The sequence below is a fragment of the Scylla paramamosain genome, chromosome 32 (assembly GCF_035594125.1).
Source record: "Scylla paramamosain isolate STU-SP2022 chromosome 32, ASM3559412v1, whole genome shotgun sequence".
Taxonomy (NCBI): domain Eukaryota; kingdom Metazoa; phylum Arthropoda; class Malacostraca; order Decapoda; family Portunidae; genus Scylla; species Scylla paramamosain.
In genome coordinates, this window is record NC_087182.1 from 12,386,970 (window position 1) to 12,459,058 (window position 72,089).

A 72,089-nucleotide genomic window follows, 5' to 3' on the forward strand; every position below is an offset into this window, starting at 1 on the left:
CCACCGGTGGGTGCCTTCAATTCCCTTCATGATGTATTCCTTGCTAAACATTGTCCTTCAATTACATAGGTAAGGGTTCATAAGCAGCACCATATACACTTCATTTGCTTTTTCTCTTCCTCTCCTCTTCTTGCAATGTTCGTATTTTCTTCGTTAGTGGATGGGGCAGGAAGTGAGGGAGGAGGAGAGTTGGACAAGGAGGAGGTGGATGCAGTAGTTTGCCCCTCCTTTAGTGAAAGCAAAAAATCTAGACCACATTTTTAAAAGTATCTTATTCTTTCTCTTTTTACGTTTCTCTTATATTTAGCTAGTGTCTAGCATAAATTTTCTTCCTCCCATCCATCGTTCTGTAGGCAGAAAGAGCAATAAGAGAGAGAAGGCAGGGAGCGAGGAGCTAAAATAATACTCTCATCGAAGGCATAGAAGCCAATGACAGACTGTCTCCTAGCAGCCTACCCAGACAAGCTATTTCTTACCAGGTACTACCACACGGGGCCTATATCATCATGATTGAAAGAGGAGTAAGATCGTAGAAAATGCCGTATAAACAACTTTACAGGATCCTTCCTGAAGCCACGCCTACTTCGCCTTACGCCGCAGAACATTTAAATGGACTTTAACCCGTCAGCAGAGCTTTCCGCGGGAAATAGATAACCTGAATAACCTGAATACATTTCTGCACATTTTGAAACATGCCATGTATGCAACATTCGCGGTCTTACATATAATTTCCAATCTGTAGAACACCACCTCTTCTCTACTAAACCTCATCTTCTTTTCCTCAACGAAACACAGGTGTCTGTGGCAACTGACAGTAGCCCCTTCCCTATTCCCTCCTACTTTCCTAATCCTCATTTTCAGTCCAAAACTGGATGTTGCGTCTATGTGCGCGACGACCTAACCTGCTCTCGTGCCCACGCTCTTGAATCTTCCGAATTTTCCACCATCAGGCTACGACTACAGAGTCACTCTCAACCTAAATTTATCTGTGACGTATAAGCATACCTCTCACCTAACGCCTCTGATTATAAAAAAAATCCTTTGACTATTTAAATTACAAAGTGGAATACATCTCGACTCTATTTCCTTTCGCAGAGATCTCCGTTCTTAGAGACTTCATTATTCATCACAAGCTTTGGCTTTCCTCTCCCTTCACTGACCATCTGATGAACTAACCTTTTAACTATGCTATCCTCCATGCCCTAGAGCAATTGGTGTAACACCATACTCGTATTCCGTATCGGAGATACGCCCAACATTCTTGACATTTTCCTCACTTCTAATCCTTCTGCTTATGCCCTCACCCTATTCTCTCCATTGGGTTTCTCTGATCACAACCTCATATCTTTTCCTATCCCTCCAATCCCCCCTCAGGATTCCCCAAAGCGAAGGTGCATCGTTTTGCCTGGGGGGGACTTGAGAAGATATTATTCTGATTTTCCTTGGACTGACTACTTCCAGCAGGAAGGAAAGGTAGATGTTGATAGACAGAGTTGGAAGAGTTTGACTAGGCAAGCTGCAAGCACGGAGGCACATCAGGTCCATAAGCCTTCCGAGGGTTAAGGCCAGCGAAGGCATGGAAAGCATCACTGCGAAGGATCTTAATGGGTAACATGATGTAGTCGGAGTGTGGTGGAGAGGGAAGAACAAGCACAGAATCATCTAAGGTGAAGTTCTTAGCAAAAGTCTGAGCGAAGAGTTCAGCTTTAGAAATAAATGAGATGGCAGTGGTGACATCAATTTGAAATAAAGGAGAGAAATATGAAGTTATTGGACATGTTTTTGGCTAAGAGCCAGAAGTCAGAGACACGTTTCTGTGTTGAGCGCATAACAGAGGTGATAGTATCTAGCATGGTGGCGTACATTTCTCACTCTTGCTCTTGCCCTAAACCTTTTATTCCTTGGTTTAACACAACCTGTTTTCGTGCTATACATGATACAGAGGTGACCCACAAAAGGTACTTGAACCTTCCATCGCCTGAATCTCATGCACTTTATATTTCTGCCCAGAATCATGTCACGTCTGTTCTCCAGCTAGCCAAAAAAACTCCTTCATCAATAGAAAGTGTCAAAATCTTTCAAGATCTAACTCTTCTCCTGACTTCTGGCTCTTAGCCAAAAACATGTCCAATAACTTCATATTTCTCTCCTTTATTTCAAATTGATGTCACCACTGCCATCTCATTTATTTCTAAAGCTGAACTCTTCGCTCAGACTTTTGCTAAGAACTTCACCTTAGATGATTCTGTGCTTGTTCTTCCCTCTCCACCACACTCCGACTACATCATGTTACCCATTAAGATCCTTCGCAGTGATGCTTTCCATGCCTTCGCTGGCCTTAACCCTCGGAAGGCTTATGGACCTGATGTGCCTCCGTGCTTGCAGCTTGCCTAGTCAAACTCTTCCAACTCTGTCTATTAACATCTACCTTTCCTTCCTGCTGGAAGTTCGCCTACATTCAGCCTGTTCCTAGAAAGGGTGACCGCTCTATTCACTCAAATTACCTTCCTATTGTTTTGATTTCCTGTTTCTCTTAAAGTTTTTGCATCTATCCTCAACAGGAAAATTCTTAAACATCTATAATTTTACAATCTTCTTCGTGATCGCCAGTATGGGTTCTGTCGAGGCCGCTGTACTGGTGATCGGGCTTTCCTTACTGAATTTTGGTCATGCTTTTTCTAAGAATTTTTGTGAAACTTTTGCTGTTGCCTTAGGCATATAAAAAAATTCTGATAGAGTCTGGCGCAAAGCTTTGATTGCTAAAGTATCCTCCTAAGGATTCTTTCCTTATCTCTGCAACTTCATCTCAAGTTTCCTTTCAGGCAGTTCTAATGTTGCTGTGGTAGACGATCACTGTTTTCTTAAGTCTATTAACAGTGGTGTTCCTCAGGGTTCTGTCCTGTCACCCACTCTCTTATTATTTATCAATGATCTAAATCAAACTTCCTGTCCTATACATTCTGCACTTTTCCACGTCTTTTCATAGACGTCCAACTCTTCAGGAAGTAAACAGTTCACGCAGGGAAGCTGTAGAACGCCTGACTTCTGATCTATAAATTTTTTTGATTGGGGCAGAGCAAACTTAGTATTGTTTAATGTCTCAAAAACTCAATTCCTCCATCAACTCCAATCAGAAATTTTAGAGAGAGATTTGAAGTCAAGCGTTCTGTGGCTTCCCTGCGTGAATTGTTTATTCCCTGAAGAGTTGGACTAGGTATCTAGTTGACTAGGCAAGATGCGAAAACGGAGGCAGTTTCGGAGAACAATAGAAGGAACCCCGTCAGGTCCATAAGCCTTCCGAGGGTTTAGACCAGCGATGGCATGAAAAACATCTCTGCGAAGGATTTGAATAGGTAGCATGAAGTAGTTGGAGGGTGGAGGAGAGGGAGGAACAAATCATAAATCATCCAAGATAGAGTTTTTTAACAAATGTTTGAGCGAAGAGTTCAGCTTTAGAAATAGATGAGATGGCAGTGGTGCCATTAGGTTGAAATAAAGGAGGAAAGAGGAGGATGAAGGAGGATGAAGAAGCAAGGTTATTTGAGATGTTTTTGGCTAGGTGTCAGAAGTCACGAGAGGAGTTAGATCTTGAAAGATTTTGACACTATTAATAATGGAGGAGTTTTTGACTAGTTGGAGAACAGACTTGGCATGATTCCGGGCAGAAATATAAAGCGCGTGAGATTCAGGTGATGGAAGGCTGAAGTACCCTTTGTGGGCCACCTCTCTATCATGTATAGCACGAGAACAGGCTGTTTTAACCAAGATTTAGAAGGTTTAGGGCAAGAGAAAAAGTGAGGAATGTATGCCTCTATGCCAGAAAGTATCACCTCTGTTATGCGCTCAGCACAAAGAGAAGGATCTTTGGCACGGAAGCAGTAGTCATTCCAAGGACAATCAGCATAATACCTCCTCAGGTCCCCCAATTAGCAGAGGTAAAAACGCCAAAGGCACCTACGCTTTAGAGGATCCTGAGGAGGGATTGGAACGATAGGACAAGAGAGGGTAACAGCATAAGCAGAGAGATGAGGTAAGGAAAACTATTACTACTAAGTAATAATGTTGATAATGGTAATTAATATTATTATTAATTATTATTATCATCATTATTATTATCATTATTATTATTATTATTATTATTATTATTATTATCATTATTATTATTATTATTATTAATTATTATTATTACTACGAACAATCCCACTTAATAAACGGTAAAATCACGTCTCTTAAATAAAAAATAAAAAAAAATGGCTCAAGTATTTCTTGGATCCTCTCTCCACAACTTGGATGATGACTGGTGGTGATGGTACCGCCACGTGGTGTTGGTTGGTAATGGGAGGCGATGCAGGTGATGAGAAATATTGCGTGGTTTTAATGGATGCCGGGTTTGGTGTGGAGTTATGAGTACTAATGATGACCGAGAGGTGATATTCAATGGATATGTTGAATTATGATAACTCGTGATGGTGGTGGTGGTGGTAGTATTAGTAGTAGTAGCAGTAGCAGTAGTAGTAGTAGTGGTAGTAGCAGTAGTAGTAGTAGTAGTAAAGTAGTAGTAGTAGTAGTAGTAGTAGTAGTAGTGATGGTGGTGGTGGTGGTTATAGTACCGGATTAGATGCAGTTTTAGCCCTGGCAGAACCTTCTCGTTCTTCAGACCATCAAGCTGAAAACGTGGTTGGACAATGCAAAGTAGTGGATGACAATTACGCGTTTCATCCCATTTGTGAAATTAATTTTAAGATTCTAATGAAATTCAATCTTAACGTATACTCAGTTACTCTGCTTTTAATTGTGTCCTCAGTGAGTGGCCCGAGCCTTGAAGAAATGCTAAAATAAGCACGCATGACCGAGATGGTACAAACTGAGGGTTACAGGCATCGCCCGTAAGAAGATCTAAGGCACGTGTGGCTCTTATAGATAAAATAAAATTTAAAAAATAATAAATAAATAAAGTAAAACGAAGCTTTTTTCTTATTTTTTCAAGGTAGTGACCATCGCCTTAAGTTTTATTACATGAGATACAAAGCGAAATATTGCAAAAATGTGACAGATATTTAGCGACCTATAAGGAACTATAATTACAGTCCTTAACTAATGACGTGTTCATTAGTTCATCAACAAAATGACGTGTTCATTAGTTCATCAACTACTTAAATTACATTTAAGAAAACTCATAGTACAAATTTTCTTAGTCATCGTTGGCTTCGATTAGTCATGGGGCTGGGGTGGTGAATATAATCGCAATCGCAAACGGACATTTGACTTGGAAGGAGTGTTTGTGTCACTATGGCTCCCATGTCTTCTGTTGATACAGTCCGACATGATATATTATTGCAAAAGTTATATTATTATGGTGGAATTAGAGGCACTGTTCATGATTGGTTTCGTGACTCTTTATCCCATAGAACACCATCAACCAAATTTCTCAATTCTGTATCTGCATCTCTACCCATCCATTATGGCGTTCCACAGGGAAGTGTTTTTGGGTCCAATCCTTTTCCTTATATATATATATATATATAGAGAGAGAGAGAGAGAGAGAGAGAGAGAGAGAGAGAGAGAGAGAGAGAGAGAGAGAGAGAGAGAGAGAGAGAGAGAGAGAGAGAGATGATGATGATGATGCAGAGATGATGATGATGATGCTCATATATTTACAACTTCTAAAACAATTCTTTTTGCTGATGACTCAGCATTATATATCACTGGCGAAAACCCTACTGACATGATACATATAGCAAATACTGACCTACAAATTTTCCATAAATAGTGTTTAAGTAATAGATTTACAGTAAACCTTAATGAAGTATTTTATATGCTATTTACTAGTAAGCCACCACTAGTGTTGCCATCCTTATTCTTCCAGGACAACATTATAAACAGAACTGATAAACATAAATTATCAGATGTAACATACGATGATACTATGACCTATAAATATCATGTAACAAACCTTATTATCAAGCTTTCCAGACCTGTGTGTCTAGTATAGCAAATTGGAGAATTATTGCCTATTGATTTTCTGAAAATTTTATATAATGCCCATGTCTTACCACACCTACATTACTGTACACCTGTCTGGTGCAGTACTTACCCCACACATTTGCTACCTCTGTTTAAATTACAGAAGAAAATCTTAAGATTCATAGAAAACAGTGACTACTTTGCCCACACACATCTTTTTCAAGAAACGAATTAACTAAAATTTTTCACATAAGTAAGCTGCAAATTGGTATTGACATGTATAAACAATTCAAAAGAGATATATATCTGTAATCTTACAATTCCAACATACATATTTCACCGGTATTCATGAAAATGTACGTGTACCTGCACATATCACTGCTGTGAACCTATCATTAAACCTAGCTGTGACTCCATTGAACGTATCCCGTTGTGCCTCACAACACAAGGGGGCAGTCAAACCCTGCCCTCTAAAGACAACTCTCTTCCTTCACACAAAACTACAAGCATCGAATTACAGAAACATCCTTCGCTCAACATTCAAAACTATCATGGCAAATCCTACACCAGCCTCGGGGTCCCCATCCGGGGAGGGAACCACAAATCTCCCCAGGTCGGACTGCTCTTCTGGTGTCGATCCTAAGTATCTTGACACCTCCCCTCAACTTTTTCTTCATTAGCTTCTGCAACATTCACGGTCTTAGATCTAATTTTCAATCTATAGAATACCACCTCTCCTCTACTAAACCTCATTTTCTTTTCCTCACAGAAACACAGGTGTCTGAGACAACTAACAGTAGCCCCTTTTCTGTTCCTTTCTACTTTCTCTGTTCTCAATTTCAATCCAAAGCTGGATGTTGCGTATATGTACGCAACGACCTAACCTGCTCTCATGCCCATGCTCTTCAGTCTTCCGAGTTTCCACCATCTGGCTACGACTACAGAGTCACTCTTAAACTAAATTTATGTGTCCTGTATACCTCTCACTTAACTCCTCTGACTATAAGAAATTCTTTGACCACTTAACTTCCAAAATGGAGCACATTCAGACTCTCTTCCCTTTTGTGGAGATCTCCATTCTTGGAGGCTTCAATGTTCACCACCAGCTTTGGCTTTCCTCTCCCTTCACTGACCATCCTGGTGAACTAGCCTTCAACTTTTCTATCCTTCACAACCTAGAGCAATGCAACACCCTACTCGTATTCCTGACCGTCTGGGAGATACGCCCAACGTTCTTGACCTTTTCCTAACCTCTAATCCTGCTTATGCTATTACCCTCTCTTCTCCGTTGGACTCCTCCGATCATAATATCACATCTGTACCTTGTCCTTTCCCTCCAATCCTTCCTCAGGATTTTCCTAAGCTGAGGTGCCTCTGGCGCTTTACCTCTGCTAGTTGGGGAACCTCAGTAGGTATTTTTCTGATTTTCCTTGCCATGACTACTGCTTCCGTGTCAGACACCCGTCTCTTGTGTGCCGAGCGCATAACAGAGGTGGCAGTGTCTGGCATAGAGGCGTACATTCCTCACTCTTTTCCTCGATCTAAACCTTCCAAACTTCGGTTTAACACAGCCTGTTTTCGTGCTATACTCGTATATGATAGAGAGGTGACCACAAAAGGTACTTGAGCCTTTCATCACCAGAATCTCATGCGCTTTATATTTCTGCCCGGAACAATGCCAAGTCTGTTCTTTAACTAGCCAAAAACTCCTTCGTTAATAGAAAGTATCAAAATCTCTCAAGATCTAACTCCCCTCGTGACGTCTGGCACGTAGCCAAAAACATTTCCAGTAACTTTGCTTCTTCGTCTTTTCCTCCTTTATTTTAACCTGATGGCACTACTGCTATCACATCTATCTCTAAAGCTGAACTCTTCGCTGAAACCTTTGCTAAAATCTTTACCTTGGACGATTCGGTGCTTGTTCCTCCCTCTCCTCCACCATCTGACTACTTCATGCTATCTATTAAAATTCCTCGCAGTGATGTTTTCCCTGCCCTCGCTAGCCTAAAACCTCGGAAGGTTTATGGACCTGATGGGGTCCCTCCTCTTCTCCGAAACTTTACCTCCGTGTTCTCACCTTGCCTAGTCAAACTCTGTCAATAGAAAAGAAGACTGTATGAGTAGCTTATTATGTAAAATAACATATGTGGGGGAATAGATATTAAAAGTAAACTAAAACGGTGTTCTGTAGAGAGATGGAATAATGAAGTATTTCAAATCCATATAATATTTGTATTAGCTGATGATATGAAATATTATATCAATGTTATGATGTTTTAATACTCGTACAATAAAAGAAAAAATCAATGAACTTCAAATAAATAAATAAAACAAGCAAAAAAAAAAAATTATATGGAGTAACGATAAAATAAAAATATAAGTGAGAAAATAAACAATAATGATGACCAATGGATCGGAATAAAGGAAAGCAAGATTTTTTTTTTTTTTATTAAATTCTACAAAGTTTGGGCGTGTTTCCCGTTGTACAGTTGCTGCAGGAAGTCATGCCACGTGTTGAAATATTTATCACTCTAATCTAAAACAGAATAATGAACGTATTTGTGCTGAAAGCTCCCCCAAGATTATGGATGTGACCCTCGGAGGCAGTTGTTTGATGCTCCTTTTACCTAAACTTTTACGGCCGTTTTAAAACTTTTTGTTTTCTCAGTATGACTGCTTTTAAAGGCCACGTGCAAGAGATATTTAGTTTTCTCATTTTTTTTCCTATTTATGGCCTAGAATATTAGCTAAATAATAGTTAAACCGAATAACAATAAACAGTAAAAGCTACTATGCAGTATTAGAATAGAGGAAATACGTATCTAAGTGTGTGGAAAGCCTTAAAAGTATTTTGACAGGTGTGCTTGAGGACGGTCACCCACAGGGAAACCACAGAATGCCTGACTTCTAATCTCTTTAAAATTTCTGACTGGCACTCTATTGTCCCCTTTTCTACACTGCACATCCTCAGTCTGTTCTTTACTTATACGTAATCTAATCCGGAAACTTCACATCTCATCTCTAGTTAAAACAGTTTCCATGAAGTTAGGGGTTATGAGTCGTCTCCGCCAGTTTTTTTTTTTTTTTTCTTTTCTCTCATTCCCGCGGCTCCTAACTCTGTACAGGGGACTTATCCCCTGTACGCTTTACATTTATGAGAGGGTTATACTGCTCATTTAGACAGGGTGGAATTAAAAGCTTTTCGTCTTACCAACTTCTCTCTAACTGTCTTCAATGCGGTGTTGTAACTCTTGCTATTTTCGACCGCTGTTTTCACGGTAACTGTTCTTCTGATCTTGCTAACTTCATGCCTCACTCCCTTCCGCGGTCTCGTTGCACAAGTCTTTCTATTTTCTCTCAGTTTTATTATGTCCACCTCTCTAATTCAAGAGTTAACCAGTATTTTCAATCACTCATCCCTTTTTCTGGTAAATTCTGTAACTCTCTGGCTGCTTCTGTATTTCCTCCTTTCTATGACTTGAATTCTTTTAAGAGTGACGACTCTTATCTTCCAATTTTTTTGATGATCGTTCCTGACTTTTTGAGAACTCAGTGCTCCTCGTACATAAAAAAAAAAAATAAATAAATAAAAAATAAAAGCTCCGATTGCGATGTATGCAGTGCTCTTACACACACTGGCCACCCTCTATGCATTCTGTTATTTCCGTGTACCCTTTGAAAAAATCGTACACCCTAGGATACACCAAGGTTTACTATCACTGAACTAATGGCCTCGGTAGGTACTCAAAGCGAGAGAGAGAGAGAGAGAGAGAGAGAGAGAGAGAGAGAGAGAGAGAGAGAGAGAGAGAGAGAGAGAGAGAGAGAGAGAAACAAAAATACTTAATACATGTGAACTTGAGTACATACAATTCATAAACAACAAGAACAAAGGCATGAGAAAAATTGCATGCCTATTTGAAAAATGGAAAGAGAAAACTACTAACAAATTTAATGATCGATAAGTAATCTCTCTCTCTCTCTCTCTCTCTCTCTCTCTCTCTCTCTCTCTCTCTCTCTCTCTCTCTCTCTCTCTCTCTGACAACTGAGCTAATTTCATAAAAATAATAAGAATAAAATCCTAATATCTACGAGTACTTTGCCTCTCCACAGTGTCTAATCCACTGGGGCAAGGGGTTGGTAACTCCACCACCCTTCACGTGTTCCATGCTGTGCATGGTGTGTGTGTGTGTGTGTGTGTGTGTGTGTGTGTGTGTGTGTGTGTGTGTGTGTGTGTGTGTTATTGTTCTGAATGTTAATGTTCTGAATGTTTACATTAGAGAGAGAGAGAGAGAGAGAGAGAGAGAGATAGAGAGAGAGAGAGAGAAAGAAAGAAAGAAAGAAAGAAAGAAAGAAAGAGAAAGAGAGAGAGATATAGAGAGGAGGAGGAGGAGGAGGAGGAGGAGGAGGAGAGCAAACACAAGATGGAAGGACGTAAATAGCCATCCTTATAGTATACTTTGAACATCTACTGGTAAGTGATGGTGAGACAGACAACAGGTATTAAGGACACTGTTTGTGTGTGTGTGTGTGTGTGTGTGTGTGTGTGTGTGTGGGCACTCACGCACGCGCTCAGTTATATTTTTCCATACTGTACACAATGTTTTATGACATATACACATATATATATATATATATATATATATATATATATATATATATATATATATATATATATATATATATATATATATATATATATATATATATATATATTATATTATCACCAGGTTTACCCCTCTCACAGCTGTCACTTGCTTGGGTCAGCCTCCCTAAGGCACCTCCTACTTGAGCTTAGTGCAGGGCACAAATACAACAAATCCAATCACTTGCTGGTCGTCTATAGTTTTCAAATATTTGAAGCTGCCATTCAGTTTCACCCATCACCCGAGGAAGTATAACAAACACTAGTTTAACCCTCCAAACTAGAAAGAATCAATAATCCACGTTCTAGGGGCCAGACAGTACAGTCGATGTACACACACACACACACACACAGATTGAGGTACTATACCTTATTGGACAACCGCCCACAGTAACGGATCACCCACGTCCAATGAAGTATTATAAGCTCTGGCCAGGCAACTATTTACTATCTTCCAGAAGACACACTCCCACCTCCTATAAAATTCGTGGAAATTCAGGGAGAACAACCGTTGCCTAACGCAAATTATGAAATAATCGTCTAATTCCAGGCAAGTTTGTCAGGAGGAGGCAGTGGGCACTTGTCAAAGCTATAATTACTCTCAGTGAGGTATAAAACAATAAAAGGGGGTGCTGTGAACTAATCACTAAATCCAACTGTGACCCCACTGAATATTTCTCTTTGTGTCTCACAATACAAGGGGGCAGTCACAGACCTCTGAAGACAACTCTCTTCCTTCACATAAAACTACTGTACAAACACCTAATTACACACACACCCTTCACTCAAAATTCAGAATTATCATGGCGATTTCTGCACTACCCTCGGAGTTCCGATCTGGGGAGGGGACCACAAATGTCCTCAGGTCGGACTGCTCTTCTGGTATCGACCCTAAGTGTCTTGACACCCCATCAACAATTTCTTATTGCATCATTCTTTCTTATGCAGCATTCGCGGTCTTAGATCTAATTTTCAATCTGTAGAACACCACCTCATCTCAACTAAACCTCTTCATCTTTTCCTCACAGAAACACAGGTGTCTGAGGCAACTGACAGTAGCCCTTTTCTGTTCCCTCTTACTTTCACTATTCTCATTTTCAATCCAAAGCTGGATGTTGCATCTATGTGTGCAACGACCCAACCTGCTCTCGTGCCCATACTCTTGAATCTTCTGAGTTTTCCACCATCTGGCTACGACTGCAGAGTCGTAGCCAGTCAAACTAAATTTATCTATATTGTATACCTCTCACTTAATTCCTCTGACTATAAGAAATTCTTTGACTATTTAACTTCCAAAGTGAAGTACATTCTGACTCTCTTCCCTTTTGCGGACATCTTCATTCTTGGAGGCTTCAATGTTCACCACCATCTTTGACTTTCCTTTCCCTTCACTGACCATCCTGGTGAGCTAGCCTTCAACTTTGCTATCCTACACGACCTAGAGCAACTGGTGCAACACCCTACTCGTATTCCTGACCATCTTGGAGATATTCCCAACATTTTTTTACCTTTTCCTAACCTCTAATCATTCTACTTATGCTATTACCCTCTCTTCTCCGTTGAGCTCCTCCGCTCACAATCTTATATCTGTATCTTGTCCTATCCCTCCAATCCCTCCTCAGGATACCCGTAAGCTGAGGTGCCTCTGGCGTTTTGCCTTTGCTATTTGGGGGACCTGAGTAGGTATTTTGTTAATTTTCCTTGGAATGACTACTGCTTCCGTGATAGAGACTCGTCTCTGTCTGCAGAGCGCATAACAGAGGTGATAGTGTCTAGCATGGAGGTGTACATTCCTCACTCTTTTTCTCGACCTAAACCCTCCAAACATTGGTTTAACACAGCCTGTTCTCATGCTATACATGATAGAGAGGTAGCCCACTAAAGGTACTTGAGCTTTCCTCACTAGAATCTCTTGCATTTTCTATTTCTGCATGGAACCATGCCAAGTCTGTTCTCCAACTAGCCAAAAAACTCCTTCATTAATAGAAAGTGTCAAAATCTTTCAAGATCTAAGTTCCCTCGTGACTTCTGGCATCTAGCCAAAAACATCTACAATAACTTTGCTTCTTCTTATTTTCCTCCTTTATTTCAACCAGATGGCACCACTGTTTTCATATCTATCTGTAAAGCTGAACTCTTCGCTCAAACCTTTGTTAAAAACTCTACCTTGGATGATTCAGGGCTTGTTGCTCCCTATCCTCCATCCTCTGACCACTTCATGCTACCTATTAAAATTCTTTGCAATTATGTTTTCCATGCCTTCGCTGCCCTAAATCCTCAGAAGACTTATGGACCTGATTGGGTCCCTCCTATTGTTCTCCGAAACTGTGCCTCCGTGCTTGCACCTTGCCTAGTCAAACTCTATCAACTCTGCATACCAGCATCTACCTTTCTTTCTTGCTGGAAGTTTGCCCACATTCAGCCTGTTCCTAAAAAGGGTGACCGTTCTAATCCCTTAAACTACCGTCCTATTGCTTTAATTAACTGCCTATCTAAAGTTTTTAATCTATTCTCAACAGGAAGATTCTTAAACATCTATCGCTTCACAACCTTCTGTCTCATCGCCAGTATGGGTTCCGTTAAGGCCGCTCTGCTGTTGATCTTCTAGCTTTCCTCACTGAGTCTTGGTCGTTCCTCTTTTAGAGATTTTGGTGAAACTTTTACTGTTGCCTTAGACATATCAAAAACTTTTGATAGAGTCTGGAACAAAGCTTTGATTTCCAAACTACCTTCCTACGGCTTCTATCCTTCTGTCTGTAACTTCATCTCAAGTTTCCTTTCCGACTGCTGTAGTACTGCTGCGGTAGACAGTCACTGTTCTCCTAAATCTATTAACAGTGGTGTTCCTCAATGCTCTGTCCTGTCATCCACTCTCTTCCTATTATTCATCAATGATCTAAATCAAACTTTTCCTTTACACTCCTACGCTGATGATACCACCCTGCAGAGGTCGCTGATTATTTTCGATTTTTTTAGTCTGAATGTTTTCGATTTTCTACAAAAGTAATCTAAACTGAATGTTTTCGATTCTTGCCAAGAAGTATTATTTTCGACAACCCATTTTATGTTTTTTTGGACTGTTTTCGACACAACTCTTACACATTTAGTGTCCGTTTTGGATTATTTTCGACACAACAATTACCTAGCTATTTACAGTTTGGATTATTTTCGACACATCATTGACCTAAATCAATATTTTTTGGAATATTTTCGACACTTCATTCAGCCATTTTAGACCTTCTTTGATTATTATCTTGTTACGTGCATAATTAGTATCTAAAGTTAGTGTTAGCCAGCTTCTTATGCGTGCATTACCGGCTATTAACTAAGAAAAAAAAAGCTGTACAAAATCCAGGACCTTTGTGTAGCGGTGTTGGGCTTGTCTCATACTAGGGACGGTTGCTGTGGGGGTTCCTATCACCAGTGTAGAGCGATGTTGTTTGGTGTGATATTCCTGCTAGTATAACCTTCCTGCGAGTGATTTCCCTGGCCAGCAAGGTGTGTGGTGAGTGTTGAATATATGTAGCAAGGGTTGGGCAGCATAACATTAGTGTAGGTGTAGATGCCAAGCGAGATATTGAGTATGGTTAAAATTTTCCATCTTGGTTCCTGTTCTCCTCCGTCCATCCTCGTTCGGTGTTCAAGTGTTTCGAAACGGTTCACTCATTTCATTATTTCTATTTGTCTATTGGTTAAGCTTGGTATGGATTGGATGGCAGTGTTAGAACTAGTATTTCCCTGGCCAGCAAGGTGTGTGGTGAGTGTTGAATATATGTAGCAAGGTTTGGGCATCATAACATTAGTGTAGGTGTAGATGCCAAGCTCGGTGTTCAAGTGTTTCGAAACGATTCACTCATTTCATTATTTCTATTTGTCTATTGGTTAAGCTTGATATGGATTGGATGGCAGTGTTAGAACTAGTATATTGATTCATTGTTTAGAGAGAGGAAGATAGAGAGGAAGAAGAGAGAGAAGGTGACTTGATTTTTGTTTCGTTAAAAGGGGAGGGACAGAGGCATTACCACGTCACATAGTTAGATCAATCTTTCATATTATTGTTACATATTATGGGTGGACTGATTGTATTCGATTTTTTTAGTCTGAACGTTTTCGACAGACTAACATGTTTAAGAATGAATATTTTCGACAATGATTTGGCAACTTGGACTGATTATTTTCGATGGTTCTGCAATATATTTTTCAATCATGATTATTTTCGACACATTAAAAACATTGGTTGGAATGTTTTCGAAACTAAATAAACTTCACTATGAATGTTTCCGACAGTAAAAAAATATTGAACTGAATGTTTTCGACACTAAAAAATGGTAAATTCTGAATGTTTTCGACACTGGATAAAATGAACTGTCACATCACGTCACGTTTAGACTTAAACAAAAGACTATAAAAACTAGAAAAAAGCTATCACACGTCACACTTAAAAAGACTAGAAAAAAATCCTGTGCTTCATGGTAAACTCTGCTCTACAGATTGAGCAAGTGGATCCAATCCTTTCTACACAGTAGTCACAGTAGTAGCTATGACCGCAAGGAATCAGAATGAATCTGACATCTTTCACCTGGAAACACACCTTGCAATTCATCGGATTGTCTGCTACTTCCTCTTCCTCTTCCTCTTCTTCCTGAGGTTCAATGTCAATGTTTTCTTCATCAAGTTCGAGATCAAAATCCACATGTCTCTTCTTGAAACTAGTCACAGTATGTGACATGGCACTCAGGAATTGCATTGGTGTGTAGGTCTCATCTCCAAGCTTTCCAAAGTAGAGACATCCGTCCCCAGCGCTTGAAGTCCTTGTTGGATGCATAGACATTTGTCAGTCCCACTTTTTGTATCTTTGCATATATACTCTTGGCATAGTGAAACTGACAACCTGACAGCTTCATGTCAGGGAAAGCTTCGAGGAATGCTTTTCGACTTGCTTTCTCGAAATCAGACATGCCGGCAACAGGCTTGAAAGCTGGCGCAATCGTCTTCAGTTTTGCAAGCACACCCTTGTACAGCTCAAAGCCTTTGTTCGTCATAAGGACGTGGAGAATGGGCAGTACATTGCCTTTGAAAACACCATGGACAATAAAGTACTGCTTGTAGGGCCTCGGTGTTGCAAAAAAGGTGGCGTCGAAAGCAATTTCTTTGACTTCAGACAGATGTTCCTTCATTCCGTCAGAAAGAAACATCACTGCCTTGTCTTCACCAACCTCAACACTGGCTGCAAAGTTGTGACCATATGTACTGTTTTGGCGAAGGCTTTCAACCACCTCCTCGTGGCAAGAGGGAATGTTCGGCTGCTGTGCTCGCCTATTTTTATACAAAGATGATTCAATCTGCTTGAATGTTACTCTCCCACCTACAGAGCTGTTGGATGCTGCTGCATCATCAAAGGCACGTCGTAGAGACCGAGTGTCCTGCAGGTTGCACACCTCGTTTCGCAGGTCCCTGAGGAAGCTGAACTTGTCATACTCATAAGCCTCGGGATCATGATTGTGTGCAGCTCCCTTGAGAGCATGATCTTCATCCAACACTATCTTCGCAGTACCTTTGCAGTGGCGAGAATGTTTGAGTGCACAGGTTAGGTAAATGTATTTGCCATTCTGTGACTTCTTGTTTTTGCTGTAGATGAAGGCATCAAACAAGATCATCTTAGTTCTTCCTTTCTTGTACGTCCCCTCTGTGTAGTTGCTCATCGTGGTCGCGGAGGTCGGAAGGTCACTCAACACGTAGTCTGTGACAAGAAAGACTACAATATAATATAATATGGAGGTCGCTGATTATTTTCGATTTTTTTAGTCTGAATGTTTTCGATCTTAAACATGTTAGTCTGTCGAAAACGTTCAGACTAAAAAAATCGAATACAATCAGTCCACCCCACCCTGCACTTTTCCACGTCTTTTCATAGACGTCCAACCCTTCAGGAAGTAAACAGTTCATGCAGAGGAGCCACAGAACGCCTGAATTCTGATTTTTCTAAAATGTCTGATTAGGGCAGAGCAAACTTGATATTGTTCAATGCCTCAAAAACTCAAATCCACCATCTATCAACACGACACAACCTTCCAGACAACTATCCCCTCTTCTTCAATGAAACTCAACTGTCCCCTTCTTCTACACTGAAGATCCTTGGTCTGTCCTTTTCTTATAATCTAAATTGGAAACTTCACTTCTCATCTCTAGCTAAAACAGCTTCTATAAAGTTAGGTTTTTTGAGACGTCTCCGCCAGTTTTCCTCACCCCCTTCCCCCCAGCTGCTAACTCTGTACAAGGGCCTTATCTGTCCATATATGGAGTATGCTTCACATGTCTGGGAGGGTTCCACTAATACCGCTCTTTTAGACAGGGTAGAATGAAAAAGCTTTTCATCTCATCAACTCTTCTCTAACTGACTTTCTTCAGCCTGTTTCTCACTGCCGCAATGTTGTATCATTAGCTATCTTCTACCGCTTTTTTCATGCTAATTGTTCTTCTGATCTTGCTAACTGCATGCCTCCCTCCTACCGTGGTTTCGCTGCACAAGACTTTCTTCTTTCTCTCACCCCTATTCTGTCCACCTCTCTAATGCAAGAGTTAACCATTATTCCCAGTCATTTATCCCTTTCTCTGGTAAGCTCTGGAACTCCCTGCCAGCTTCTGAATTTCCACCTTCCTATGACTTGAAATCCTTGAAGAGGGACGTTTCAAGGTTTCAAGGTTTCCTTCAATTTAGTAGCATTTGACAAACATTCGACACGCAGACACACACAATGGAACATGACCAGACATTGCACTTAGGAGGAAACTAGGGGGATGGTGTTGGAGAGGACGGCGCCTGTTCCCCGTCAAAATAATAGGTACAAGGACACAAAAATGCAATATTGTGCACGGAATCCTTTTCCGTCACAGGAGTAGCCATAAGTTGAGTCACAAGTGCTCTCTCAAATATTAGGCTTCCTTCAAATTCTGGCCTGCTGTAGGGCCTTATATGCTATACAATAGTAATAATAATAACAGGCGTTATACGGCAAAAACCCACCTGTACTTTTAAAATATAATCCTCCCCAGGTACGTCTCCGCCTTTACTCTGAACAGGACACTTTCTCTCTCTCTCTCTTGAATCTCAATGGATACTCCTTGAACAAAGGCAGGGAGGGACCCATGCCACGGAAAAAACGCACGCAAGGTTGAACATGTAACAGACACCTGCCGAAACGATAATTACTCCCAGTGAGGTCTAAAGCACTGTTCAGGGGGTGCTGTGAACTTATCATTAAACCCAGCTGTGACCTCACTGAACGTTTCCCTTTGTGTCTCACAACACAAGGGGGCAGTCACAGCCTGCCCTCTAAAGACAACTCTCTTCCTCCTCACAAAACTACAAGCACCTAATAACACACACACCCTTCACCCAAAAATTTTAAAATCATGGCGACTCCTACACCAGCCTCGGAGTCCCCATCTGGGGAGGGGACCGTAAATGTCCCCAGGTCGGACTGCCTTTCTGTCGACGACCCTAAGTGTCTTGACACCCCCCTCAACTTTTTCTTCATTAACTTCTGCAACATTCGCGGTCTAAGATCTAATTTTCAATCTGTATAGAACACCACCTCTCCTCTTCTAAACCTCATCTTCTTTTCCTCACTGAAACTCAGGTGTCTGAGGCAACTGACAGTAGCCCCTTTTCTGTTCCCTCCTACTTTCTCTATCCTCATTTTCGATCCAAAGCTGGATGCTGCGTTTATGTGCGCAATGACTTAACCTGCTCTCGTGCCCACGCTCATGAATCTTCCGAGTTTTCCACCATCTGGCTACGACTACAGAGTCACTCTCATACTAAATTTATCTGTGCTATATACCTCTCTCCTAACTCCTCTGACTATAAGAAATTCTTTGACTACTTAACTTCCAAAGTGGAGCACATTCTGACCCTCTTCCCTTTTGCAGAGATCTCCATTCTTGGAGACTTCAGTGTTCACCACCAGCTTTGGCTTTCCTCTCCCTTCACTGACCATCCTGGTGAACTAGCCTACAACTTTGCTATCCTCCATGAGCTAGAGCAATTGGTGCAACACCCTACTCGTATTCCTGACCGTCTTGGAGATACGCCCAACATTCTTGACCTTTTCCTGACCTCTAATCCTTCTGCTTATGCTGTCACCCTTTCTTCTCCGTTGGGCTCCTCCGATCACAATCTCATATCTTTATCTTGTCCTATCACTCCAATCCCTCCACAGGATCCCCCTAAGCGAAGGTGCCTCTGGCGTTTTGCCTCTGCTAGTTGGGGGGCCCTGAGGAGGTATTTTGCTGATTTTCCTTGGAATGACTACTGCTTTCGTGTCAGAGACCCGTCTTTGTGTGCTGAGCGCATAACAGAGGTGATAGTGTCTGGCATGGAGGCGTACATTCCTCACTCTTTTTCTCGTCCTAAACCTTCTAAACCTTGATTTAACACAGCTTGTTCTCGTGCTATACATGATAGAGAGGTGGCCCACAAAAGGTACTTAAGCCTTCCATCACCAAAATCTCATGCACTTTATATTTCTGCCCGGAACCATGCCAAGTCTGTTCTCCAACTAGCCAAAAACTCCTTCATTAACAAAATGTCAAAACCTTTCAAGATCTAACTTCCCTCGTGATTTCTGGCATCTAGCCAGAAAATATCTTCAATAACTTTGCTTCTTCTTCTTTCCCTCCTCTACTTCAACCAGATGGCACCACTGCTATCACATCTATTTCTAAAGCTGAACTCTTTGCTCAAACCTTTGCTAAAAACTCTACCTTGGACGATTCTGGGCTTGTTCTTCCCTCTCCTCCACCCTCTGACTACTTCATACCACGTATTAAAATTCTTCGGAATGATGTTTTCCATGCCCTCGCTGGCCTAAACCCTCGGAAGGCTTATGGACCTGATGGGGTCCCTCCTATTGTTCTCTGAAACTGTGGCTCCGTGCTTGCACCTTGCCTAGTCAAACTCTTTCAGCTCTGTCTGTCAACATCTACCTTTCCTTCTTGCTGGAAGTTTGCCTACATTCAACCTGTTCCTAAAAAGGGTGACCGTTCTAATCCCTCAAACTACCGTCCTATTGCTTTAATTTCCTGCTTATCTAAAGTTTTTGAATCTATCCTCAACAGGAAGATTCTTAAACATCTATCACTTCACAACCTTCTATCTGATTGCCAGTATGGGTTCCGTCAAGGCCGCTCTACTGGTGATCTTCTGGCTTTCCTTACCGAGTCTTGGTCATCCTCTTTTAGAGATTTTGGTGAAACTTTTGCTGTTGCCTTGGACATATCAAAAGCCTTTGATAGAGTCTGGCACAAAGCTTTGATTTCCAAACTACCCTCCTACGGTTTCTATCCTTCTCTCTGTAACTTCATCTCAAGTTTCCTTTCTGACCGTTCTATTGCTGCTGTGGTAGACGGTCACTGTTCTTCTCCTAAATCTATTAACAGTGGTGTTCCTCAGGGTTCTGTCCTATCACCCACTCTCTTCTTATTATTCATTAATGATCTTCTAAACCAAACTTCTTGTCCTATCCACTCCTATGCTGATGATACCACTCTGCACTTTTCCACGTCTTTTCATAGACGTCCAACCCTTCAGGAGGTAAACATATCACGCAGGGAAGCCACAGAACGCCTGACTTCTGATCATTCTAAAATTTCTGATTGGGGCAGAGCAAACTTGGTATTGTTCAATGCCTCAAAAACTCAATTCCTCCATCTATCAACTCGACACAACCTTCCAGACAACTATCCCCTCTTCTTCAATGACACTCAACTGTCCCCCTCTTCTACACTGAACATCCTCGGTCTGTCCTTTACTTATAATCTGAACTGGAAACTTCACATCTCATCTCTACCTAAAACAGCTTCTATGAAGTTAGGTGTTCTGAGACGTCTCCGCCAGTTTTTCTCACCCCCCCCAGCTGCTAACTCTGTACAAGGGCCTTATCCGTCCATGTATGGAGTATGCTTCACATGTCTGGGGGGGTTCCACTCATACTGCTCTTCTAGACAGGGTGGAATCAAAAGCTTTTCGTCTCATCAACTCCTCTCCTCTAACTGACTGTCTTCAGCCTCTCTCTCACCGCCGCAATGTTGCATATCTAGCTGTCTTCTACCGCTATTTTCATGCTAACTGCTCTTCTAATCTTGCTAACTGCATGCCTCCCCTCCTTCCGCGGCCTCGCTGCACAAGACTTTCTTCTTTCTCTCACCCCTATTCTGTCCACCTCTCTAACGCAAGAGTTAACCAGTATTCTCAGTCATTCATCCCTTTCTCTGGTAAACTCTGGAACTCCCTGCCTGCTTCTGTATTTCCACCTTCCTACGACTTGAATTCCTTCAAGAGGGAGGTTTCAAGACACTTCTCCACCAATTTTTGACCACTGTTTTGACCCTTTTATGGGACTGTCATTTCAGTGGGCATTTTTTTATTAGATTTTTGTTGCCCTTGGCCAGTATCCTTCCTACATAAAAAAAAAAAAAAAAACAACATTTTCAAAAATTATTGTGAACAAATTACAAGGGCTGGAATAATTCTGACTACTCTATAGGCAAGACGAACTCTTCAACTATATAACATTTTTGACTCAACATAAGAGAATAAAAGGATGCAAGGAAATGCAATTTGGGAAGGAGATTAACTATATGCTCTGAGTTTTTAAAGTAAACTCCTTTCTTCTCATCTTCTTTCTACTGTCTTGTTGCGTGCAACATTTTATATATATATATATATATATATATATATATATATATATATATATATATATATATATATATATATATATATATATATATATATATATATATATATTGTCACAGGCCCTTCACATTAACATTTAACTTTTAATTGTAATGGTCGAAGATGATGGAGGTGTCATTTGGGGGTAAAAGAGGATTATACTGCCACAGGGTGCAAAATGAGGCGGCAGTTTTGCTGGATGCAAGATGGACACTGGTGGATGCAACGGAGGAAAGGTGGAGTCGCAGTGTGTTTTCTGATTTGTAATGAAGAAAGGGCTGGTGTGGAAACATTGTGGACAAAAGTGTGTTGATATTGTGGGTGGAGGAAGTGAAGCGTAATTTGTAAACTATCCACAGTAATGTGATCCTCCATTATATCCAGAGATACATACCAAGGTAATCGGGGCGAGGTGTGAGAATGGAGGTGTGCGGTGATGCTTGAAGAATAGAGGGATTTTGGAGGTGTTGGGCGCTTGGTTAAGGAGTTTGTAAGTGTTATTGTTAAGTGGTGGCGGAAAGGATTATGGTCGTGGACATATGTGGTGGTGGTCTGACGAATCGATCTGTGTACTTGTGTGCATGTAGGTGGATGCGTACATATTCAGTGCTGTGTATGTGCAGGTGTGTGTTTGGCATTGTGAAGTGTTGATTTAAATCTTATATTGTAAATATAGTGTATATACTTGGAAAGACGTGTGTAATCCTCTCCTTAATGAACATTGATACTGAAGTGAGAAGACTGTTTGACGGTACTGGGACATACTTTCCGTCCTAGGTTCAGGATTGATGCATTGGCTGGGTCGAGTAAAGGCCCATTGTTGTGCTCAGGTCTGGAGGTTTTGGAAAATTTTTATTTATACCTTGATATTATGATGATTCCTATAACTATTTACACACTTTTTTTTTTTTGCGGTCTGTTTATCTGCCTCAGTGTATTTCCTCGTCTCCATTTGTCTACCATCCTTTAAATTCTCTCTCTCTCTCTCTCTCTCTCTCTCTCTCTCTCTCTCTCTCTCTCTCTCTCTCTCTCTCTCTCTCTCTCTGTTTGAGTGGGTGAGTGGACTGATGTTTGAGTTGGTGAGTGGATGGATGGGTGGATAAGTAAATGGGAGGGTTCATGGATGTGTGGTTGATAAACTCGTATGTGGGTGGGTGGATGGATGTGTGGATGGGTAGATGTGTTAATTGGCATTTAGATGGATTGGTGGATGGGTGGATCGATGGGTAAGTGAAACAGTAGGTGGATGGGGCGATGTGTGTGGGTGAGTGGGTGGGTGTATAGATGGATGGATGGATGATTAGGTCAGTGGATTAATAGGTGAATGTATGGTGATTGGGTGCGTGAGTGTGTGGGTGAATGTGTAGATGAGTGAATGGGTAGATGGGTTGCTAGGTGAATGGTTGGTGGGTGTGGATGGGTGAATTAGTGGATAGCGGATGGGAGGATGGATGAGTGGAGAAAGATGGGTGGAGTTATATGGGTGATGGATGAATGGGTGAATGTGGTTGAGTAGGAGGCTGGCTGGATGGGTAATGGATGTGTGTCGGTGGATGGGTGTGAGTGAGTGGATGGATGGATGGATGTAGTTAAGTGGGCGGCTGAATGGATGGGTTAATGGATGTGCGTAGGATTGAGTGGGTGGATGAATGAGTGGATGTAGCTGAGTGGATGGTTGCGAGTGAGTGGCTGGATGGATGAACGGATCTTGTTGAGTGGGTGGATGGGTGGATGAGTGTGGTTGCGTTGATGGCTGTATGGCTAGATGAGTGGATGAATGTGTGCGTGTCGGTGAGTAGATAGTTGGAAATTTGTGGATGGGTCTGTAGGTAGTGCATGGTAGGAGGATGTGGCTAAGTGGATGACTGGATGGATAGGCAAAAAGATGTTGGTGGATGTGAGTGGATGGATTGATGAAGCTGAGTGGCTAAGTATGAGCGGATAGCTGTGGGTGGGTGGGTTGGTGAGTGTGAGTAGGTGGATGGATAGATAGATATAACTCAGTAGGTGGGTGTGAGTGAGTGGCTGGATGGATGGGCTAATGGACATGAGTGGATGTGTAGTTGTGAGTGGGTGGATTAATGTATGGATGGATGGATGGATAGAAATGGTTGAATATGTGAGTGAATGGATTGGCTAATGGATTTGGGTGAGTGGATATGAGTAGATGGATGGATGGGTATGAATGCGTGGCTGGATGGATGTTGTTGGGTGGGTGGGTGTTAGTGTGCTGATGGATGAATGGATGAATGTAGTTCAGGATGCGTAGGTCCACATCTTCACCATTGTCCTGTAGCTAAGAAGGCTCATTCTAGAGAAAGATTGCATGGAGCCCAAGTGTTTTCATGTTAAGTGGGTTAATTGACAGGAAATATATGCTGGTGATGGAGTGGGTGGTGAAGTTGTCTTGTCTCGGCCTGCTTCATAAGGTTACCATGTAGCGTGGGAAATGCAGGGTGTTGGGCGCCTCATGATAACCCATATGTTTGTCTCAGAAACTTTCCACCTGTCATCGTTATATGGTCCTGATGGATTGGAGCGAAACTGGGACACTTACACTGCGTAGCTTATGTAGAGTGAAAGTGCATCGTGAACATTTCCGTCAGCTCACACACATGAGCTCCGCTGGTGTTATCCAGATGGGAAGGTACGATTGCTAAAGAGGCTAACTTGATACATTTGACGTGCTTCCTTCGTTTAAAATTACTGTATTCACCACCTGAAAGATTTTCGCTGTGTGTGCGTGTGCATGTGTGTGTGTGTGTGTGTGTGTGTGTGTGTGTGTGTGTGTGTGTGTGTGTGTGTGTGTGTGTGTGTGTGTGTTTGTCTGTCTGTCTGTCTGTCAGTCTGTCTCTTTATCTGTACTTGAACTCCCTTACGGTCCCCAGCCTTGAATTCTCACGACAAGGTGAAGTAACTCAATGACAAGAGCAAGGATGGAGTAGAGGCGGTAGGGATGAGAATAGGGAGGGGAGGTAACACATACACACTACGTCAACAATGAGTCAGAAGATACGAGAGAAAATAGCTACGTGGAAAATTAAGTTTAGGGTGGGATTTCCACATGTGCTGACAACGTCATGAGTAAAAAAGTAAACACGTCTTGCTGGGACTTTGTGATGTTGCAATGTTTTAGCATGGAAACCTTACATGTTATTGAAAAATATAATATGATGTGTTTTCTCTACTCTCTTACATTAAAAAAAAAATGTAAATAATCTTCATATCACCTTTGCTTTTTCTTCTCCCTCCTTTCTTTCCTTTCCAACACTCCTTATGTGTTCTGGACCTAATTATTCTTGTGAGCAAGGCCCCTAAGAACAGCTGAAGGACAGACGAAGGTAGTTCAGGAAAAGTAGATAAATGAGAGAAAGGCCAATAAGTGTATTAATAATACATAGGGGAAACAAATAAGATCAAACAGTCAGTCTTTTTTCTTATGCGAGTATATTGGACTTTTTGCTCCTATTAGCTCATTCTTGCAGATCTGAACGGTCGCTTTGGTTCATATGGTTCACTGACGAGGTTCATGCCGCCCCTGGTGCTTCCGATGCACTAGCAGTAAAAAATAGTCATTTTCAGTCAATCAATACCAGCAGAAAAATTAATAGCCTATACTAAGTGATGGAAATCAAACGGGATATCGATCTTACCCTTCCATTCCTCATTGTGTCGAGTACAAATTTACGTTCTCTTCTACCAAGCACACACACACACACACACACACACACACACACACACACACACACACACACACACAGCAACATCAAAAACAACAGCAACACCACCACCAACAGCAACAGCAACAGTAACAATCAAAACCAACAACAACAAAGAACAACAAATAAACAACAAACAACAAAAAACAAACAAACAAACAACAACAACAGCAACAATGTTCCTGTTCCTGTTCCTGTTATATATATATATATATATATATATATATATATATATATATATATATATATATATATATATATATATATATATATATATATATATATATATATATATATATATATATATATATATATATATATATATATATATATATATATATATATATATATATATATATATATATATATATATATATATATATATATATATATATATATATATATATATATATATATATATATATATATATATATATATATATATATATATATATATATATATATATATATATATATATATATATATATATATATATATATATATATATATATATATATATATATATATATATATATATATATATATATATATATATATATATATATATATATATATATATATATATATATATATATATATATATATATATATATATATATATATATATATATATATATATATATATATATATATATATATATATATATATATATATATATATATATATATATACATATATATATATATATATGGAAGAACTTTATTATAGACAGACATCTAGTGCTACAATTCATTTCAGCGTTACGGATAATAATAGTATTAATAACTGTAAAAAATAAATAATAGCATTAATAATAATAAGAAGAAGACGAAGAAGATTAATAATAATAATATTAAGAGTAATAATAATAATAATAATAATAATAATAATGATAATAATAATAATAATTATAATAATAATAATAATAACAGTAATAATAATAATAATAATAATAATAATAATAATAGTAATAATAATAATAACAAATTATTATTATCCTCCTCATCATCATCATCATCATCATCATTTTTATTATCATTAAGGGAAATGCTGAGAAAATGAGGAAGGAGGAGGAGGAGGAGACCGGGCTGTGCTATATATAGGCCAAGATACAGTTAGCCTCACTCTCCAAGCGACCGCCATGCTGGTAAGGTGACCGTAGCGCTTCTCTGTAGGTTTACCCACAAGTTTGCCATACAGAATACTGATGAAAAAAAAAAAAAATCTGCATTTCTTTTTCTTGTATTCACTTGTTGTTGTTGCTGTTGTTGTTGTTGTTGTTGTTGTTGTTATTGTTGTAGTTGTGTTCATGAAAGTAATATATATGTACACACACACACACACACACACACATATATATATATATATATATATATATATATATATATATATATATATATATATATATATATATATATATATATATATATATATATATATATATATATATAAAGTGTATATAGCTAGCCATGTGTGCTAGCTATGGCACACATGGCTAGCTATGGCGCAGCCATTACACCTTTAGAAAAAGAGGTTAGAACACTTTTTAGGTGGAGAGAAAATACCTTAAAAAAAATCATTAACGCCGAATTGGCTATCACCTTCAATGATATATATATATATATATATATATATATATATATATATATATATATATATATATATATATATATATATATATATATATATATATATATATATATATTCCCACGCATTCTTCATTTGCTTAGGATGTACTATTATATTACCTTGACGTGACATGTCTGCTGCTTCAGAGTCAGATCACAGTGCTGTTGTTCATGCTGGGGGCGGCTGTGGCCGACACTCCCGCTAACTGCCTATATGAAGACATTCGAGGCACGTGAAACTTTTTTGAGACGGAACGGTCTGGTGACAACACACTGAGCTGCGAGACACTGGGACTCGTGGCTCACACAAAGACCTTCACCCTTGACTTTCCCAATACTGTTATGGATGAACTGGGCAACAAGGGCACGTGGACCATGATATGGAATCAGGGTTTCGAGGTAAAAGAAGGCTCGATAAATATATATATATATATATATATATATATATATATATATATATATATATATATATATATATATATATATATATATATATATATATATATATATATGTATTTTTTTTTTTTCCCAGTATATTGTTATAATTACAAAGTACGGGCAATTTGTTGGGAAAAAAAAAGAAAAAGAAAGAAAGTAAGGAAAATAAGTTCATATAGAAGTTACATGTAATTTTACCTTCACAACGGTGTCACATGTTAGTTGAATTTGTCGGTGGTCGTTGGCACTTTTATACAGGGACTGGCACGTGTAGGCCTGATGGCTTCTTACAGCTTCCTTATTTTCTTATGTTGTCATAATAATTATAAGTCTGCATAATGAAATCGAAGTTTTTCTTTCACTCTCTCAGGTGACGATCAACCAAAGATCATACTTCGCTTTCTCCTACTATGAGGGGAACTTAGTCTCCGCCACATCATACTGCGACAAAACATTTAATGGATGGTCTCGCGATGCCACCGTGAGGAACTGGTCGTGTTTCTCAGCCAACAAGACCACTGAGGTAAGTCGGATCTTGTCTCTGTCCCTCATCAACCAGCTGTTTAACCGTTCATTTAAAATATATCGCCTTTTACTTCTTCCATAATGAGTCGGTTATCATACATCATTTTATTTAAGAAACATCAAATTCAACTATATATCAATAATTAATTAATTTATTTGTTTTATTTATTTATTTTTTATTTATTTATTTATTTTTTATCTATACATTATATCGACTGAATTTCTTTACACTCAGTCATCACCTCAATGATTACTTTGTTTACCAGTCCTTCCCTTACATATTTTCTTACTTTATAATAAATGACGATTAAATGACGCTTGCAAATTCGATTTGGAAGCGCATCTATGCCGATCCGAAAATCTAACATTATATGTGTATATATATATATATATATATATATATATATATATATATATATATATATATATATATATATATATATATATATATATATATATATATATATATATATATATATATTTTTTTTTTTTTTTTTTTTTTTTTTTTATGTAGGAAGGACACTGGCCAAAGGCAACAAAAATCCAATAAAAAAAATGCCCACTGAAATGCCAGTCCCATAAAAGGGTCAAAGCAGTGGTCAAAAATTGATGAATAAGTGTCTTTAAACCTCCCTCTTGAAGGAATTCAAGTCATAGGAAGGTGGAAGTACAGAAGCAGGCAGGGAGTTCCAGAGTTTACCAGAGAAAGGGATGAATGATTGAGAATACTGATTAACTCTTGCGTTAGAGAGGTAGACAGAATAGGGGTGAGAGAAAGAAGAAAGTCTTGTGCAGCGAGGCCGCGGAAGGAGGGGAGACATGCAGTTAGCAAGATCAGAAGAGCAGTTAGCATGAAAATAGCGGTAGAAGACAGCTAGATATGCAACATTGCGGCGGTGAGAGGGAAGCTGAAGACAGTCAGTTAGAGGAGAGGAGTTGATGAGACGAAAAGCTTTTGATTCCACCCTGTCTAGAAGAGCGGTATGAGTGGAACCCCCCCCAGACATGTGAAGCATACTCCATACATGGACGGATAAGGCCCTTGTACAGAGTTAGCAGCTGGGGGGGTGAGAAAAACTGGCGGAGACGTCTCAGAACGCCTAACTTCATAGAAGCTGTTTTAGCTAGAGATGAGATGTGAAGTTTCCAGTTCAGATTATAAGTAAAGGACAGACCGAGGATGTTCAGTGTAGAAGAGGGGGACAGTTGAGTGTCATTGAAGAAGAGGGAATAGTTGTCTGGAAGATAGTGTCGAGTTGATAGATGGAGGAATTGAGCTTTTGTGGCATTGAAATATACCAAGTTTGCTCTGCCCCAATCAGAAATTTTAGAAAGATCAGAAGTCAAGCGTTCTGTTTCTTCCCTGCGTGATATGTTTACCTCCTGAAGGGTTGGACGTCTATGAAAAGACGTGGAAAAGTGCAGGGTGGTATCATCAGCGTAGGAGTGGATAGGACAAGAAGTTTGGTTTAGAAGATCATTAATGAATAATAAGAAGAGAGTGGGTGACAGGACAGAACCCTGAGGAACACCACTGTTAATAGATTTAGGAGAAGAACAGTGACCGTCTACCACAGAAGCAATAGAACGGCCAGAAAGGAAACTTGAGATGAAGTTACAGAGAGAAGGATAGAAACCGTAGGAGGGTAGTTTGGAAATCAAAGCTTTGTGCCAGACTCTATCAAAAGCTTTTGATATGTCCAAGGCAACAGCAAAAGTTTCACCAAAATCTCTAAAAGAGGATGACCAAGACTCAGTAAGGAAAGCCAGAAGATCACCAGTAGAGCGGCCTTGACGGAACCCATACTGGCAATCAGATAGAAGGTTGTGAAGTGATAGATGTTTAAGAATCTTCCCGTTGAGGATAGATTCAAAAACTTTAGATAGGCAGGAAATTAAAGCAATAGGACGGTAGTTTGAGGGATTAGAACGGTCACCCTTTTTAGGAACAGGTTGAATGTAGGCAAACTTCGAGCAAGAAGGAAAGGTAGATGTTGACAGACAGAGCTGAAAGAGTTTGACTAGGCAAGGTGCAAGCACGGAGGCACAGTTTCGTAGAACAATAGGAGGGACCCCATCAGGTCCATAAGCCTTCTGAGGGTTTAGGCCAGCGAGGGAATGGAAAACATCATTCCGAAGAATTTTAATACGTGGCATGAAGTAGTCAGAGGGTGGAGGAGAGGGAGAAACAAGCCCAGAATCGTCCAAGGTAGAGTTTTTAGCAAAGGTTTGAGCGAAGAGTTCAGCTTTAGAAATAGATGTGATAGCAGTGGAGCCATCTGGTTGAAATAGAGGAGGGAAAAAAGAAGAAGCAAAGTTATTGGAGATATTTTTGGCTAGATGCCAGAAATCACGAGGGGAGTTAGATCTTGAAAGGTTTTGACATTTTCTGTTAATGAAGTAGTTTTTGGCTAGTTGGAGAACAGACTTGGCATGGTTCCGGGCAGAAATATAAAGTGCATGAGATTCTGGTGATGGAAGGCTTAAGTACCTTTTGTGGGCCACCTCTCTATCATGTATAGCACGAGAACAAGCTGTGTTAAACCAAGATTTAGAAGGTTTAGGACGAGAAAAAGAGTGAGGAATGTACGCCTCCATGCCAGACACGATCACCTCTGTTATGCACTCGGCACACATAGACGGGTCTCTGACACGGAAGCAGTAGTCATTCCAAGGAAAATCAGCAAAATACCTCCTCAGGTCACTCCAACTAGCAGAGGCAAAACGCCAGAGGCACCTTCGCTTAGGGGGATCCTGAGGAGGGATTGGAGTGATAGGACAAGATAAAGATATGAGATTGTGATCGGAGGAGCCCAACGGAGAAGAAAGGGTGACAGCATAAGCAGAAGGATTAGACGTCAGGAAAAGGTCAAGAATGTTGGGCGTATCTCCAAGACGGTCAGGAATACGAGTAGGGTGTTGCACCAATTGCTCTAGCTCATGGAGGATAGCAAAGTTGTAGGCTAGTTCACCAGGATGGTCAGTGAAGGGAGAGGAAAGCCAAAGCTGGTGGTGAACATTGAAGTCTCCAAGAATGGAGATCTCTGCAAAAGGGAAGAGGGTCAGAATGTGCTCCACTTTGGAAGTTAAGTAGTCAAAGAATTTCTTATAGTCAGAGGAGTTAGGTGAGAGGTATACAGCACAGATAAATTTAGTATGAGAGTGACTCTGTAGTCGTAGCCAGATGGTGGAAAACTCGGAAGATTCAAGAGCGTGGGCACGAGAGCAGGTTAAGTCATTGCGCACATAAACGCAGCATCCAGTTTTGGATCGAAAATGAGGATAGAGAAAGTAGGAGGGAACAGAAAAGGGGCTACTGTCAGTTGCCTCAGACACCTGAGTTTCAGTGAGGAAAAGAAGGTGAGGTTTAGAAGAGGAGAGGTGGTGTTCTACAGATTGAAAATTAGATCTTAGACCGCGAATGTTGCAGAAGTTAATGAAGAAAAAGTTGAATGGGGTGTCAAGACACTTAGGGTCGTCGACAGAAAGGCAGTCCGACCTGGGGACATTTATGGTCCCCTCCCCAGATGGGGACTCCGAGGCTGGTGTAGGAGTCGCCATGATCATTTTAAAATTTTTGAGTGAAGGGTGTGTGTGTTATTAGGTGCTTGTAGTTTTGTGTGGAGGAAGAGAGTTGTCTTTAGAGGGCAGGCTGTGACTGCCCCCTTGTGTTGTGAGACACAAAGGGAAACGTTCAGTGAGGTCACAGCTGGGTTTAATGATAAGTTCACAGCATCCCCTGAACAGTGCTTTAGACCTCACTGGAAGTAATTATCGTTTCGGCAGGTGTCTACTGCCTCCTTCATATATACACATTTCTTGCATAATACGTATTTTGAAATTTGTTTTAGCTTTTTTTTTTTTTATTTAGGTCACCCCTCGTGTCACCAAGTTGTCGACGCTCCTGAGGATGCATCACCAAACTTATCGAAATGATCATGCGATGATTGAGAGGATTAACTCGAAGCAGTCGTCGTGGACAGCCAAAGCTTACCCGGAGCACGAGAAGTAAGAACACATTTGACCCATAGAGATGAGATGAGAAGATGAAATTAGATACTACATAATGGACTGGGATATGAGAAAAAGGAACGGAGTAACAGTAAATATAGGAAGAAGTAAAGCACTCTTTCACACAGGCTTACATCGATGGATTCACAAGGACACAAATCCTTTATGCAGGTACACTGTGATGGAGATGGGGCAGCGGATGGGCGGCCTAAGGTCAGTGCTGCATAATCCACCACCTCCAGCACAAGCCACACCGGAACAGAAGGCTCGCATTTCCCTCCTTCCCAAAAACTTTGACTGGAGGGACGTGGAAGGAGTGAACTACGTAGCCCCAGTACGAGATCAGGGCGGCTGCGGATCTTGTTACGTGTTTGCCTCCATGGCTATGATCGAGTCCAGGCTCAGAATCAAGACAAATAATCAGCGGCAAGACGTGTTCTCCACTCAGGTGAGGCAGGGAAAGTCATAAGGCCACAGGGAACCAGTATCTAAAAGTTATTATATTCATATTCATAAAGAACCTGTTCTTGTGTTTGAGGTTGAAGGCAACTGCAATTACTTTTTGCATTATTTAGTTTTTGGTACATAATTTTTTGTTCTAATCAACTATTTTACGATATTCATAGTCCCTAGGACGTGTTGAAAGCTAGATGGGTAGTTTCAGAGTTGTCTTCCAGCTCTAGGAACTAGACTGGGAAAAGTTTCTCTTTTTGTTTATGTTTACTCGTAACTCTGGTGACGCGGGCCACAGGCGTTTCTTTATCTTAAGGTTTCTCTTAATATCTTTCCGCTCATTATTATGAGGAGTTTGACTCGCCCGTATAAAAGATAAATAAAAATAAATAAATGAATAAATAAATAACCATGGCGAAACGAATCTTTGACATGGGTTTAGTGAACCGCTGCTCGTCATGGTAGGGAGTCTGACTTGTCCCTTTGTCGTGGTGTGTCAGATGTATGCGAGTTGACTGGCTGTGATTTCAATGGAAAGCAGTACCTGGAGAGGAATTTTGGCATTACTTCTGATGTTTTCCTTGGTCCTCTGTTGACATGATTTTTTTGTATTGGGATTTTTTGTTACGTAGTGTTACAGAGGCTATTTATTTTTCTTTCTTTTGGCCGACAGTGAGTACATCTTAATAGAACACTACCCTTGATGTCGTCGAAACATTGATAACTGAGCCTCAGCCTTTTACTTTTTTATTTTTTTTTATTTATTTATTATTTTTTTTTTTTTTGTATGTGTGTGTATTTGTGTGTGTGTGTGTGTGTGTGTGTGTGTGTATTTTGAGTGTGTGTGTGTGTGTGTGTGTGTGTGTGTGTGTGTGTGTGTGTGTGTGTGTGTGTGTGTATGTGTGTGTGTATGTGTGTGTGTCCAGCATATATGGAAATTACGTGTATATCAACTTGTTCTTGGCGTACTATTGATGTACTGTATCTTCTTCTTCTTCTTCTTTTTCTTCTTTTTCTTTCTAGGCTCGATCCCTATATGGTTTGGTATCCAGTAAAAGTTGACCTGTTGTCGTTGTGTATGTTGCTCGATATGGTTAATAATGTGGTTATGAGGCATGACGTCTTTGAGCCCTCTTCACAAAGCTTGTATGACGAAGTTCAGCTGTATAGTTGCAATGCCTTCATGACGACTCAGAGCTCGGTACGCAGCGTGAACGAGTTGTAAGACAGACGAGTGTGTTGTTGTAGTATTTGTTGTATCGGTGTAGCTGATCACGGAACCGTTCGTGTAATACAATTATTCAGCTAGCAGCATGCATGGGTGCCGACTGTTACGATACTAAGCTGCCATCTACTGTGGATTTTCCTGAATGAGCCAATGCATTGTGATTTTTCTTAGCGGTGGCAGCCAGGATGGAAGGATAGCATAAGCCTTTTTTTTTTCTTTTTTTTTTTTTTTGCCGAACGTAAGATAAAGGCAGAGGACTTGCATTCCTGATTCGCTGGTGCCTGCTGTTACTTACAGTATACTTTTTCTTTATTCTTTCTTATTTTTTCTTTTAGCTTTAGGTTAAGTAAGAATATTTCGACCATTGTTTCCTCGCTACAGTGAGACTATATTTTACATGGCGTTTATGGCATCCTGTCAAGTCCTTACAAAAAAAAAATGATCTACCTTCAGAGCCCACGTTTAGTTCACCCATAAGTGTCGAATTATGTTTTTCAGGGCCTGGATTTTTTTCATCTTTCACTATGTGTATCTCATTAATTACGTGGTAGCTGGCTCAGGAATCGTCCTTTGCTGCGAGAATCACGTTTTAGTGTTTCTGTGAAGTTTACATCTCTTTACGACAGAAAAAAAAAAAATCGTTATGATTGCGTGTACAGATTGCTTTTGAATTTGCAGCGTGCTACTAGAGTCCTTCCAGGAAAGCTAGTCTGTAGGGGAGTTTAGTTTTCGTTCCGTTTCGTAGGTATTGACGCAGGATGATCAAGTATTGTGGGTTGTAATGGTCTTTTATTGTTCCACTTTGTAAGTAACGCGTGCGGCACCTCGACAGTCGTCATTGTCATCCCGATGAACTTGAGGGACATATCACTCGATGGTGCAGACGTGTTCTTAGATTGTAGTCTATCTAGAAAGGTGTTGGTGTATGTGTCTGCGATTCTTGATGGGAGTTGTACGGTTTTCGTGATTCGGCCTGATCTGTATACTTGATATTCTCGTATATAATGTATTTTATGGTCCTCTTTTATTTATTTATTTTTTTTTTGTATGCAGATGACAGCAAGGAAACAGGTAAATCACATCCTAATACTGATAAAGTCTTGGTACTCTCTTCAGAATCAGCGACACATATGACTGAAAACAGCCAATGTATGTATCTAAATTAAGTGTTCATTATGTATTTCCTTCTTTCTTTTGTGTTGTGCTGATCTGCTTCAACATGACCTGATCCCCAGGATGTTGTCTCGTGCTCGGTGCTGTCTCAGGGCTGCGATGGAGGCTTCAGCTACCTGATCGCTGGCCGCTACGCAGAGGATCAGGGAGTGGTGGCCGAGGAATGCAACCCCTACACTGGAAAGGTCATGGAGTTTTATATGCATGATTATATCTTAAGGCAAAATGTAATAAGCCAGCCATCCTATGAGGTCCTCCACGTCACGCATACAAAGTATGACGTATACAATGATTAATTCCCTTCTACAGAACGATCCTTGCAACACGGACACCAGCTGTGCGCGTACCTTCGTCAGCGACTACGAGTATTTGGGCGGCTACTATGGGGCTTGTAATGAGGAGAAGATGCTGCAAGCATTGGTGGAAAAGGGGCCCCTTGCTGTCGCCTACGCCGTTTACGATGACTTCCCAAATTATGACGGTGGCATTTACCATCATACTGGCGAGAGAAATGACTTCAATCCCCTGGAGGTAGGTGGCAGACGGAGGGAAGAGGGCGGTGTGAGGGATGAACAGGTGGAACCAAAGGTAAGGCCAAAGGCAAGGAGAAGGACAGAGGGTAAGTGGATTGGAAGTAAGGAAGGAAACTAATTGATTGCGACCTCGCACGTTGGCATTGGTGGGAACTGTAATGAAAAATATAGTCTGCAATCGCAGCTCCGCAAACTTGAATCTTAACCTCCCGCAACTGCAACTGCAAAAAGCTTAGGATGAAAATGTTGACAATCACAAAGCCGGAAGCACTGTTTAGTTTCTAAATTTTATTTGCATAATCAAAAAAAAAAAAAAACGAAGGAAAGTCAGGAAAATGTGGTGGAAATCCTGTTAATTATTTTTACTGTATTTTTTTCTTATTAATTTGTCATCGTTACTGTAATTGTCACTGTTTAATGTAAATAATCGCAGGGAAAAGGGACAGCCCAAGTATATTCAATGTAATGTGGAGGGAGAAAGGCAGTTGAATGTCAAAAATGAAGAGGAGATAATTGTCTGGAAGGTTATATCGAGCACCTAAATGAAGGAAACCTGTTTTGAGACATTGAACAATACAAGATTTGCTGTGTCTTCATTCAAAAATTATGGGAAGATAAAAAAAAAAAAAATAGCCTCTCTGTGGCTTCTCTGCGTTAATTCTTCAATTCTTCCGTGTTGTCTGTCGAACAACAGAAGTTGAGAAATGCAGAGTAGCTATCAGTTGAAGAATTGATAGTCCAAGAGTTTTGATGAGATCATTAATGAGTAGTAATAGAAGGTAATTGGAAGATATGATAGGCCCCTGTGGAACACCACTATTAATAGGTTTAAGAGAAGAGTGATCGTCTACCATCGCGCAAGAAAAAAAAAAAAAAAAAAACATGCTGATCATAATTTTTTTTTTTTTGGCCAGTTTGGTGGAGAGACGTGTTCCTGTCATGGTGTGTTCCAGGATAGTTAGCCCGAGTTCTAAAATACTTGACGTTATTGCTAGGAAGTGTGGAGAATCATGCAGCTTGATAATCGAGCGCCACGCCGTGATGTGTTAAATTAACCGACACTGTGGCAACAACGACTGCCACGCGAGGTCTTGTGAGTCGTTATTCTGTTGCAAAAGCACTTCTACAACGGAATACCGCGAGCTTTCATACGTGTTCCCAGCATTCGCAACCTGCGGCGGAAATCATAGAGCTGCATCAACGTTCTTCTGGGATTGCAGAAGTGCTTACAGAGATCCCCACCTCCGCAAAATGGAGATGCTATGATATGATAAAGACAACATGCGTTCACATTCATAGTGTACATTCCTAACATGAATATGCATCCCCTTTTATTAAAATTAACAGAACCCAAAATATTATTGATGACGTTTAGTCAAGTGTTTTGCTCTTTCCACACGCACTACTCTAACACTGCCTACTCACCCTTTTAACAGTACGTGAACCACGCTGTCCTGTTGGTGGGCTATGGTGAGGATGAGACCACAGGTGAGAAGTTCTGGACGGTCAAAAACTCCTGGGGCGACTCTTGGGGAGAGGACGGTTACTTCAGAATACGCCGAGGAACCAACGAGTGTGCTATTGAATCCATGGCAGTAGACATCACTGCCATACCTTGAGACGCTTGTTTCTTCACGAAGCAGACAGACGCACATACATACATACACACATAAAGAGGACAGGATGAATCGAGAAAGGTCATGACAATTTTAGATTATAATAAAGAAAATCCCAAACACGAAGTCTTCCACCATGAAGTTACGGAAGATCCGCTTTCAATAATGTAGTCAGGTATAGTGATCTCATTTGTTGCATCTATGCTAAGTATTGTTATAACCAAATTGTTCCAAGTTCACATGATGAAGCAGTACCTCAGAAGTTTTCCTTAAGCCTCAGGCTCTTCCCTGAGGCATGGTTATCAGTAAAGGAGTTCATTCATATGTAATATTATCACAGTTCTCCAAGGAAATGGTAAGATGCATGCACTATGCATATAACTGTTGTATCTATTTTTCAATACACCGCATTTACACAACGGAGCGACAGTCTAGTCTTGCTTTAGCAGCACCTTCCCTTGCATGCTGCTGCTGCTGCTGCTGCTGCTGCTGCTGCTGCTACTGCTGCTGCTGCTGCTACTACTACTACTACTACTACTACAAATACAGAAATTGTGTGTTCTCCCAAGTATTCTTACGCCCCTCCACCTCAGCTCGCCTTCGTCATTACCACCGCAAAACAGCTACATGAGAGAGTGTACAGATGGAGTATTTTTTTTTTTATTCGAATTCATTCGAATGCAGTAATTGAGTGCATTGGCGCTCGTATTTGAATAATTGCTACCTATTAGAAATCAAAGTATATTAATTTATATTCGAATATTTGTAAAAGGATTCGCACTCCTCGAATAATCTGATGAATAATTATTCTTTATTTATGATCAACAACGTATAGCCTCCTGGGTGACAGAGTCGCAGGTTGTCGGACCCATGTCTGACCTGACTTGATTGTCACTTGCCAGTGGATGACGATTGGGTTGTCCGTTTTTTTTTTTTTCTTTCTTTTCTTTTCTTTTACTATAGCGCCAGTAGGTAATAATTGTGCTGCACCTTCCATTTAGGTGTTTTGAATGATCATTCGCTTCGACTCTTAAGAGGTATAGATGGTAGCCCCATCCGCCCTAGTGAGGGCACAGGCAGGTTTTTAAAATAGTGCCTTTACAGAGGTACATACCACTACCAAGAGCTCTTCGATCAGTCGTCATTGTGAAAGCCTCATTGGTTGATTTCGGTGCTCTGTTTTCCCTGGATGTTATACGTATGTGCAGTGCTGCGGTGTCTCCCGGGAGTGAAAGTGAATTCGTCGTCCATGTAAACAATTTGCCAGACGATGTAAACAATGTGCCACACGGTGCAAACAGCGATATTTAGTAGTGATAACCGTTACAGTTTCCACAGCCGTGATGAACATGTCCGGAATGCGAACTTGACAGCATTGCCAAGTATAAAAGTGTTGCACTATGAACTACGTGAAGTGCTTTTGTATTGTTTGATTCACAAATACTCGTAATTATATCAGCACAGCGTTGAAAGCTGATTATTGCCACAAGTATTAATACTACTATACCTCGTAATGAGTAACCAGTGTTAAATTTCGTTGAATGAGTTTATGATGGCGCTGAGCCAGACTTGGAAGAATTAACTTGAGCAAAACCTTCCCTGTCCGATTGCCTACTTCGCTCATGCCAACTTCCTCTTGAAAGCCAAGAAGAAACTTCTCAGTGAAACACATTTGGCAATGCACTGTGGTGTCATAAATTAGGGACGGTGTCAAATAAGCTGTACCAAAATGTCGTATTGATCCAACTGTTTGTTTAGAAGATATTTGTGAAAAACAATGTCTGATAGGCTCTAAAATGATAGTAGTGACACCAGTATGAAAGTAGTAGTCCCGCGAAACACTTCAGGCCAACACCGAGTGTGTAGAGACAGACGATGCTAACATATAGTTAGTACGGATTTGAAGTGTTCTGAAGACAATAACAATATTATAAAAGTCAGTGTTCCAATTACAGTGAACCTGCTTTGGTTAATGATTCATTTGATGGGACTTTGTAGGTGTTGACCATTCGCAATCTAGGTTATAAATTGAAATCCTCTTGGAAGTATAAACAGTTGGAATCCTTAAATAGTGATGCAGTGATGCAGGATTATTGTGCCACTTTTTTTTTTTTTTTTTTTTTTTTTTATCGGCAGTGAGGTAGGCGGAGCATATAGTTCAGTGTGGGTTCAGGGTGCGGATCGTGTTGGTGGTGAAGGAATAGGAGAGATCGTTGTTCCGGTACCAAATACGAAATTTGTCTTTAACTCACTTGCCAAGTACAGAAATTTCATGGCTGTGACATAAATGAAGTGATAATAGTGATGAAATGATAAAAAAAAAAAAATTGTGTGTGACGATACATACACTTATATCGTTCCACAGATCACGGCCGCTTGTCACTATTATTCTGCTGTTACATTGTTGTAGCCTTAATCTAATCGAATTGTTTAAGTCCGTTCGTGAATTGGATGTTTTGCATGTAATATATTGAACAGGTTTTCTTATTGTGATGATGTATTGAAGTTTACCCTTTCATCATACTAAGTGCTGAACTATTGTCTTTACGTCGTGCAGCAGGGAAGTGGTGATATGATGCTGGTTTCCTTGGCGTGGTGGGAGAGGCTAGCTTGGTATGCTTAATTTAATGTACAGGCAAATTAGAAGTGATTTGTGGATTATTGTCTATAACGACGGCAACTCTGATTCCATCTTTTCTCACCCGTTCCTGAGACCAGAGAAGGATGAAACCTTGCTGGCGAAGGGAATGAAATTAAGTAATGTGGTGCTCATATGTTTAATAATAGTTCAAAGGTGCACAGTGATCTAAAAGGGCACAGTATTGTGAACTTCAGTCGATCCGACATGTGATGTTCCGACGTGTGATGGTGACAAAGATTTTCCAGAAGAAAGTGTTACTGCGCTATTGAAGTTCAATTTTGGATCGTCTATCGGAGTGTTTTTAAGAGGAAGTTTCCTTGATAGGGAGGAATTCAATCAGGTTTTTTCTTCATTTTGCAAAGTTTCACCCAATTCACAAGGTAAATACGTAGGAAAGCCAATGTAAACCATGTTTACGGCGAGGACCAATCCAGCCATGGCGAAGTGAGTCACTCACCAGCTGAGTTGCAAACAGTCGTCATGCACCTCGCAGCCGTCGTGACAGTCACCGACCCTCGCGGGACAAGCCTAATATTTCGGTATAAATAAGGGAATTTGTAAGAAACATTTGCCATAATAATAATAATAATTAGGTATTATTGCAGTTTCAACCAATACACCGTATTTAACTATAGCCCTTCGTAGTATCTACATCTCGCTGTTAGGAGCATTTCTAGCCCCATTTTACCCTGTCGAAAATCAGTAATAACTTCAGATGAGGTTTACGTCATTTCTAGATTAAATCCACCTCCAGTCGTCTCTCGTAGGATACTATAAGTGTTTTCGTATGTTTGTTATCAATAGTACGCATGCGCAATGGTAACGTGACGTTGAGTCACCTGTTAAGAACTATGATGACGTGGGATTACCTGCTGCGAATCAGGTCACACGGAAATCTTTCGGCTAATCACATAAAGGCACGTATGTTTAGAGGAGGAGGGAGAACCCGGGACTGTTTGTGATCCGTCAGTTAGACCATGGCTACGGATGTGAGATGTGTGCTGGCTATGAATATATGAACTGGCAGTTTACCGCCACTTCCCTGAACTTCTTCTTAAGGTATTTTTTGTTAATTAAGTAATTACTGTCGGTATGTAGTGATGACTGGCAGAATGTAGGTTACAAAATGTTACGTTAAAGCGAGTTTACACGGGCTGTTTTTCCACCCGGCTGCTTGCAACCATCCGGAGCAGCCAGCAGGTTTCACCCGAAAGCATTCACACAGTAGAGAGCAGCCGCTAGCGCGCTAGCCGGTTGCGTAAAAAAATAAACAGTCATGATGGAGTCGTCCTCCTCCGAGCTAGTTGCTATGACTGCGATTTTGCTGTACTTAAAGAAAAAGCAAAAGAAGAAATGATTGTGGCCTTGTTCCTAATCTATATAACCTTGCTGGCTGTGGTGCTCACACACACATGCTGGGGCCCCTGGCTTTCCCAGTGATGATGTAAACGAACCAATTTCGTGTCCATTTTCCATTTTTTTAAACAAATTTAAATATTTTATTTATTTATTGTATATAATGGTACAGTCAATGGTTATTACTAAAACACTTTCCAACAATATCACTCCTATTTTCAATTTCATATTGACAGTTGCTCTCATTTGATCCTGGAAAATTGCCGGGATGGCAGCTGATCAGACCGACAGAGCGGTTTCCCGGCTGCTCCGGTAATTCAGCAAATCCCGGCTGCATCTCGCTCCCTGCTGCACAATCCTGGCTGTAAGCAGTCATGAATTGCCCCGTGCAAACCCCCCCTTTACGTTAGTTTACCTTGTGGGGGTATTAGATTAGGTTAGGTAATGTTAGGTTAGTTTAGTAACCTTATAGGGAGTCCAGGGGTGGTGTAATAATGTTATTATTCGCCATTTATTTATTCCTTCATGTAGTGACGCTTCTCGTCCCACTTATGTTTGGGCGGGATATCTCTATGGCGTCTTCCACGCGGCTTTTCCCACCGCTCTCGCGCACTAAGTAACAGTCAGTGTCCGGCCTTGCCTGGGGCTGGACGCTGGTGGGCTGGCAAAGGCGTGGTACAGGGAGGCTTAACCCCCCCCTCCTCCCCCGAGGTTAGGTTAGTTACGTTAGGATGGCGCAGAAATTTTTTCCGCGTTCGAAATATGCCGTTTGTCATCCTTAGACTCTTTCATTGTAAAAAAAATGCCTCATTTTGGCTTTCCCCACCCAAAGAAGCCTTCATTCCTATCAGGCCCCTATGCTTGTTGGCTCTAGTGAAAGAGATAAGCAGGATGGGAGTACTGGTTGAAACTGCAAATTTACCAATAATTAATCGGAATCAACCATAATTAGTTTTATCTTAGAATTAAAAGCATGCAGTTTTTTTGTTTTTTTTTTTTCCGAAAGTTTAACCAGTTAGTTATCTAATCATATTTGCTGCTGTATTCAGTTTTCCATAGTAGGATTGTATACACCTGAGCCCTTAATGCATAATACCTGAGTAAATCACAAGCTGTAAAGTTGTAATATCTGTATCCACCGTAACGTGCCAAGGCACCCTCACTCCGTATTGATTTGCGGCTCTGCGATTTGTATCTGCAGTTTGCATCAAAATGACGCCTCCTATGCTTTGTGTATGGAGTGCCCTGTCGGTGCCTATGGCTCCGTAAGATGCAGCACCATATCGTGTTTCTTAATGTTCGGACCCAATGTTGTTTGTCTACGGCTCTCCTCGGAGTGACAAGACTTTTTTTCTTTTTCAGAAGACGATGTGCAATTTAACAGCAAGGGAAATTATTCGGAAATGTTCAACACAATCGAAAATATGTAGATAAGCGAAACTACTTACAGAAAACGATGCTACTTACAGGTTAGAATATTTTGTAGGTAGTGATTTTACTAATACTTGGTGGGGGTAGCCATGAATTGTTTCCTTTCTTAAAAAAAAAAAAGAAAGAAAGAAAGAAAGAAAGAAAAGAAAAAAAAACTGACGAGTTCCGTAAGTTCCATAGGTAAGGTGGTGGGAAGGAAGGATGGGAGCATTCGGGAATTGAAACTTTCTTTCAGAGATGCAATCCTGTTAGAACGATTTTTTTCCTTTATCGTATGAATTTATTGCTATGTTTCCATATTAGAGACAGGTAAATTCAATGACAGGTGATTAATAATAGTTAATTTAACATTTATAATGTTCATTGCAAGTCAACCTTGAGACGGAAGGTCACGGATCCTCCAGGTGCTGATAATTACACTCAAGAAAACAACTCATCGACACGCCAGCAGCTAGGCCCCCATATAATCCATAACAGTCGTGCCGGAGCTTAGCCACTTCTTACCTAACTTCTGATGAAGTTGCATAACCAAGAACCAAAACCACCCGCACATCTGGGAAAGTGGTTTGTCGCCGCTAACTGAAGATTATATTTCAAACAAAGGAAGTTGGCCAAGGGCAACAAACTAAGAGAGAGAGAGAGAGAGAGAGAGAGAGAGAGAGAGAGAGAGAGAGAGAGAGAGAGAGATGTTTTAATGTAATATATTATATATATTGAAGTTCTCTATGGTACAGTGGATGGCACATCCACTGTACCATAGAGTACATAGAGTACATAGAGTACACTGTACCATAGGTACATCCACCCGGTCCTAATCGGGACTGGGGTGGTCAATGCTCAGCTCACCCGGCTGTTCATCCTTCCTTCCAGCTGGTCGATAAAAAATTAAATGGGGAAACCGGGCGAGGGTAAACTGTAGAAACTCGGATGTCAAAGTGGTCCTGTTTTCCGGGGTTAGGGACTTGATGCACCACAGGGTCAAAGGTCAATGACAGGAGGATGAGCACCAAGACCACGCGCAGCTACAGGGTATTCCCCAACATTTCCTTACGTTGTACTACCTTGCTTACTTTAAATTACTTTGGACAGGACTGAATATTTAGTGGTAATGACAACAGTAATGGTAATTTTGATGACGATGTTAATAATGGTAGGTTCAATACTGGTAATAATAGCGAATGTGGTGTTGTGGTGGAGATGACAATAATAATGGTGGTGGTGGAGTTATGGTAGTGCATGACCACCTTCACCTGACCTGTCTTTGCCACTCATGTATGAAAGGCGTATATATGGACCACATTCACTGACCTTCCTGGGATTTTTTTTTTTTTTTATGATAAAGGTGTATGCAGAGATTAAGAAGAAGGAACTGGGGCGGTAATAAGGCTGTGAATCTGTCATAAGCTTTCAAAATGGCTGATATTTTTCATAAATATTTCATAAACGGTCTAAATCTGTCATAAGCGGTATAAATTTTCATAAATTCCCTGTGCTGCTATGACTGGGTCGAAGGTGTCATAAGGCTTAAGAATAGCCAATAAGCCAACATGGCCGAGCTACAAGAAGTCCTTGTGGGCTAACCAAAGAAATTTCGTGAAAGGAGAGACGTTCTCAATGAACTGAAAGATATAGATTAGACCGTGCTGGCACTGTTTTTGTCACAGACTTGGTGCGTCCAGTGCTTTTGAGACCACCGACCAAAAAAGCACTCTCTCTGGAGATGCTCTTTCTGAAGCCTCAATAAGTGGCAAGGCTCAGCTAGATACCAATTTGGTTTTCTTATCCACTTCAGAGTGGCTGCAGCAGGGCTGAGTTTGTCCATCTTATTGTTGTTAGTGGTGTTGTGGTGATACAAACGTAGTGCTCGAATGGTGACTGTTTGTTATTGTTTACGTCTGAGGCTGCCCTCTGGCGGCAGATCTTGTTTTAGGCACTAATTTTCTTTATTTCAGGCAGATACAGCTTAATTATTACATACCGCCCATGAAAAAAAAAAAAAAAAAATATATATATATATATATATATATATATATATATATATATATATATATATATATATATATATATATATATATATATATATGTAATATATATTTTTACCTTTCTAATCACTTTCTCTGTCAATTTCTGTATATCTTATGTAAATGTCTATGCTATTTGTAGCTGCTAGTAAAATCAGCCATAACTAAAACACTCATAGCTATGACAGAGGTTATGAAAAACTTATGATAAAGTTATGATCTTTTTTTTTTTCATAGCTATGAGTAGAATCATGGGTACAACTTATGACTTTTATTCTGAGGTGGTACTTATAAAAAGTCAATGATAAATAACAAAGATAAGTAAAGTAAGTAGTAAGAAAGTCGTCCAATATTCTTGACCTTTTCCTAACCTCTAATCCTTCTGCTTATGCTGTTATCCTATCTTCTCCGTTGGGCTCCTCCAATCACAATCTCATATCTGTATCTTGTCCTATCGCTCCAATCTCTCCTCAGGATCCCCCTAAGCTGAGGTGCCTTTAGCGTTTTGCCTCTGCTAGTTGGGAGACTTGAGTAGGTATTTTGCTGATTTTTCTTGGAATGACTACTGCTTCTGAGTCAGAGACCCGTCTCTATGTGCCGAGTGCATAACAGAGGTGATAGTGTCTGGCAATGCGACGTATATTCCTTACTTTTCTCGACCTAAACCTTCCAAACCTTGTTTTAACACAGCCTGTTCTCGTGCTATACATGATAAAGAGGTGGCCCACAAAAGATACTTGAGCCTTCCATCACCAGAATCTCATGCGCTTTATATTTCTGCCCGGAATCATGCCAAGTTTGTTCTCCAACTAGCCAAAAGCTCCTTCATTAATAGGTGTCTAAATCTTTCAAGATCTAACTCCTCTCGTAACTTCTGGCACCTAGCTAAAAACATTTTTTATAACTATGCATCTTCTTTCCCTCCTTCATTTCAACCAGATGGGACCACTGTTATTACATCTATCTCTAAAGCTGAACTCTTCGCTCAAAACCTTTGCTAAAAACTCTGCCTTGGATGACTCAGGCTTGTTCCTCCCTCTTCTCCGCCTTCTGACCACTTAATGCTATCTATTAAAATTCTCCGCAATGATGTTTTCCATTCCCTCGCTGGCCTAAACCCTCGGAAGGCTTATGGACCTGATGGGGTCCCTTCTATTGCTCTCCGAAACTGCGCCTCTGTGCTTGCACCTTGCCTAGTCAAACTTTCAGTTCTGTCTGTCAACATCTACCTTTCCTTCTTGCTGGAAGTTTGCCTACATTCAACCTGTTCCTAAAAAGGGTGACCGTTCTAATCCCTCAAACTATTGTCCTATTGCTTTAATTTCCTACCTATCTAAAGTTTTTGAATCTATCCTCAACATGAAGATTCTTAAACATCTATCACTTCACAACCTTCTATCTGATTGCCAGTATGGGTTCCGTCAAAGCCACTCTACTACTGGTGATCTGGCTTTCCTTACTGAGTCTTGGTCATCCTCTTTTAGAGATTTTGGTGAAACTTTTGCTGTTGCCTTAGACATATCAAAACCTTTTGATAGAGTCCGGCACAAAGCTTTGATTTCCAAACTACCATTCTACAGCTTCTGTCCTTCTCTTTGTAACTTCATCTCGAGTTTCCTTTCTGACCATTCTATTGCTGTTGTGGTAGACGATCATTGTTCTTCCCCTAGATCTATTAACAGTGGTGTTCCTCAGGGATCTGTCCTGTTACCCACTCTCTTCCTATTATTCATCAATGATCTTCTGAAACAAACTTCACTCCCACGCTGATAATACCACCCTGCACTTTTCCACGTCTTTTCGTTGACTTCCAACACTTCAGGAAGTAAACAGTTCACGCAGGGAAGCCACAGCACGCCTGACTTCTGATCTCTCTAATTGGGGCAGAGTAAACTTATTATTGTTCAGTGCCTCAAAGCTCAATTCCTCCATCTATCAACTCGACACAACCTTCCAGGCAACTATCTCCTCTTCTTCAATGACACTCAACTGCCCTCCTCTTCTACAATGAACATCCTTGGTCTGTCCTTTTCTTATAATCTAAACTGGAAACTTCACATCTCATCTCTAGCTAAAACAGCTTCTATGAAGTTAAGCGTTCTGAGACGTCTCCGCCAGTTTTTCTTACCCTTCCAGCTGCTAACTTTGTAAAGGGGCCTTATCCGTCCTTGTATGGAGTATGTTTCACATGTTTGGAGGGGTTCACTCGTACTGCTCTTCTAGATAGGGTGGAATCAAAAGCTTTTCGTCTCATCAGCTCCTCTCCTCTAACTGACTGTCTTCAGCCTCTTTCTCATCGCCGCAATGTTGCATCTCTTGCTATTTCCTACAGCTATTTTTGTGCTAACTGAACTTCTGATCTTGCTAACTGTATGCCTCCCTTCCTCCCGCAGCCGCAGCCTTTCTCTCTCCTTCAGTTTTTGACTACCGCTTCGGACCCTATTCGGGAACCGGCATCTGAGTGTGCTTTTTTTTTTACTGGATTTTTTTTCTTGCACTTGGCCAGTGTCCCTCATACATAAAATAAATAAACAAAAAATAAATAATGTAGCTGATTTATTACCCATATTCTACAACTGCTACAACTCTCTCTCTCTCTCTCTCTCTCTCTCTCTCTCTCTCTCTCTCTCTCTCTCTCTCTCTCTCTCTCTCTCTCTCTCAGAAGTGTTACAAAGCGAAACAGATCACAAGAAGAATAAGAAGCAGACAGGCCGACGCTCACTGCATGTGGGAGAGAAGTGCCATCAGGTCTTTTTGGCCCGCTTTCCAAGTTAAACTCGTGCTCTAAAGCAAAGTTTGTTCGATATTTAAGCTCTTCTTACGAACTGCTCGTCTACAAAGTCAGTCATAAACAAGGTACTAATGTATATGTATAAAGATATAGATGATTTTAGAACATTTGATGCCCATCCTATCGCAAGACTTGGCAACTCTGAGCGTGTGGGTGTTTGTGTGTGTGTGTGTGTGTGTGTGTTAGTAGTAGAGAATCAGTGGAGGTGTGTCTCGCTCTGCTGGTTACAAGTAAGCAATTTTGTTAAGGAGTATTTGGATGCATGGCGTTGTTATTACTGTTGCTATAGTAAGGGTATTATTATTATTTTATTATTATTATTGTTGTTGTTGTTGTTGTTGTTGTTGTTGTTGTTGTCATGGCTAGTAGTAAAACGGAAACGCATGTGACTGCTATTTTGTAGGTATGTGCTCGACCCCCACTCGGACTCAAAGTCTTTTCGCTGTTGTCAGACGTTGTTGGGCATGTGAGCAAGGGAGATGGAGTGGTGGTCGTTTCAGCCAACAGGTCTTTCTCCTGAGGCAGCCACAGCCTAATCACTCGGGTCTCACGTGGCTAAAGGGGCTCTGAACGGGTGAAGAGTGGCCCTGAACTACGATTCATCATACATGTGACATAGTTGTAGTACTCACTCTCCCTTCACCGTGTCATTCACTGGGGACCCGTAACTTTAAACTGCTGTTGTTGTCGTTGTTCTTATTGTTGTTGTTAGTGGTGGTGATGGTGATTTCGTTGTTTTTGTTGCTCTTGTTGTTGTTGGTGGTGGTGGTGGAGTATTTTAATGACCGACGAGACAAGTTGGTTTTCATCAGTATCAGATATTTTCCTTCATCGAATGCCTCCCTCCTTCAGCCGGCGGGCGTGTGTGTGTGTGTGTTGTGTGTGTGTGTGTGCCCTGGCTCCTGCACATTTTTTTCCAGAAGGTCAAAATGAGCTTAAAGGAATTTATTAGGAAACTCTCTCTCTCTCTCTCTCTCTCTCTCTCTCTCTCTCTCTCTCTCTCTCTCTCTCTCTCTCTCTCTCTCTCTCTCTCTCCGCCAATTTAACTAATATTTCGCCTTCGTCTCCATTTTTTTCTTCTATCCCTCTTTTCATTCTCTTTTTCTCGGTATTCTCCCATTCTTCGCTATTTTTCTATTTTGGCTTCTGCTGTCTTCGTTTTAATTAATGAAATCTTTGAGAGAGAGAGAGAGAGAGAGAGAGAGAGAGAGAGAGAGAGAGAGAGAGAGAGAGAGAGAGAGAGAGAGATTGCAAGCAAGCTATTCCCACTATAACCACTTTCGTTCCAAGTGGGTCTATCTGTGACGTCATCAAGGTATATATATATATATATATATATATATATATATATATATATATATATATATATATATATATATATATATATATATATATATATATATATATATTTTTTTTTTTTTTATTTATTTTTTTTTTTTTTTTTTTTATTTTTTTTTTTTTCTACTCTCCATTGGAAATTTGTGGAATCTCTAACTCCCAGTATATTGTAAACTAGCTATAGGACTTTGAAAGTTATGAATGAATTAATTAATGAAGGTACAATAGGAAAATTGGTGTACAGTACAAAGGAACAGATTGTTCGGCAAAGTATTTTGAGAGGGTGAAGTTGCTACTGTGATTGAGTCTTGGCAAAAAGGTGAGTGAATGCTTGCAATATAGAACACTGTTGTCAGATTATTAATGCTTTAAAAGAAGATTGGACAAATGTGTGGATGGGAAGATCGCAGGAAAATAATAAGTGGGTATGTTTTCTATAGGGACTGCCACCTGTAGGCCAGATGGCTTTTTTGCAGCTTCCTTTATTTCTTATGTTATATTTTTAAAGATTCACACTGTCCGTTTTACGCGTCCATCTGGAGAGGAGTGTGTTATCAGTGACGTCAGTCCCGTTGGAGTGACGTCAGTGATGATGCACATCCTCTCCAGACGGATTTGTGAATATAGTAGCGTGAACCCAGCTTTAGCGTGTCCACGCCTTATCTCGGCTTGATATATAGTAGATGATTATGAATGAATTCGTATCTTATAAAAAGATGTATAAGCAATTGACCTCTTTCATTGGAAATAAATAGCAAAATAATTAAGTTACTATGAGAAAGCCTATACCTTTCTGCAAATACCTTTGATCAATATATTACATTGGCCAAAGAAAGTTTAGTTATAGTTATAGGGTATGTTTGTAGCTCAGCGTATCTTACTAGTTAAAAGGAAGTGTAGCCTACTCAGTATTATACTACGTAGACTACGCTACCTTGTTAATTCCTAGGATGTTAGTGGTTAGTGCTAGGAGTCCTTTTTAATAAGAGAAAGAATGCTGAGCTGCAACCTTCTCCTCTAGATATCTCGGAAACTTTTTTTGACCGATGTATTATTTTGTACCTGGATATTTACATAAATTATTTCACGAGTTTTCTCATGGTGGCTTCAACATTATGTGCGATAAGTGGTTTCAGATTTATTTTTAGTCGAAGAGGTCATTTGCAGCGCACCCAATGTAAGTCATGCAGAGAAGTGTCTTCAGAAGTGTCTTGATAGCGTCACAGATGTACCATCTTATGAAGAGAGTGACCTTAGTAAGCAAATATCGTTTTTGTGAGCCTTGTGTCTGCTTTATTTTCCTTTTCCTTAGTCCTTCCTCTTTCCATTTTTCTGTTTCTCCTTTCCTTCCCTTTTTCCTTTCCCTCGCTCTTTCTACTCCCCATACATTCCCTTCTTATCAATGTTGGCAACAAATATGGAAATAGTAATGGCCACGGCGCAGATGGACATTGTTACTATTAAGAACGTGTGGCCTTGACCAAATTTTAAATATTCATACCGGAGGACGGCAAGGTGAATTAATAATGAGGCGTCTTTGGACACGCGTCTCATGAACAGCTACTTCATGTCTCGTCCCGTGGGGTGACAGCACTGTCCTATGGTGGTGACTTTGTGTAGTAGTAACATGTAACAGTGCGACGGTGGCTGGTGGAGTGAGTACTGCAGTCTGAGGGTACTGCGAGGGTGGTGCCTTCTCTGGTGCGGGGGAGAGGGCGGAAATATTCACCCTTCTAACTGGGAAACGAGATTTTTTTTTTCTCTCTCTCTCTCTCTTTGAGAGAACTTCTTCCATGAATTTTCATGATTTTATACTAAATTGTTTGTATTTTTTTATTTATTATCCTTTTGTTTATTTATTCATTTATTTATTATGATAGATGGCGCTGTGCAACCCAGCTCTTGCGGCGCCTGAGCTCAGATCGTCAACCAGCCACTCCCTCCTCCGTAACTTGCTTCAATCCCCTCGTCCTCTCTCCTCTCTCCTTGCAACTCTACTTCAGTTGCCAACTTTGGTATTTGTACAGTGAATGTTACCATAGCCTAATCCAACCAACTTCATAATCTAAAACCATTGTTAAAACAACAACAACAACTACTACTACTACTACTACTACTACTACTACTACTACTACTACTACTACTACTACTACTACCATGAACTCTTGCATGATTCGGCTCACAATCCAGAGGCCGCTTCTCATATATATATATATATATATATATATATATATATATATATATATATATATATATATATATATATATATATATATATATATATATAATGTCTCATCAACGAAATAAGAATAAGCTGTCGAATACTTCGTTTTCATTGATCTCCGTCAGCCAACAAATGACAAAAGAGATGCTCTCTCTCGGAAGGTGCTGAGACACCTCTTCATTGTGATTATATATACTATTGCTAATACTACTGGTGAAGCTTGAAATTGTTATTATGTTATTATTAGATTTTTTTTAATTGTGTGTGTGTGTGTGTGTGTGTGTGTGTGTGTGTGTGTGTGTGTGTGTGTGTGTGTGTGTGTGTGTGTGTGTGTGTGTGTGAAATAATGATATCTGAATAACCTTGCATTCAGTTACCATTACCGTCGACAACGACAACAACAATAACAGCAGCAGCAAAAGTAGCAACAACAACAACAACGAGAAGAGTGTATGATTACAAGGGAAGCTGTAAGAAGCAATTTGGCCCCCACGTAGAGTTCCTGTAAGTTTAGTAGTGGTAGCAGATTTGCTAATGGTGGAAATGAAAGTGGTATTGGTGATAGTGGAAGTTGTGATTGTGGTAGTGGTGATAGTGGTAGGAGAATGACGGTGGTGGTGGTGTCGGCCTGGCCTTGAAAACGTTCAGGAAGCACAGGAAGCGACAAGAGGACGGGATCCTGGGAAGGCCGAGTGTACGTAGGTGCAGCAGTTGGCAGGTCGTATTTTCTGGGAAATATTATTCTCTCTCTCTCTCTCTCTCTCTCTCTCTCTCTCTCTCTCTCTCTCTCTCTCTCTCTCTCTCTCTCTCTCTCTCTCTCTCTCTCTCCAGAGAAAATTCCCAAAGGATACAACGGATGCGTGGATACACTTCACAAGCAAGGATTAAAAGTTCCTTTAAAAGAGAGATGGATTAAATGAGAATTTGGTAGGACTTGGTATTTCATTGGTATATTGACACTGATGATAATCCTTAAGATGTGTAATTATGATAGGGCGAAAAATAACAAGCACAAACTCGATTATGTTAGATTTCAGTAGGAAATAAGGAACAAAAATGACATTGAAAAGTAAAGAAAGTGGTAATTGACTGGAATAGACTCAATCATGGGAAGGCAGTCAGTAGGTATCTTAAAAGATTATCTTGCACTAATTTCTGGATAAGTGATAATAGATGAGCAGAGATATATTTGCTTCATACAGTTACTGTCACATAGGATTATTGGCTTCTTGGAACGTTTATTGTCTTACTATTTCTTTTTTTTCTTTTTTTTGTTAGGATTGTGGTATCTGCATTTGCATTTAGCAGCGCACCTGTGAAAGCGTTTGGCATTTGTACATACAATCAGGAAGGGGTGCCATGGGGAAAGTTTGTGTAGATGAGAGTAAGTGGGTGGGCAAGCTTGATCACCGCAGCAACAGTAGTGGTCACAGATGGATCCCGGGTTTATGGTTGTGGTGGCAGCTTTTACGCAGGTAGGTGACGACCTCGCATATAATGAAGGGCGGGAAAAAGAGAGGTGGATTTGCAGTGATCGCAGGGGGTTCCCCCAACACCGGACCGGATTTCCTGGGTATCCGACATGGAAAACTTTGCCTGAGGTGGTGTAAATATTTAATGTCAGTCAAGAAGGGAAGAAGGTTACAGTGTATTGCATTACCTTAGTCATTGTACCATTTAAATGTACATAAATTTTACTATCCATCCTGCTTCATTATGCAGGTGAACAACATTAGGTGATGAATGGAAGCATCTAGAGAAAATATGCAAGAACGGAATGCTGAGATGGAATTAAAGTTGAAGGAGGAGGAGGAAGAGGAGGAGGAGAACGAACTGATAAACGATGTGGAGGAAGACGAGGATGAGCTGGAGAAAGACAATGAAGAAGACGACGATGAAGAAGATGAGGAGGAGGAGGAAGAGGAAGAAGAAAAAGAGTTAGTGCTTGATTTGAAGCTTGTTCGAGATTGCTTCCACTCCAGGTGCCGAGGAAGAGGTGCCGCTAGCGCCCTACGTGAAGGGCTTCCTGGAGCTCAACAAGTGAGTAACAGCAGTGCTTAGTACTAGCAGCAACAGCAGTAGTAGCAATAGTAGTAGTAGCAGCAGCAGCAGCAGAAGTAGCAGTAGCAGTAGTAGCGCTAGTGGGAGTGATAGTACGTAACAGTAGTAGTAGTAGCAGCAGTATACCTGTTTTCACCTAAGCTGGCGATTACCCCACAAAATAGACCCCACCCACACCTTTATGTGATTAGCAGGTGAGGTAGGAGAGGTCTAACCCCACCTCTCCTCTCTCTCTCGTCTCTTTCTCACCTGCTGGTCCTAACAGAGCTGTTTGTGACAAGTGACACTACGTAATCTAATGTATTAAATGTAATGTGTGTGTGTGTGTGTGTGTGTGTGTGTGTGTGTGTGTGTGTGTCTTTCATTCTATAAGCCAACTCGTGTAACAGACAACATTTAAGAAATGTTTGTTGTGAATAATGATTCAGTGTCCTTCTCACCTAGAGAAGTGATTATATATATATATATATATATATATATATATATATATATATATATATATATATATATATATATATATATATATATATATATATATATATAACGCAGGTACGTACATAATTTATAAATGTATGTTATAAAAGAAAAGTTCATACATACTCCAGTTGACTGATGGAAGTGGTGACCTGACTTGCGTCCCCTGAAATTTAAGACCTGGGGCTAGGCTGCTTTCCTTCTTCCTTACTTTCTTCCACCCACATCCTCTCTCTCTCTCTCTCTCTCTCTCTCTCTCTCTCTCTCTCTCTCTCTCTCTCTCTCTCTCTCTCTCTGTGTGTGTGTGTATATATATATATATATATATATATATATATATATATATATATATATATATATATATATATATATATATATATATATATATATATATATATATATATATATATATATTGTTACCGCCAAGCTGGTGAAAGAAGTTGTTGTTTTTGCAAGCGAGTTTGTTAATGAGAAAGGAAAGGACCTGAAGGTCAGGGCGAGGACCAAGAGGAGGTCTAAGTCAGCGAATTCCTTGTGCGAATTCCTTGTACGGTCGGTGTTGAGGTACTGTTGATGTAAGGAGATGACGGATGTTTGTTATGACATGAGGCTAAGACGAGGCCGGCCTTATCGCCGTCGCTAATGGTTAACGATGGACAGGGGTAGGAACCCAGGCGGTAACTGAGGACTACAGGGACACTTTACTGAGGACACTCGTGCAGGGAGGTCGTGTGTTGGTGTTGAGACAGATGTAGATAGACCTAACTAGAACACCTGTCAGAAAAGGCGTGCGCGTTACTTAACAATTACCCAAAGACCCAAACACGGAAGTGTAACAGCTGTCTGTGTAAGAATACATTATCCTATAAGTAACGTGCAGAATCACACAAATTATTCATATAGAATATTGTCTGTGATCATTAATGTATATTTTCAGGGTTTGACCGGATTCGATCGATTCAATAAACGATTCGTGTCATTGTGTGAGTCTGAAACAACGTTCGCCGTCTGCTGGCGGCAATATATATATATATATATATATATATATATATATATATATATATATATATATATATATATATATATATATATATATATATATATAGATAGATAGATAGATAGATAGATAGATAAATAGATATATTATTACATAATATATATATATATATATATATATATATATATATATATATATATATATATATATATATATATATATATATATATATATAATGTAGGGGTCCACCGGCGAAGGGCAACAAAAAAATCTAATGAAAAAAAAAAAGCCCACTCAGGTGCCGGCCTCTGAACACAGTCCGAAGCGGTAGTCAAACATTGGATAAGTGTTTTGAAGCCTCCCTCTTGAAGGGGCTCAAGTCATAAGAAGGTGGGAATACAGAAGCAGGCAGGGAGTTCCAGAGTTCACAGGAGAAGGGGATGAATGATTGAGAATACTGGTTAACTCTTGCATTAGAGAGCTGGACAGAATATGGGGTGAGAGAAAGAAGAAAGTTTTGTTCAGCGAGGCTGCGGGAGGAGGGGAAGCATACAGTTAGCAAGATCAGAAGAGTAGCTAGCATGAAAATAGTGGTAGAAGACTGCGGCGATGATAAAGAGGCTGAAGACAATCAGCCTCTTTATCAGTTAGAGGAGAGGAGTTGATGAGACGAAAAACTTTTGATGCCACCTTGTCTAAAAGGGTGGTATGAGTGAACCCCCACAGACATGTGAAACATACTCCATACATGGACGGATAATGCCCTTGTACAGAGTTAGCAGCTGGGTGAGGGAGTGAGAAAAACTGGCGGAGACGTCTGAGAACACTTGACTTCATAGAAGCTGTTTTAGCTAAAGATGAGATTCGAAGTTTCCAGTTTAGATTATAAGAAAAGGACAGACCAAGGATGTTCAGTGTAAAAGAGGGAGACAATTAAGTGTCATTAAAGAGGGGATAGTTTTTCTGGAAGTTTGTTTCGAGTTGATAGATGGAGGAATTGAGTTTTTGAGGCACTGAACAATATCAAGTTTGCTCTGCCCCAGTCAGAAATTTTAGAGAGATTAGAAGTCATGCATTCTGTGGCATCCCTGCGTGAGCTGTTCACTTTCTGAAGGGTTGGACATCTATGAAAAGACGGGGAAAAGTACAAGGTAGTATCATCAGCATAGGAGTTGATAGAACAAGAAGTTTGATTTAGAAGATTATTAATAAATAATAATAGGAAAAGAGGTGGTGACAGGACAGAACCCTGAGGAACACCACTGTTAATAGATTTAGGAAAAGTACAGTGACTCCCTACCACAGCAGCAATAGAACGGTCAGAAAGAAAACTTGAGATGGAGTTACAGAGAGAAGGGTAGAAGCCATAGGAGGTTAGTTTGGAAATCAAAGCTTTGTGCCAGACTCTATCAAAAGCTTTTGATATGTCTAAGGCAGTAGCAAAAGTTTCACCAAAATCTCTAAAAGAGGAACGACCAAGACTCAATAAGGAAAGCCAGATCACCAGTAGTAGAGCGGCTTTGACGAACCCGTACTGGCGATCAGATAGAAGGTTGTAAAGTGATAGATGCTTAAGAATCTTCCGGTTGAGGATAGATTCAAAAATTTTAGATAGGCAGAAAATTAAAGCAACAGGACGGTAGTTTGAGGGATTAGAACGGTCACCCTTTTTAGGAACAGGCTGAATGTAGGCAAACTTCCAACAAGAAGGAAAGGTAGATGTTGACAGACATTTGAAAGAGTTCGACTAGGCAAGATGCTAGCACGGAACATAGAAGGGACACCATCAGGTCCATAAGTCTTCCAAGGGTTTAGGCCAGCGAGGGCATGGAAAATATCATTGCGACGAATTTTAATAGGAAGCATATTAGTCAGAGTGGAGGAGAGGGAGGAACAAGCCCTGAACCGTCCAAGGTAGAGTTTTTATCAAAGGTCTGAGCTAAGATTTCAGCTTTAGAAATAGATGTGATAGTAGTGGTGCCATCTAGTTGAAATAAAGGAGGGAAAGAAGAAGCAAATTTACTGGAGATGTTTTTGGCTAGATGCCAGAAATCACGAAGTAAGAAAAGAGAAGACATTATTTCCTGGCCACTAGAAATTTGTTAGTTGTCATGTGTGGCCAGGGGAGAGTTGTCTAGGGTAGGTTTGGTCGTCATCAGGTTTGGCCACGGTAGATTTAGCCAAGGTAGGTTTGGTCATCGTTGTCACTCTCTCTCTCTCTCTCTCTCTCTCTCTCTCTCTCTCTCTCTCTCTCTCTCTCTCTCTCTCTCTCTCTCTCTCTCTCTCTCTCTCTCTCTCTCTCTCTCTCTCTCTCTCTCTCTCTCTCTCTCTCTCTCTCGTATGTGTGTGTGTGTGTGTGTGTGTGTGTGTGTGTGTGTGTGTGTGTGTGTGTGCGCGGGTAGGGGAGAGAGAGAGAGAGAGAGAGAGAGAGAGAGAGAGAGAGAGAGAGAGAGAGAGAGAGAGAGAGAGAGAGAGAGAATCTTTCCTGCTTACTGCTGGCATCATCTAAGTTAACCATATATATATATATATATATATATATATATATATATATATATATATATATATATATATATATATATATATATATATATATATATATATAAGGAGAAGGCAGTAAGACACCTGCCGAAACGATAATTACTCCCAGTGAAGTCTAAAGCACTGTTCAGGGGGTGCTGTGAACTTATCATTAAACCCAGCTGTGACCTCACTGAACGTTTCCCTTTGTGTCTCACAACACAAGGGGGCAGTCACAGCCTGCCCTCTAAAGACAACTCTCTTCCTCCACACAAAACTACAAGCACCTAATAACACACACACCCTTCACTCAAAAATTTTAAAATCATCATGGCGACTCCTACACCAGCCTCGGAGTCCCCATCTGGGGAGGGGACCATAAATGTCCCCAGGTCGGACTGCCTTTCTGTCGACGACCCTAAGTGTCTTGACATCTCCCCTCAACTTTTTCTTCATTAACTTCTGCAACATTCGCGGTCTAAGATCTAATTTTCAATCTGTAGAACACCACCTCTTCTCTTCTGAACCTCATCTTCTTTTCCTCACTGAAACTCAGGTGTCTGAGGCAACTGACAGTAGCCCCTTTTCTGTTCCCTCCTACTTTCTCTATCCTCATTTTCGATCCAAAGCTGGATGCTGCGTTTATGTGCGCAATGACTTAATTAACCTGCTCTCGTGCCCACGCTCTTGAATCTTCCGAGTTTTCCACCATCTGGCTACGACTACAGAGTCACTCTCATACTAAATTTATCTGTGCTGTATACCTCTCACCTAACTCCTCTGACTATAAGAAATTCTTTGACTACTTAGCTTCCAAAGTGGAGCACATTCTGACCCTCTTCCCTTTTGCAGAGATCTCCATTCTTGGAGACTTCAATGTTCACCACCAGCTTTGGCTTTCCTCTCCCTTCACTGACCATCCTGGTGAACTAGCCTACAACTTTGCTATTCTCCATGACCTAGAGCAATTGGTGCAACACCCTACTCGTATTCCTGACCGTCTTGGAGATACGCCCAAAACTCTTGACCTTTTCCTGACCTTTAATCCTTCTGCTTATGCTGTCACCCTTTCTTCTCTGTTGGGCTCCTCCGATCACAATCTCATATCTTTATCTTGTCCTATCACTCCAATCCCTCTTCAGGATCCCCATAAGCGAAGGTGCCTCTGGCGTTTTGCCTCTGCTAGTTGGGGGGACCTAAGGAGGTATTTTGCTGATTTTCCTTGGAATGACTACTGCTTCCGTGTCAGAGACCCGTCTTTGTGTGCTGAGCGCATAACGGAGGTGATAGTGTCTGGCATGGAGGCATATATTCCTCACTCTTTTTCTCGTCCTAAACCTTCTAAACCTTGGTTTAACACAGCTTGTTCTCGTGCTATACATGATAGAGAGGTGGCCCACAAAAGGTACTTAAGCCTTCCATCACCAGAATCTCATGCACTTTATATTTCTGCCCGGAACCATACCAGGTCTGTTCTCCAACTAGCCAAAAACTCCTTCATTAACAGAAAATGTCAAAACCTTTCAAGATCTAACTCCCCTCGTGATTTCTGGCATCTAGCCAAAAATATCTCCAATAACTTTGCTTCTTCTTCTTTCCCTCCTCTATTTCATCCAGATGGCTCCACTGCTATCACATCTATTTCTAAAGCTGAATTCTTTGCTCAAACCTTTGCTAAAAACTCTACCTTGGACGATTCTGGGCTTGTTCCTCCCTCTCCTCCACCCTCTGACTACTTCATGCCACATATTAAAATTCTTCGCAATTATGTTTTCCATGCCCTCGCTGGCCTAAACCCTCGGAAGGCTTATGGACCTGATGGGGTCCCTCCTATTGTTCTCCGAAACTGTGCCTCCGTGCTTGCACCTTGCCTAGTCAAACTCTTTCAGCTCTGTCTGTCAACATCTACCTTTCCTTCTTGCTGGAAGTTTGCCTACATTCAACCTGTTCCTAAAAAGGGTGACCGTTCTAATCCCTCAAACTACCGTCCTATTGCTTTAATTTCCTGCCTATCTAAGGTTTTTTAATCTATCCTCAACAGGAAGATTCTTAAACATCTATCACTTCACAACCTTCTATCTGATCGCCAGTATGGGTTCCGTCAAAGCCGCTCTACTGGTGATCTTCTGGCTTTCCTTACTGAGTCTTGGTCATCCTCTTTTAGAGATTTTGGTGAAACTTTTGCTGTTGCCTTCGACATATCAAAAGCTTTTGATAAAGTCTGGCACAAAGTTTTGATTTCCAAACTACCCTCCAACGGTTTCTATCCTTCTCTCTGTAACTTCATCTCAAGTTTCCTTTCTGACCGTTCTATTGCTGCTGTGGTAGACGGTCACTGTTCTTCTAAATCTATTAACAGTGGTGTTCCTCAGGGTTCTGTCCTATCACCCACTCTCTTCTTATTATTCATTAATGATCTTCTAAACCAAACTTCTTGTCCTATCCACTCCTACTCTGATGATACCACCCTGCACTTTTCCACGTCTTTTCATAGATGTCCAACCCTTCAGGAGGTAAACATATCACGCAGGGAAGCCACAGAACGCCTGACTTCTGATCTTTCTAAAATTTCTGATTGGGGCAGAGCAAACTTGGTATTGTTCAATGCCTCAAAAACTCAATTCCTCCATCTATCAACTTGACACAACCTTCCAGACAACTATCCCCTCTTCTTCAATGACACTCAACTGTCCCCCTCTTCTACACTGAACATCCTCGGTCTGTCCTTTACTTATAATCTGAACTGGAAACTTCACATCTTACCTCTACCTAAAACAGCTTCTATGAAGTTAGGTGTTTTGAGACGTCTCCGCCAGTTTTTCTCACCCCCCCAGCTGCTAACTCTGTACAAGGGCCTTATCCGTCCATGTATGGAGTATGCTTCACATGTCTGGGGGGGTTCCACTCATACTGCTCTTCTAGACCGGGTGGAATCAAAAGCTTTTCGTCTCATCAACTCCTCTCCTCTAACTGACTGTCTTCAGGCTCTCTCTCACCACCGCAATGTTGCATATCTAGCTGTCTTCTACCGCTATTTTCATGCTAACTGCTCTTCTGATCTTGCTAACTACATGCCTCCCCTCCTTCCGCGGCCTCGCTGCACAAGACTTTCTTCTTTCTCTCATCCCTATTCTGTCCACCTCTCTAACGCAAGAGTTAACCAGTATTCTCAATCATTCATCCCTTTCTCTGGTAAACTCTGGAACTCCCTGCCTGCTTCTGTATTTCCACCTTCCTATGACTTGAATTCCTTCAAGAGGGAGGTTTCAAGACACTTATCCACCAATTTTTGACCACTGCTTTGACCCTTTTATGGGACTGGCATTTCAGTGGGCATTTTTTTTATTAGATTTTTTGTTGCCCTTGGCCAGTATCCTTCCTACATAAAAAAAAAAGTAGTAAAGTACGCAGTAGTAGTAGTAGTAGTAGTAATAGTAGTGGTGGTAGTAGTAGTAGTAGTAGTAGTAGTAGTAGTAGTAAAAGTAGTAGTAATAGTAGTGGTAGTAGTAGTGGTAGTAGTAGTTGTAGTCGTATCAGTAGTAGTAGTAGTAGTGAAAGTAATAGTAATAGTAGTGCTAGTAGTAGTAGTAGTAGTAGTAGTAGTAGCAGTAGTAGTAGTAGAATAGTAGTAGTACAAAGCTAAATATAATAAAAAAAATCGAATAAATGGATAATTAAATGAAATCTGTTTCAGATTCATCAAGATGCTGGGAAAGTTGTATCATTTTGTAGCGTATGACGTCAAAGTGAAGGTAAGTACTATGTTCACGCATACTCAGTGAGGAATAGTAATGATATACGTATAATAAAATAGCAGTAGTTGTTATTAATAATTTGATATATGGTAACGATAAATTTTAAAAAACTAATGAAAATATAATGTGATTGTTTTTGTATTATTTTAGTTGTATTTTCCTAAAATAATTGTGTCAGCTTATGGTCCGTATTTTGAACGCTTTGCTGTCTCACCACAATTGTTTTCAATGGTCACGCAGATGATTAACAGAGTTCACATGTGTTAAACTTGTGGAAATCTTGTTAATCTGTCACGAGAATCGTAAAACATCTTTAAAAACCCATGTAACATTAACATGAGCGTAAGGGAGCCGCGGCAGGAAAGTGTTTCAGAATATGTACTGAAACCCATGGAACTTAATCCTGAAATTGCAAATATGAGAGGCAGGGCGTGGCAGCTGAGGACGTGAGGGCACTTAAGAGAAGGAGAGTGGATGGAAGAAATTCATTAATATTAATTTTCTTATTATTTTTTTATTCCAACAAAAAACTTGATCCTTATGTCTGTGACTGATCTCCTTTTGAAGTGTACTCGTAAAAGAAAACGGATAAACTTGAAGGCTAACTGAACCTTATATCCTGCCCTTCTCCATCCTCTCGGTCTCGTGTCCCTTGTGCTCTAGCATTCCACAATTTCTAGCCCATCCAGGAAGAGGCGGAGTTTCAGAAGTACGAGTAGAGCCGTTCTTGACAGTGGTCCACGCTGACTATCACGAGGCAACTCAAACATTTCCGAACATACTTTATGAACCATTTGTCGGTGTCGCTGTGGAGAGAATCATGTTCAACACATTTTCAGGTTACAGTTTTCAGGTATGTATTCATTGAGTGCAAAAGACGTCGATTCAGCATTATTACAAGATTCACACCACAGAGAAACCGACACAAGGTTCACAAGGAGTGTTCGACCATTTGTGTGTTGACCCCCTGGTCCTCCATCTAGAAAGGCCCAACTTTTGAGGATTACGGGAAGTAAATGTAGATGGGTTGTATTAATATTTCGTTGATAAATCACATACAGGACAGTTAGCATACATTCCTTGTAGAGCAATAAGATCACAGAAAAATTACCCAAAATGGATGACAGGTTAAAACATTACATAGGGCGGAAGAGAAGTATATAAGAAATTAAAGGCAAGGCAAGAGGTTTTAATACCACAATATAATGAATTAGAACAGTCAGGAGGTTAACGAGGAAAGCTAAAAACAATTATGAATGAAAGGTAGAAAGCCAGGCGAAGACAGACCCCGAGGTATTTCATCAGGTAAATAAAAAGACGAATATTGAAATAATAGGTCCATTAAATACAACAGATGGGGAGCAGGTTAGTTCTGGTAGGAGATTAGTGAAATTCTGAATGAGTATTTTTTTAACTATCTTCATCCAGGAAAACATGCAGGAAATGCCGAATAGTGAGCAGATGTTTAGAGCAGAAGAGAATGAGAAGCTGACAGATGTTATCATTACTAAGATAGTGGAACAGGAGATACATAGGCTAAAAAGTTCAAGACACCAGGACCAGATGAAATATATCCCAGAGTACTTAAGAAATGCAAAGAGGTTATTAGCGAACCGTTAGTTTCTGTCTTTAGGAAATCACTTGAGACAGGTGAGGTACCGGTAATGTGGAGGCAGGCGAATGTAGTACCATCTTTAAGAAAGGAGATAAAACTTTAACGTCTAATTATAGACCTGTCAGCTAAACTTCTTTTATAGGTAAAACAATGGAGTCAGTAATAGCGAAGAACATTAGGGAGCATTTAGACAAACATAACTTGATAAATCAGTCACAGCATAGCTTCACGAAGGGGAAATCTTACCTGACGAACTTGTTAAGTTTAACTCATAAGTTTACGAGGCGGCAGACAATGGTGATAGTTATAACATCTTATATCTGGACTTCAGTAAAGCGTTTGATAAGATACCCCATCAGAGGCTCCTGAGAAAGGTTAGGGCGCACAGGATAGATGGGAAGGTGTTATGCTGAACAAGGGCATGGCTAAGCGACAGAGTTGTAATAAACGGCTCTAAATCCAAGTGGGGTCATGTAATTAGTGGGGTACCACAGGGATCAGTATTAGGGCCATTGTTGCTTTTAATATATATCAGTGACTTGGATAGTGGAATTAGTAGTGATGTTAGTAAATTTGAGGATGACAAGAAGATAGGTAGATTAATTAGGTCAGAATCGGATGCCATCGCCTTGCAGGCAAATTTGGATAGGATGGACAGACAGATGGCAAATGCAGTTTAATATCAACAAATGTAAAGTACTTAGCGTAGGTAGAGGAAATCCACACAGTAGGTACACAATAAACAACGAAACTCTAGTAGGTTCAGGGTATGAGAAAGATTTAAGAGTTATAGTTAGCTCTGAACTCCATCTAAAAAAACAATGCATAAAGGTCAGAAACAGGGCAAATAGGACATTAGGATTCATTTTTAGGAATGTTAAAAGTAGAAGGCCCGAAGTAACATTAAAGTTATATTTGGTGCTAGTCAGACCTCATTTAGACTACGCTGTACAGTTCTGGTTCCCACAATACAGGAAGGATATAGGTCTATTAGAATCAGTACAAAGGAGAATGACTAAAAGGATACAGGGGATGAGGAGTATTCCTTACGAAGCGAGATTGAAGTTGTTGAATTTACATTCTTTAGAGAGAGGTGGGATAAGAGGGGACCTGATAGAAGTCTTTAAGTGGTATAAAGGTTATAACAAGGGGGACGTAGGCAAAATTCTTAGGATTAGTAACCAGGACAGAGCAAGAAATAACGTGTTCAAGCTTGAAGAAATTTGGTTTAAAAAAAGAGATAGGAAGGAATTAATTATCAAATAGAGTGGTAGATGAATGGAACGGACTCAGTAATCAAGTTGTTAGTGCTGAATCATTAGGGAGCTTTAAGAGAAGATTAGACAGATTTATGGATGGGGATGATAGGTGGAAATAGGTAGGTATATTTCATACAGGGACTGTCACGTGTAGGCCTGATGGCTTCTTGCAGCTTCCCTGATTTCTTATGTGCTTATGTGGGGTAGAAATTGTGGATTGCAAGTATACGTAGTTGTCCGCTCTTTGTTTACAAACAAAAGCCGGATTGCTGAGAATACTTTATGGGATCTATTTTATCTCTATATTAGGCTAATCTGATGAATTTTAGCAAGGTCTTCAGCCATGTTGTTGTGAATAGCATATTGTGTTTCTAGCTGTCCCCTTGTACTCGGCTGTCCGCTCGGGAACTACGTATGCTCAGAACCAAACGTTTACAAACTAAAGCGTGTTGATAAACATTTTTTTTCCGCTGCTGTCCACAGCAATATGGCTGAAGACTTGGTTAAAATATTAGCCAAATATATGGACGAAATAGACCCTTTAAAATATTTACACCAGTCCACCTTTTGTTTGTAAACAAAGCGGACAGCGTACATGAAGAAAGCAGTAGACACAAGTCGAAATGGTAATTACTCCCTTTGAGATCTCAAGCACTGGATCAAGGATTTCTGTGAATTTATCAATGATCCAGCTGTGATTTCACTGAACGTTTCCCTTTGTGTCTCTCAACACTAGGGGGTAGTCACAGCCTGCCCTCTAAAGACAACTCTCTCCCTTCACACAAATCTACATGCTCCTAACACACACACCCTTCACTCAAAATCAAATATGGCTACTCCTACATCATCCTCAGAGTTCCCGTCTAGAAAGGGGCCCATATCCTCAGGTAGGACTGCTCTTCCGGTTTCGACCCTAAGTGTCTTGACATCTCGCCATTTTTTTTTTTTTTTCATTAACTTCTACAACATTCGCGGCCTTAGATGTAATTTTCAATCTGTAGAACTCTACCTCCCTTCCGTTAAACCTCGTTTTCTGTTTCACCGAAACACAGGTGTCTGAGACAACTGACTAGTAGCCTCTTCTCTGTTTCCTCTTAGTTTTCATATCCTCATTTCCAGTTCAAAGCTAGGTGTTGTGTCTATGTGCGCAACGACCTAACTTGCTCTTGTGCCCACGCTTTTGAATATTCCGAATTTTCTACCATCTGGCTACGACTACAGAATCACTTTCAAACTAAATTTGTCTGTGCTGTATACATCTTACCTAACTCTCATTATAAAAAAATAAAAATTCTTTGTCTATCTAACTTCCACAGTGGAGCACAGCCTGATCTTTTTCCCTTTTGAAAAAATATCCATTCTTGGAGACTTCATTGTTCACCACCACCTTTGGCTCTCCTTTCCCTTCACTGACCATCCTAGTGAACTAGTCTTTAACTTTGCTATCCTCCGCGACCTAGAGCAACTAGTGCAACACCGTCTTGGAGATACGCCCAACATTTTTAACCTTTTCCTAACTTCTAATCTTTCTGCTTATGCTGTCACTGTCTTCTCCGTTGGGCTCCTCCGATCACGACCTCATATTTGTATCTTGTTCTCTAATCCCTCGTCAGGTTCTTCCAAAGCAGAGGTGCCTTTGGCATTTTTGCCTCTGCTAATTGGGGGACCTGAGGAGGCTTTATTCAGATTTTCCTTGGAACGACTACTGCTTCTGTGTCAGAGATCCGTCTTTGTCTGCTGAGTGCATAACAGAGGCGATAGTGTTTGCCATGGAGGCGTACATTCCTCATTCTTTTTCTCTCTCTGAACATTCCAATCCTTAGTTTAACTCAGTCTGTTCTCGTCCTTCATACATGGTGGAGAGGTGGCCTACAAAAGGTACTTGAGCCTTCCATCACTTTTTGCACTTTGTATTTTTGTCCGGAATCGTACCAAGTCTGTTCTCCAACTAGCCATAAACTCTATCAACAGAAAATGTCAAAATCTTTTCTATATCTGACTTCCTTCGTGATTTCTGGCACCTAACCAAAAATACCTCTAATAACTTTACTTCTTCATCTTTCCCTGCTTTATTTTAGCCTGATGCCACCACTGCCATCTCATCTATTTCTGAAGTTGAACTCTGCTCAAACCTTTGCTAAAAAATCTGCCTTGGACAATTCAGGGCTTGTTCCTTCCACTCCTCCACCCTCTGACTACTTCACGCTACCCATAAAGATCGTTCGCAATAATGATTTCGATGTCCTCGCTAGCCTTAACCTTCGGAAAGCTTATGGACCTGACGGGGTCCCTCCTATTTTTTCTCAGTAACTGTGCCTTCGTGCTTGCATCTTGCCTCGTCAAACTCTTCCAACTCTGTCTCTCAACGTATAACTTTCCTTCTTGTTGGAAGGTTGCCCTCATTCAGCCTGCTCCTAAAAAAAAAGCGTGACCATTCTAATCCGCCTCAGTGGACCTCTTTTTCTACATTTGTTTTTTCTTTTGCCTTTGGCCGGTGTCCCTCTTACATTAAAAAAAAAGGGACAGCTACGAACATGACACGGGTAGTTTTTATTTGCTTTCTTTATTTCAGGTTTCTTTGAGTCACTACTCATGTATTTAGACCACTAGGCCACTACTGATGTGTTCGGGTCACTACTGATGTGTTTGGGCTACCATGAATGTGTCTGTGCTTGAATATCCGGCTCTCACCAAAGGATATTTTCATTATCATCATTGTTATCATTAGCATCACCACCATTATCATCATCGTCATTACTGCCATTATCATCACTAGCTTCATCATTATTATAATCATCACCACCCTTATCACCACCACCACCACTAACATCATCATCATCACCATTATCATCATCATCATCATCATCATCAACTTCTATGATCTTACTCCAAAACAGTCCTTCTTTTACCTCTATCAGCCGTCCGTCTACCTACTATCTAATCCAGTGATTCTCAAAGTGTGTGCCGCGGCACACTAGTGTGCCGCCATTATCTCCTTGGTGTGTCGCGAAAATTTGGGTGAGATTTTGATTTGTGTCCATAATATAACGAAACTATTGTGAATTATAATTTATTTTTATGAAGGGTAGCTAATTATATATATATATATATATATATATATATATATATATATATATATATATATATATATATATATATATATATATATATATATATATATATATATATATATATATATATATATATATATATATATATATATATATATATATATATATATATATATATATATATATATATATATATTACTAAGTAGTTGTTTCTTAGTGTACCGTTATACTAGATAGTTTGAAAACCACTGATCTAATCTCTCCCGTGCAGTGTCGTATTTACTCTACAGTGTCTACAGTGTCCGTGTGTCCTTGGCAGACAGCAGTGGTGCAGAAAAAGATGGCGCGGGAGAACGGCCAGCATTACGTGAACTTGAAGTCGATGATAAAGTACGAGATGGAAAACAGTCTTTTGGTACAGAAATCCACGTCTGGCACCAAGGCAATCCTCCTGCTTCACCGAGGACTGGGTAGGCGGTTGTAATAGTGGTGGCTATTACTTTATTTTTTTTTATTATCTTATCCATGTATAGCAGTGTACGTGTAGTTTGTTTGTAGTGTTCTGGTTGTACGCCCTTGAGTTAGTTATTTTGAGATGGTGTGCAGCTCTTACATTAGTGAACTTACCAAAAGTAAAAAAAAAACTGCGGAAAATTTTTTTTATTTAAAATGCATAACTTTCCCTTACTTTCATAAAGAATTTCGCGAAAAATAAGGCGGTAAAAATTAATTCTGTACAATTCTGGATTTATCATCGATTAGTGCGCTTATCTTTCCGAGACTTTGTACCACCTATATTACTAATTTCTTTGTTGGCAGAGTTTACTTGTGAATTCCTGAAGGAGATGATGAAGGAGGAAGAGGAGCCAAAGCTGGGTGAGATTGCGTCGAAGATTTACTTGTCCACAACGGGAAGTTACCAAGCTACCTATCTGAGGGAACCCTTTTCCTGTGTTTTGAAGATGTTACCTACCCGAGCTACCCTCAGGAACAGAGTATGTAAAGAGATTTGTAAGAGTTTAGGTGGGAGGGTTAGAAGTAGTAGTAGTAGTAGTAGTAGTACCATTACTACTACTACTACTACTACTATTACTTTTACTGATTCTGTTGTTATTTTTTCTTTAGTTATGGGAGTAGAAATAGTGGTAATAGGAGTAACAGTAGTGTGTGTGTGTGTGTGTGTGTGTGTGTGTGTGTGTGTGTTCAGGGAGTAGTTTTGATGAGGTACATAATATTAGTTAGCAGTAGCATGTGTTGATGGTTTCGTAAAAGGACTGTGGTGCCTCTTCAGTATATTACAAGTGAGTGCGTACAAGGAGAGGGAGGGACATAAGTAGCTACCATGTGTGGTGGTGGGTCGCGCTCAGATGATTCCACTAGGGATGACTCGCTGAGAGATAGGAGGGGAAGAATACCCGAGCAATACAGTAATTCAGTTTAGTAAAGGTACAAGGAGACACTGACATATTCCTTGGCCACGATTTCGTCACAGCCTCAAAAAAAAAAAAAAAAAAAATTGACAGGTCAGAAACCAAGAAACAGAGAGAGAGAGAGAGAGAGAGAGAGAGAGAGAGAGAGAGAGAGAGAGAGAGAGAGAGAGAGAGAGAGAGAGAGAGAGAGAGAGAGAGATTTTATGTTGCAATTACTTTGCTATCTTGTTTGATCTTATTGGTATTATTTTAGATAGATGTCAAAGTAAGTTAATACAAGGGTCCTCAACGAGTATCCCAAAGGGTACATGAGATGAATAATATTGGGTGTACATGACAGTATATTACAGGACATGGACTGGCCCATGAATTCACAGACAATTATTGTTATTACGTACTTTACCGATGAATTCATGAGCACATCTAATAATAGATTTCATATAACTATAGATATATGAATAAATTAAATTAGTGGACACATTCGTTATCATTTGGTGATGAATCCGTAGACACATCTGTTATGTTCTGACTGTACGCGATCACTAGTGAAAGGTTGAGAACCGCTGGTTTACGTCCTTTTCGATTACAGAAAATATGTGAAATGCCCCTACGCCAGTCATGGAATTTGTAGAGAGCGATGGATATTTGACACGAAAGCAATAATCATTCCAGGAAAAAATGAGAATAGCCTCTCTCTCACGGTGCCTTTGTTCAAGGCAGAGGCACCTTCCTTTCTCGCGAAATCGATATATTCTTATCTTAATCTTGCTCGTGGATAAAGTCTGGTACAATCTGCCTAATTTCATTTTCACCACTTAAGACTTGAACTACGGGCCCTGGGCCCGTATTCTACAAACAGTCATAGCCAAGTATGTCTGTCAAAATGGCGCATTTCAGTCGTAACTCTGTCATAAACTAATATCGTCGTGCATAAACTCCTATCACTCTTTAACACGATTTTTGTCTTTGACAAACAATTGTTATTTTCCAACTCTTTTCATTACAAAACAGTAGAAAATGTCCATTATTCCTGTCGAACTTTGCTTTTGTGGCTTTTAGAATGATTTCTTACCCGAAAATAGCTAAATTTCACCATTTTCCCAGATGCTGTCACAGAGAATTTTTTTGCTCTTGTCTTAATGAATTAACCACATATGTAGCAGAATGCATCTGGAGAATGATTGCAGCCTCTTGATGCCATTTCACCTCTTGTGATGTGTCTTCTCAAGCAGCCAAAGCAGAACTGATTGGTGGTCTGTAAGCCCTTACATTTATATTGTCAAGCAGTATTCTAGAATATTCTTAGTCTTTCTAGAATGCGTTCCAGAATGTTCTCAATCTTTTTAGAATATTTTAGAACCTACCTTAGAATATTCTGAATCATTATATAAAATTCTTGTAGATTCTAGAAAATTCTTGATACTTCTACTTATTTCTACTGTATTCGAGAAAGTTCTAGAATATTCTGGAAATGTTTACATTGAATAGAATGTTCTAAAATGTTCTAGAAACTTCTAAAACTGTCTGGTAGAACATCCTGGAAGATTTAAGAAGATTTCTGAAAGGTAAGCAAATTCTTCTAAATGTGAGAAATTTCTTACTAGATCTGGTCAGTTCAAAAATTATCTTAATAAAATTAAAAATCTTTAGAGCACTTTATATTCTTTTTTTCGTTGTTTTAACTTACTTGCAACATTTCAAAAGCATCTAGATAAGAAATTGAGATTTTGCGAAGGTCTTTACCACACAAAAGCAAAGTTTTAGGATCAAAATAGCTTTTTTTTTATTTTGTTTAGATGGAAATAATTTGAAAATTATGGTTTGGGGCCAAGGACAAGACAAAAGTTAAATTTTGTTACATAGTGATCTGTCATAAAATGCCATGACAGTGTTCACCCTGTCTTACCGCCGCTTATGACCGTCAGAAGTTTGTCAACATCATGACAATATGGCTGTACATACCATAACACGATCCCCAGCTTTTTTTTTTTATTATAAATATAAAAATAGATATTATTAACTATGAATAAATAATGGCCTTCTTTGAAGCAATGAAGTATTATTACAAATAGTGGGAGCGGTACGATCAGTTTTCATAAACCTTGCCTCTCGCGGCCTACTTGTGTCCGGCTGTCGGCTGTAATCTTCTCCTATATATCATGTTTCTTTTGATTAGATATACTGTCTAATTTCCCCAAAAGTCGTAATTTAAATCCAAGAAAATAATATCAAGAACCTATTTCATTCCATAAATTTAAAGTTGACAAATAGTGAGTGTGCGTTCAAGCGGCAGACGGTGACTGAGATATGATCGACGACTTCTGATTGTCGTAAGACTGTCATAAATTTTGTTAGCTACGACAGTCACAAGTCGTCGTCATAAGCACTATGCAGAATACAGGCCCTAAAGAGAAGTATCAAGATTCTGGTGGTACTAAATTAGCCATTCTTTTAGATATCTCCTTCTATCGCACTTTTAGGGAAAGGAAGCTGAGCTGGATCTTACCTGTTTTCGTGCACTTGTGCAGTTTTCTTTGTGCATAAAAATATGTGAGTGTGTGTTTGTTTGTGTGTGTGTGTGTGTGTGTGTGTGTGTGTGTGTGTGTGTGTGTGTGTGTGTGTGTGTGTGTGTGTGTGAAAGTTAGATATGAATGGAAAATCAAGAAAGAGGAAAAGGAAGAATGAATAGTATAATTATCCATTTCTTCTGGTGGTTGTGGTGGCAGATAGCAAAGGGAAAGGAGGAGGTGGAAGAGAAGGTGCTGAGATTATTACCCGAGGCCATCAAGTCAGTAACAGAGACCTACGACGCTGTTCAGAAGATCTATCGTGAGAATAATCTTCTCGACATGAGTTCCTGGAGCCAAATTCAATCCAAGAATGCAGAAGGTGGACCAGGAGGAAAAACTGATACACAATGATACAGACCGTGAATAATCAGATGCAAAGCGAAGAGGACTAGAAGTTATCAAAATGGGGAAGATGACAAGCTGAGGAAAGAGAGAGAGAGAGAGAGAGAAATATATATATATATATATATATATATATATATATATATATATATATATATATATATATATATATATATATATATATATATATATATATATATATATATATATATATCATCTTTACTTAAAATATCTGAAGAAATGATTGTTTTCACCCAAAGACTTCACTTTGTTCGATAAAGAAATAGCAACTTTTTTCTTTCTCCTACTCAGAGACTCATCTTTCTTTAAGTATCTTTCTTTAAGATCTAGCATTCTGGAACAAAATAAAAATTATCTTTATAAACCAATATTTCATTAACTATTGAATGACCATTTTTTTAATACCTAAAGATCTTATATATGTAGGGTTTTTTTCTTTCTTCTCCATCAAACGTTATGTTCGTATCTTCGAAGTATACTTGGAATTATGGGCAACATTTGCGGTATAAGTGTTACAGCTTGTAAATGTAACTTTAATATTATATAGGTAATTGTAATGCACTGAATTAACATACGTATTTTTTGTACGTACTTTTGTACACACACACATACACACACACACAGAGAGAGAGAGAGAGAGAGAGAGAGAGAGAGAGAGAGAGAGAGAGAGAGAGAGAGAGAGAGAGAGAGAGAGTGTTTGGATTCCCTGTGAAGGAGATTAAACGACATTTGTCAAGATGCTGAGACAACTGTTCGAAGGGTCATATAACTATGATGCTGTATGGAAAATGTTAATAAGGTAGATGGGATTATGGTAAGACTGTAAAGAGTAGTGATAGAAGAATGACCACAATATTGGCTAGCGAACAGATGGACAGGAAGGCGGTCGGAGAGAAATGTGAGAGCAATGTAGAAGCTTGGATGTAATATAGAAAGAAAGAAAAAAAAAATGCGAATAAGGTGTTGAATTTGTTTCTAGATCTACATACAGTAATTACAGTTGTCATACTGTACAGTTTCATGCCCGAGAACATAGATCCTCGAAGCGAATCAAACAGTCATAAGAACATTAGAAATAAGGGAAGCTGCAAGAAGCGATCAGGCTTACACGTGGCAGTCCCTGTATGAAATATACCTACCTATTTCCATCTATTATCCCCATCCATAAGCCTGACTAATCTTCTCTTAAAGCTCTCTAATGTCCTAGCACTAACAACATGATTACTGAGTCCGTTCCACGCATCTACCACCCTATTTGTGAACCAATTTTTTCCTATCTCCTTTCTAAACCTAAATTTTTCAAACTTGAACCCGCTATTTCTTGTTCTACCTAGGTTGCTGATCCTAAGAATTTTGCTTACATCCCCCTTGTTATAACCCTTATACCATTTAAAGACTTCTATCAGGTTCCCTCTTAACCTACGTCTCTAAAGAATGTAAATTCAACAAACTTCAATCTCGCCTCGTAAGGAATACTCCTCATTCCCTGTATCCTTTTAGTCATT

The 72,089-nt window shown here is 40.0% G+C and overlaps 3 protein-coding genes across 3 annotated transcripts; 2 read left to right on the forward strand and 1 right to left on the reverse strand.

The window, feature by feature from the left end:
• Positions 1–15,366: 15,366 nt before the first annotated feature.
• LOC135088880 (uncharacterized) lies at positions 15,367–16,308 on the reverse strand. Its single transcript, XM_063983941.1, has one exon. The coding sequence runs from the start codon at positions 16,306–16,308 to the stop codon at positions 15,367–15,369; it is 942 nt and encodes a 313-aa protein (XP_063840011.1).
• A 9,797-nt stretch (positions 16,309–26,105) lies between these two features.
• Positions 26,106–37,228, forward strand: LOC135089209 (dipeptidyl peptidase 1-like). The gene is made up of 8 exons (XM_063984571.1): positions 26,106–26,209; positions 26,838–27,089; positions 27,499–27,651; positions 31,525–31,661; positions 31,836–32,112; positions 34,581–34,703; positions 34,828–35,049; positions 36,488–37,228. Exons 2-8 carry the CDS (start codon positions 27,033–27,035, stop codon positions 36,668–36,670), a joined length of 1,152 nt encoding a protein of 383 aa, XP_063840641.1. The 5' UTR covers positions 26,106–26,209; positions 26,838–27,032; the 3' UTR covers positions 36,671–37,228.
• A 9,873-nt stretch (positions 37,229–47,101) lies between these two features.
• On the forward strand, positions 47,102–70,948 carry LOC135089210 (ceramide-1-phosphate transfer protein-like). The gene is made up of 5 exons (XM_063984572.1): positions 47,102–47,137; positions 60,216–60,273; positions 66,493–66,691; positions 67,041–67,216; positions 70,378–70,948. Exons 2-5 carry the CDS (start codon positions 60,226–60,228, stop codon positions 70,570–70,572), a joined length of 618 nt encoding a protein of 205 aa, XP_063840642.1. The 5' UTR covers positions 47,102–47,137; positions 60,216–60,225; the 3' UTR covers positions 70,573–70,948.
• The last annotated feature ends 1,141 nt before the right edge of the window (positions 70,949–72,089 follow it).

Excerpts from the sequence above, each read along its gene's own strand:
- LOC135088880 (XM_063983941.1), bottom strand. The coding sequence starts at position 16,308 with ATGAGCAACTACACAGAGGGGACGTACAAGAAAGGAAGAACTAAGATG.
- LOC135089209 (XM_063984571.1), top strand. The coding sequence starts at position 27,033 with ATGGATGAACTGGGCAACAAGGGCACGTGGACCATGATATGGAATCAG. Across the intron at positions 32,113-34,580 it reads AAGACGTGTTCTCCACTCAG|GATGTTGTCTCGTGCTCGGT; the intron begins GTGAGGCAGGGA and ends CCTGATCCCCAG. Across the intron at positions 35,050-36,487 it reads ATGACTTCAATCCCCTGGAG|TACGTGAACCACGCTGTCCT; the intron begins GTAGGTGGCAGA and ends CCCTTTTAACAG.
- LOC135089210 (XM_063984572.1), top strand. The coding sequence starts at position 60,226 with ATGCTGGGAAAGTTGTATCATTTTGTAGCGTATGACGTCAAAGTGAAG. Across the intron at positions 60,274-66,492 it reads CGTATGACGTCAAAGTGAAG|TGTCGTATTTACTCTACAGT; the intron begins GTAAGTACTATG and ends TCTCCCGTGCAG. Across the intron at positions 67,217-70,377 it reads GAGCTACCCTCAGGAACAGA|ATAGCAAAGGGAAAGGAGGA; the intron begins GTATGTAAAGAG and ends TTGTGGTGGCAG.